Source organism: Quercus lobata, chromosome 4 (genome assembly GCF_001633185.2).
Source record: "Quercus lobata isolate SW786 chromosome 4, ValleyOak3.0 Primary Assembly, whole genome shotgun sequence".
Lineage (NCBI taxonomy): Eukaryota > Viridiplantae > Streptophyta > Magnoliopsida > Fagales > Fagaceae > Quercus > Quercus lobata.
In genome coordinates this window covers 33,965,992-34,026,939 of record NC_044907.1, presented here as the reverse complement: position 1 = coordinate 34,026,939, position 60,948 = coordinate 33,965,992, and the positions used below count along the sequence as shown (strand labels likewise).

General features: G+C 36.6%; 3 protein-coding genes across 3 annotated transcripts; 2 read left to right on the top strand and 1 right to left on the bottom strand.

Moving 5' to 3' along the window:
• The first annotated feature begins 547 nt into the window (after positions 1 to 547).
• Positions 548 to 7,493, top strand: LOC115984262. Its single transcript, XM_031107227.1, has 2 exons — positions 548 to 819; positions 6,497 to 7,493. The coding sequence occupies exons 1-2, from the start codon at positions 765 to 767 to the stop codon at positions 7,351 to 7,353; spliced, it is 912 nt and encodes a 303-aa protein (XP_030963087.1). The 5' UTR covers positions 548 to 764; the 3' UTR covers positions 7,354 to 7,493.
• A 19,434-nt stretch (positions 7,494 to 26,927) lies between these two features.
• LOC115985082 lies at positions 26,928 to 28,663 on the bottom strand. Its single transcript, XM_031108053.1, has 2 exons — positions 28,346 to 28,663; positions 26,928 to 28,265 (listed from the first exon to the last, which is right to left on the bottom strand). The coding sequence occupies exons 1-2, from the start codon at positions 28,661 to 28,663 to the stop codon at positions 26,928 to 26,930; spliced, it is 1,656 nt and encodes a 551-aa protein (XP_030963913.1).
• Positions 28,664 to 49,016: 20,353 nt separating this feature from the next.
• LOC115987970 (myosin heavy chain, striated muscle-like) lies at positions 49,017 to 52,521 on the top strand. The gene is made up of 2 exons (XM_031111585.1): positions 49,017 to 49,113; positions 51,619 to 52,521. Exons 1-2 carry the CDS (start codon positions 49,107 to 49,109, stop codon positions 52,407 to 52,409), a joined length of 798 nt encoding a protein of 265 aa, XP_030967445.1. The 5' UTR covers positions 49,017 to 49,106; the 3' UTR covers positions 52,410 to 52,521.
• Positions 52,522 to 60,948: the final 8,427 nt, after the last annotated feature.

Below are 60,948 nucleotides of genomic sequence, written 5' to 3'. Positions count from 1 at the left end.
TAGGGCGAGGATGAGGGTTAAGATTTCCCCCCGCTTCTGTCCCATTTATATTTAAATAATTAAAAAATGTTTTTATAATTTTATTATAAGACATTCGTATGTGTTTTTAGACTTCTAACTTTATATTTATGATATTTTATTATATTGTATTATTGAATTTATACTTTTATGTTTAAATATTTACGTTTTGTATATTTTTTAATTGTTGTATTGCTATGTTTGAATTTTTTTTGTACTTTTTATTATTTGAATTGTTATAATGTTATGCTTTGAGAAAGTTTTGTAATGTTAGAATTTTTTTTTATTATAAATATTTTATGAGTTTTAATTTAATGCATTCAAAATAAACTTTTAATAAATTATTATATAAAAAATTTGGGTGTCACAGGATGGGTACTTGCGGGCACCCGCTAGAACAGGACAAGACAAAAAACTCGCTCCAAAGACGAAGTGGAGTGGGGAATAGGAAACCTGCTCCATTACCTGCCTTGTTGCTATTCCTAACCACAATAATATTATTTCTAATTGTCTTATCAAAAGAAAATACGTTCCTTCAACTCTCCTCTTTCTCTCCAAACAATATAGGCATCAATCATTCTTGTCTCTTGCGTCCCTATTCCTTAATTATTCTTTCCTCTCAACAATCGCACATTCGCACGTACGGGTTCATGATGCTTAAAGTGCTATAAAACTGTCGTGGAGCAAATTATCCTCTTTTTTTTCCTATCAAAGAAGAAGGATTTCAAGAAACTAATTCCTAAGACATGTCTGACAATAGCAGCAACTCCAACAATGCTCCTATCATCAACAAGGAACTCGGTATGTTTTATTGTCTTCTCATCCTGTTGTTTTCTTTTTTTATTTATTTCATTTTCAATAATTTTAAAACTACATCATTATTGTCATTTTTTACTGCCCACTTTGGAAATCTTTGATGGCATATGCTTAAAATGTATGAAGAGGATTTTCAAAAAAGGGCAAATAAAAAAACAAAAAAACAAAAGGGAGCTTCAAATTTCCGAAATATTTTAATATCCATAGTTGTTTTAATTTCTCAACTACTCTTTCAAAAGATTTAAGTATTAATATAAAGGTGATTTCTTGACTACTTCTAGCTAAAGTGGGCATAAAGAATGGAAAAGTATCATCATATTATTATGATGGAAATTAAAGGGTATTATTTTTTTTCTGTATTTGTTTTTGTCTCTCTTCCAATAATGCATGTTACAGATTATTATTTACTACCATTTGGGAAATTAATGGAAGGCTTGTCACAACCATACAAGAACATAAACATTTAGCAAAATTACAAGTTATATCTTTTCAGTTTGTTGAGTACTAATTTTTTGTCTCATAAGTTGTTTTTGTTTTTGTTTTTGTTTTTTTTGTTTTTTTTTTTTTAACTTTAGTCCCTAAAGTTCACAATTGTTACTAACGTTGATCTTTCTGTCCAGCTCTATTTTGCCATGAAAAGAGGTAGTTTTGGCTTCTTCTTTTTCCCCCACTTTTTTATACTAGAAATTTTATTCACATTTTTTTATTTAAAAAATACAAAACTCTCTCTCTCTCTCTCTCTCTCTCTCTCTCTCTCTCTCTCTCTCTCTCTCTCTCTCTCTCTCTCTCTCTCTCTCTCTGTAAGTTTCTTTTGTAATTTTATTTCAACAGCAAAATCCACCTCCCGAAGCTTCCAAAAGCCTCCACCACATGTACCCAACCTAACTCATTGATAAGATGTTCACAACTAATTTTACACCCATGTTTACAATTATCCTATATAGCATATTGTAATTGGATATCTGTCACTTTCACATAAACTGATTTTATTTTTTATTTTTTTTTCATACTAACACTCGTCCACATCAGATAATTATAAAAATAAGTGTGGAACTGGGTGTGATCCTAAAATTTTTCCTCTTATTTTCATTCATCAACCCCAGAGACCAAGAACTAAAAAAAATATGGTCATATACTTGCACTCGTATGTTGATGAAAGCTTGATATCTTGGAGGCACAATCCCAATTCCTATATTTTCTAAAGTACTTCGAATTCTTTTCTGATCATGCTAGAAAATGGTTGGAACCCCTTTCCTCCCTTTTATAGAGAATAAATATAGTTCAATTTAATTTAGGACTCTCACTTCAACGGCAACAGCCTTTAGATGATTCATATCATTGTATTTGAGGAAGTATCCTTTAAACACGAGAGTTGATTTTATATACCAAGTCTCAAGAGCTCTAGGGTGTAGATTTATGCCCTTTCCTTACTTGTTGGGTCCCAAATAATATTATCAATTTCAAATAGAAATCGCACACAAGAACACAAGTATTTACGTGGAAAACCCTTTCTCCTTAAAGGGAAAAACCATGAGACAAACTCTGAATAATTTCACTATTATCAAATCAATTACTCTTTGCTTTTTCACATACTCTCTTTGTGTCTCGAAGGTAGCAAAACTTTGCTGTCTCCTCTTTGGCTATCTTCTCGAAGGCAGCAACACTTTACTCTCTCTTCCTTAGCTATCTTCTCGAAGGCTGCAACACTTTGCTGTCTCCTCCTTTATTATCTTCTCAAAAGCGGCAATACCTTACTCTCTCCTTCCTTTTGCATTCCTCCTAAGCGAAAATCCATTTTTTCTCTTTTGGTTTCACACTCTATTTTCCTCTCCCCAAATGGAGGACCCTTGGACCAAAGCCAAAGCCAAAGCCAAAAATTTTTTTGTAGCATTGTCTATTTATAAGACTCTTTTCCTATTTTTTCTTGAACTAGGAATACATTACTTCTTTAACAAGGAATAGACTTCCCTTCCACACCAAGGAATAGTCTTTCCTTTCACACAAGGGAATAGACTTTTCTTCTATACCAAGGAATAGACATTCCTTCCACACAAAAGAAACCCAAATTAATTTTTCCTTCTTCAACTAAAAAACCTAATTAATTTTCCAAGTAACAATTGGAATTTGAGACAATTTCCCAACAATCTCCACCTTGATTCAAATTTCATCAATTGGCTTCTTTTTTCTTAAGATAGCTCTACCTTAATCAAGTAGTCTTCTTTTCCTCTTGGAATAGCTCCACCTTAATTAAAGCAATCCCTTCTCTTCCATCTTAATTCACACAAAGAGTCATCCACTAAATCAACCAAGCTCTGATACCACTGTTGGTCTTTTCTTTCATAACATTGTGCGTAATTGATCTTGATAGAATTAATCGAATAACTCCTAATACTTATCTATCAAGAAGATTCCAGTCTTCATCCTTCATATTTTTAGGTTTTGTACCCAAAAGAGGCAAATGCAATTTCTTTCCATAGAGATAATCTTCAATTTGCATCTTCTAGTACCCAAAGTCTGTTCCATCAAACTTCTTAATTCCTGAAGCCTTGCCTTCTTCTCCGCCATTGCTTCTACTCAAACCAGGGGTGAAGCCAAGGGGGGTCAAGAGGGGGCACTTGCCCCACCCCCCCCCCCCCCCCCCCACAAAAAAAACTGTTAATATTTACTTAACTTGCCTAGATACATTTGAGGTAAAAATATAGAACTATTACTAATGAAAAGTTATAAAATCGTAAACAAATAACCAGTTGCTTGCATGAGATGATTAGGAGCATAGCCCACTTTTGCTATCTTAAAATATGTTAGGACATATGTGATTCATATTAGGAACATATGTCAACATTTTATGTAATTGGCTAATCCTTTGACAAAACGCACTTTACTTGTAATTGGGTAGATCTAGGATGTGTTTAATGCTTCGAGAAATAAGGTTTTAAGTTCAAGTGTTAAAACCATACAAGTCTATCCAAGAATTAAGTGAAGAAGTGTCATTCATTAAATCTCAATAGCTAGAATCTATCGAGGTTTAAAGGAGCTGTTTCAGCCTGAGGCTCGATAGCTGTTCGACAGATAGGGTATCTGTCGAGATTTATGAAATTCAGTTTTTAGAGCTGATTTTCATCCAATCCGTGAATGCATGTTTGGGCTTTCTTTTCTCACAACCCTAAATATATAGAAGGATTATTTTAAGGGCCGTAAATGGTGATGATGTTGCACAAGAGCACAATTCTACAAGTGTGAAGAAAAGTGTGATCGGAAACCTTGTTTGCCCTAGTTCTTCTTTCTCTTGAAGAAGCTGCTGTGTTTGTACACCATAGGGTTTTATGACCAAGCAACTTCATGATCTTTATCGTGTGATGAATAGAAGAACTTTGCAGCCAATATTATTCTCAAGTTGGTGATCAAGTCATATATTGGGATCTGCGCATCTATTGGTTAGTCACGTACTAGGAGCTGTACATTGAAAATGAGAGATTGTCACTACAGAACAAGTTCAATTGGGTATTGGGGTAAGGGTTCAACTGTCGGTTGGTATAAGGTACTAGGATTCCTTTACTTGTAACCATTTGTTTTGATAATAGTGGATTTTCGAGAGTGGTGACCTTAATATCATTCGATGGGGTTTTTGCCATATAGGTTTTCTCCATTCGTAATCAAATCACCGTGTCAATTTATTTTCCGCTACATACTTTAGTTAATTGGTGATTTGTTTGTGTTACCATGCGCTTTGCATGTTAATTTAATTAATTAAACTTGGCTAATTAATCAATTAATTCATCACAAGGGGTCAATACATTCTTGGCCTATCAAAATATAAGCCCATCCTATATTAACATAACCCAATTCTATTATTAAAAAGAAAAAACAAATAGATACCTTGATGTGTCTAACTTATAACCTCATATTGTTTGATTTTTCTACTCTCTTTCTTTGGTAACTTTTAAATGCATTTCTTGTATTGTAGTATAAATAAATGGTTAATAAATAGGATGGTTTTTCAAAAATAATTTTGCATGTTAAGCTAAAATAAATAGACCTATAACATATAGCTTTACAAAAAATAATAGAAATTTACCTAAGTTGAGCTTTATGTGTATCTAACAACTAAAAATCTTTCAATTCATAAGTAGAGTTATAACTTTTTTTTATAATTAAAATTTTAAAAGGATTATTCATGTAAATAAATTCCTAAATAGATAAATATAATATAATGAATATGTTATTTTATCGAGAGTTTTCTTGCATTTAAATACGGTTTAGCATACACATGAGTGAATTGTTATTTTGCAAATTGATCTCAAATACTATATGTATATGCTCGCTTGCACGTGTATAAATGTTCTTGTCAAATGTAATTTTTGTCCCCGCTCAAGTTAGATCTTGGCTTCGCCACTGGGTCTCAAATCTTAGCTCTGATACCACTTGTTGGGTCCCAAATAATATTATCAAACCCAAATAGCAATCACACACAAGAACAAAAGTATTTATGTGGAAAACCCTTTCTCCTTGAAGGGAAAAACGACGGGAGAAACTCCGAATAATTTCACTATTATCAAATCAATTACAATAATTCTTGTGTATGTCTCACGGCGAAAGAAAAACCTTCTTGTTTTTCTTTGCTCTCAAACACACTCTCTTTGTGTCTCGAAGGCGGCAACACTTTGTTTTCTCCTCCTTGACTATTTTCTCGAAGGCGGCAATACTTTGCTCTCTCCTCCTTTATTATCTTCTCGAAGGTGGCAATACCTTACTCTCTCCTTCCTCTTGCATTCCTCCCAAGCGAAAATCCCTTTTTGCTTTCTTGGTTTCACGCTCTATTTTTCCTCTCCCAAGGGAGGACTCTTGGGCCAAAGCCAAAGCCAAAACCAACAAATTCTTTGTAGCATTGTCTATTTATAAAACTCTTTTCATATTCCCTCTTGAACTAGAAATACATTACTTTTTTAATAAGGAATAAACTTCCTTTCCACCTTAAGGAATAGTCTTTCCTTTCACACAAGGAAATAGACTTTCATTCTACACCAAGGAATAGACATTCCTTCTACACAAAGGAAACCCAAATTAATTTTTCATTTTTCAACTAGGAAACCTAATTAATTTTCCAAGTCACAATTGGAATTTGAGGCAATTTCCCAACATTAGTTACCAGCCAAATAAATTACCAATTATTCCAAAAACCTAAGTTGTTTGGTGATAAATTTTAACACTCAACTATAATTATGATATTTTTACCTAGTTCATATTGGATTCCTTCATACTTATACTCTTCTACCAGTATTCATTTGGGAAATGTTGGATTTTTTTTTTTTTACTCTTTATTTCCCAAATATTATAGATTTTAGTCTTTCTTTTTGAAAAACTACTCCAGCTTTAAGCTTTTTGCAACACATTTAACATAAAAGTTATCAAAATAATAAACTATGTACAAACAAACTACCTTAAACTGACGCTTTATTTTGTAATTTTATTGGTGGAAGAGTTACATGGCATTTGCTAATGAAGTTACAGCCATGTCCGAGGTAGTTTATGCTTTATGCCTTTTTTTTTTTTTTCTGAGGTATCCAAGGGATGTTTGGTGAATTATCTTTCATTGATCTTTCTGTTGTCCCCTGTATATTGAATTTCATGCTTTGCTATCTTTATCTTCTTACACTTTTTCCAGAGAAGGGGGACGATTCTAATGTTTTGAAGCCAATTTCCACGTCCTCAAGTGTGTTATCCTTTAAGCATTTACAACAAATTCCTCCCGAAACAAATGAATCCTCAAGCAAGGGAAAACAATCATCGTCGACTGAACGAGAAATTCAAATTGAAGATAGGAGTACCAAGTCCAAAGAACAGCAAGAGAAATCACTACAAACTGAATTGACAGAAAACTTGGAGGCTTTTTATAAGCTCTTAGAGAATATCTCTAAATCTCTAGATGAACTGGAAACACTAATCAACTCTTCCTCTTCCTCTTCTAATGCCACAGCAGAGTCCCTTGCAGATATTAAATCTTTCTTCAATAAATCGGTTGATGATGTTCTTTTGAATGATGCCTGGTTATCCAAGTTCAGAAAAGCTGCTGCCCTCTTGTTTGACAAAACCAGCATCCTTGGAAAGAACAAGTGTGACCTTTTAAAGAACGTCAATGTTGATCTAGATAGGGAAGTTAATCGTTTTAGGACACTGGTTGAAAAAGACAAAAAGAGAGCTGAACTTTTTAAAAACCGAAGCAAATATGTTGAAGCTCTGGACACTTACAAGACTGCACTTCAACCCTGTCGAGATGAGATGCAAATGGTGGCTTCCAAACATGAAGAAATGAAGAAAAATCTTCAAGAGTACGAAATGATTATGATTCAGAAGATGCCCCCTTTCCAACAAGTGTATTCTCAACAAAGTAGCATCGATACAGAGATCAGTGGTTTACGAGTGAATGAACAGCTTTTACAACAAGAAAACCAAGAAATTGACAGCCTTCGTAGAGAACCTTCAATTCATTGGAGTGGTCTGATTGCTGCATTTTATAATTAACTTTTCAGGCTTTGTTTTCAGCATATCACTGTTATAACTATTTCTAAATTACTATTGAAAAACCTGTACTACTATTAGTCTTAATATATTAATTGGTTTGTATAATAAATTTTATTATCAAGGATCTCTTGTGTTGTGGATCCATTTTATTCATACTTGGCTTGTAATGTTTCAAATATTTTCCATTTATCGATTCAAGATGTCAATTCCTATCGATATGCATCAACTTGTATGCATTTCCACCAATTACTTGACAAATCAAGTATGATCCTTCCAAATTTGGATATCATTTTTCAAAATAAGGGTTTTTAGTATCATGTGGAAGGATAACTTTCCATACCACGTCCCCAAATCACCCTTCTCATAAATAAATAAGTAATTAAAAAAAAATAGAAAAGTTTTTATTGATCATTTTAATTAGAGATATTATATATAATAATAATCTTTCCTTTTGTTAAAATCGAGTTGTAAAATTATGTAATAATAACTCATTTAGTTATTACTTCTAATATATATATATATATGTGTGTGTGTGTGTGTGTAAATTCATGACTAAAGACGTGCAATGCACAAGACTTTCACTAATTATATACTTAATTGGCTACCACAAAAAATAAATTAAAATTCTCTCATTGATAGCCTCTCTCTCTCTTTAGCCCCTACCTCTCTCCATAGATCGATTTTTGATTGCCATTAACTAGCTGTTGATCAACTGTTAAGGTTTTTAAAATGCAATTTTAGGGTAAACTATATATTTGGTTTCTATAATTTTAATTGTGTTAATTTGGTCACTAACTTTTTAGTGCTTTTAGTGCTGTGTCAATTTAGTCTCTATTGTTATCTCTTGGATGGAAATTGCTGACGTGGCAAATGGTAAATGTAAAGTTGTGATTTCCAACTATGTTATGCTGGCTTTAATTCTGTGCCAAATTTGATTGTAATTTCTTCAATAATTTTTTCCTTGTATGTATGTGGGTTTTTAATTGTAAGGGATGAGTGTGAGAGATTGTGAAGACTCAAGCTTAAAATGATGAACAAGTGGATTTCGCGAGTGTCTCACGAGAAGCTTACCTGCAAAAGAGCCATATATAGAGCACATGACTAGAAGATGAAGAGTCATGCCAGGCTGGAGGTTTTCGCGAGTATCTTACGGGTAAGGCCAACCCGCGAGACCCGCGAAACTCTCTGTTTGGCAAAAAGTTATGTTTCGCTATACCAAGTCTTTACTTACACTATATATACTCTTATTACCTACAAATTGAGAGGAATGCTTTTCAAAGAGAAAACCCTAGAAAATACACTTGAGAGTTAGAGATTGGTATACCCACAATCATCTACACATTTCCTTGTGGTTTTCCTCAACTCCTATCTCTCCATCTCTACATCCTTGAGAGGTTGCTAGCCCAAACACTTACCACACCCATTTTGAGTGTAAAGTGAGATTTTGGTGATGTTGGGGAGCATTGGAAGAAGCCATTCATTGCTGGATGCAATCGGGCTGAATTGCGGGATCCAAAAAGTTAGAGAAGATAAGGCTCCCAGAAGTCAGTTGGTAGCAGGAGCTTGGAGGACTCAAGTATATGAGGTAGACTAGGCTTGGATGGTCTTTTGTTATTTGTGTACTCTAACTTTATTCTGTAGTGGATCAATTTTGACTTGGAGGGTCATAGACAGATTTTTCGCCGAGTTCTTCAGTTTCCTCTTCGATAACACGTTTTGGTGTTATCTTGTGTTTGCATCTCTCTTCCCTACTCTTGAGCTTTCATTATATTGTCGATAATGGATGAATATGGCTTAGGGTAGTGATAACGGTTATTTGCGCTTATTTACTCTTGTTCCGCATTTAGTATAAGTTAGAGTAAAATCTATCTAGCTGTAATTTTAATTTGGGGGTTCTAAACAAGCTCTTGTGTTTTTGCACAAATCCAAGCTTTCAGTAAAAAAAAAAGAAAAAAAGAAAAAAGTAATGCTATAAGTACAAACTATTTTATAAATATTTTACAAATTGCTGATATAGCACTATACACGTCTATTTCATAAATATTTCACAAATTGCTGATATAGCACTATACACGTCTACTTTTTAAAATACTAAAATACACGTAAGATAATAACAAGTTAGATTTTGAGTTGATTATTCATTAAGATTTTAAAAATACTTAAACTAAATTAAAACACTATATCTATAAAAAAAAAAAAAAAAAAAAAAAAAAAAAAAAAAAACACTATAAAATCTTCACCCAGTTTTCACTGCCAACATCCCTTCAACCTTTTGCTCTCTAGTGACTGCCCACCCACTTGTCTATTGCTTTCTATGCAACCAAAACTTTTTTGCTTGGAGAATACATATACATATACAAGTAAGCTATTTACATCGAAACTCATATCTATCTTTCTTTCATTCTTATTGTTATTTAAGGTTTTTTAAAACTCATGGATTCTTCTTCAATTTCATGATAAAGTTTTGATCTGTTGGGTATTCTGTGCAGGGGAGACATGCTCTTTTTTTTTTTTTTTTGCTTGGAGTGTAGGTGCTGCACTCTTTAAGTACGAAGAAGAAAGTCTTTGCCAAGGCAACTATTCATTGGCTTGCCATCATTGCAAAGGAGTAAGAATAGCAAGTGGGTTTGTGTACTGATAGAATTTGAATGGCAAGGAGAAGGCTTGGTGCCACTGGAAGAGAGAAGGCACTACCTAAAGGGAGAAGGCGCTGCTGGAAGGGAGAAGGTGTTGCCGTCTTCACGGTTGGAGATTTTGGGTTTTAGTGAGATAGGGATTTCGAATTTTAGGGAGATACATAAATTACTCACTTATCTGTTTGTTTTTGTTTTATAAATTATATTAAGATTATGCTGACATGTAAGTTCAGGTGGTAGTCAATGTGGCAATAAACTAATTTTTTATTTTGACTGTTTACAATGCCAACAATTTCTATCCAAGAGATAACGGCAGGAATTAAATTAACATAGCACTAAAATGTTAGAGACCAATTAACACAATTAAAAGGTTATGGATCAAATTGAAATACAGTGTAAATATTTACCCGAAATTTTATGTTTTGAACAACTCTTTTTTCACATTTAGTTTTTTTGCTTATATTTCAAATTTCAATATTTTTTTTCTTCATTTGAGGCATCCAAATGGCCTAACAAATATAGAATTCTTTTCTATAAAGCGTTTATTTTTTGATTGAAAGTATTTTTTTTTTATATAATTATTTGGAATTATAAGAAATATTAATAATATTTTGTGCAAGTCAAACAATAGAAAAAAAAAAAAAATTGGCTCATTTTTAAGTTCACAACTAATCACTAGAAAAAACTTATTTGGGAGAAAACATTTTCAGTTCAAATAAATGGATTGAGAGTTATCCTACCATATAAGGGATATTTAATATGTGAATGACCTAAACAAAATGCTAAAATTTTCACTAATTTTCATTATAAAAATGTACAAAATAACATAACAATGAATATGATTAATGTAACATTAAAATTATAATATATATATATATATATATATATATAGAGAGAGAGAGAGAGAGAGAGAGAGAGAGAGAGAGAGAGAGTTTAAGTTACACCTAGTGTAACTTGAAGCAATGTTATACCACCCAATATTTTTTAATTAAATTTGAATTTTGATAAATCTACTGCTGGATTACATTATCTTCGTATATTCTCTATACTTACAAAATTTAAAGATGATAAAAGATCAATAGCTATGTCATCAATCAATTGTTTAAAATCAAGTTTTTGTAGTATAAAATAATGTATAAAAAATGAGTTTATGAATCAAATAGTAAATTATATCTAATTGGCATGCATATTAAGAACATATTGAACATATAATTCGACGGTTGGATTTTCAAAATATGAAATCAATAACAAGTTATTGAGTGTTGTAACATTGCTTAGAGTTACATCAAGTATAACTTGAACTCAACCCTATGTGTGTGTATATATATATATATATATATATATAGTATTTAAAAGTGGCCGGACACATTATTTTGTAAGAGTTCTACAATAAGATTCAGTCAAAAGAGTTCTACAATAAGATTTGTAATATGCTAAACATCAATGTCGAACCTAGAATTTTAACTCGGGGATAATATAAAAAGAAAAACATATTGAAAGGAAAATATAACTGTACTATAACAACCAAATTAATGAACTAAAAATTTAATTATTGTATGAATTGCAATGTACTTGTAAACTATAGTTTAGATTAGACTTAATTTTTTTGTAATCTTTAACAAGATTTAAAATATCCACCTCGATACTGGTTTATTTAAAAATTTATTGAGGTTCATTATAATTCATTAGGTTCATGTTTCTCCACAATCTCAAATAAATATAAGTATATTATATATTTGATATAATTAAATATAAATGTTGGGTTGTAGATTGTCCCTAGTTAATTAATTCCATTACTCAAGTTGATTAATTAGGTCAAATTACATGCAATATTGTGTAGGCACCAACAAATTACAATTCTAATCTTGAGTGTAGCGGAAATTAAATTTGACACAGTAACTTGTCGACTAATGGGGAAAACCTTCACAAGGCAAAAACCTTATTGGGTAAATTTTAGGTTATCACTCCCCAGAATTCACTGATAAAAAATTAAGTGATTAAAAGTACAAGAAATCTTCCCTTCCTGGCTTATCCCAAAGTACCTACCTACAGTAGAATCCTTACACTAATCACCAATTAGACTTGATCTTGTAGAGACTTCTTTAATTGCGTAAATCTCGAATTTGTGACTTACTCCTAACAACTTGAATCTTATTGTTGGATGCAAAGTTCTTCACTACACACTGGTAGAGGGGAAAGCAACTTTGTTACAAAACTCTAAGGCGCATAAGAACGCAGTAACATCATAAGAAGTATGTAGATTCTTGGTGTAAGATGACAGCTATAGAATAAAGTTTTTTATAATCTAGTAGGTTAGAGAACGAATCCCTAGAAAAGCCAAGTTATCATGGCCCGAAAATCATATTTGAGAATTCTGGATCTTCGAAACTCGATAGATCAAAAGGTATCAAGTCTCATTAATTCTCGATAGATGCAGGTATCGAGCCAGATGTCAAGCCACCAGTTTTTAGCTTTTCTACACTTGTTTCTTTGTGCAGTCTTCATACCTTCAATATTACCACTTGAAAAACCTTTTGAGGTACTTCAAAATATTCTTGAATCCACTTAGATCTACTCAAATACATATAAAACCCATTTTTTCAAAGAATATGCCCACTACAATATAAATATCACCCTAACAATAAACATAAATTATCTATATATAATCATTAGCATATTTTAACTTAAAACTTAAAAGTTTCATTAAATTATAGTAAATTCAAACAATATCACTTGAACAAATAAAGAGTAAATTGAGACAATAAATTAATGTATAATAAATTTAAGCAATACCACTTGGATACGTAAAGACTGCATTGAGAAAAGCAAATTAATGTATATAAAGTTGTGTTTTACAACTATGTTTTTTGTTGGTTTTAATTCCATGTCAAATTTGATTGTAACTATGTTCAATCATTTCCCTATATTTTTGTGAGATTTAATGTAAGGGTTGTGTGTGAGAGTTTGGTGAAACGACTAGCTTGCGAGTGCCAACCCGCAAAACAGGCCACATGAGAAGCACATGTTGGAATTTGAAGAGTTTTTGACAAGTTGGATTTTGCGAGTCATTTGCAACTCAGGCCAAGTCATGAGAGACTCGAAAAAATTCTCTGTCTGATTATTTTGAGTGTGCCTTTTCTCATACCTTTACCAACACTATATAAACACTCATTACCCATGAAATTGTAAGAAGAATACGGAGTCTTTACAAGAAACGTTTGAGAGAGAAACCCTAGCCAAACACTTGAGAGTTAGATATTGTTTACCCACAATCCTCTACATCATTTCTAGTTTCCATTACTCCTACCTCTCCATCTACACATCCTTGAGAGGTTCTTAGCTCAAACACTTACCTCAGCCATTCTAAGTGTTGAGAGAAGTTTTGGTACCTATGGGAAGCATTGGAAAAAGCCATTGAGTGGTAGATGTAATCAGGCGGAATTGCAGGATCTAGATAACTAGTAAAGACAAGACTCCAAGAAGTCCGTTGGTAGCTGGAGCTTGGAGGGCTCAAGCACATTGGGTAGATTAGGCTTGGAGGGTCTTTTTGATGTTCGTGTACTCCAACTTATTCACTAGTGGATCGATTTTGGCTTAGAGACTGTAGAGAGGTTTTTCGCTAAGTACTTCGGTTTTCTCTTCGATAACACATATCGGTGTTATCTTGTATTTGCATCTTTCTCCCCTATTCATTAAGATTTACATTTATGGCCTATTGTACTTGCTTATGCATAAGAGTAGTGTTTCGGTTTATTGGGTATCTTTTACTCTTGTTCCGCACTTAGTTAAGTTAGAGTAAAAGCAACTAAGCTGTAATTTAAAATTGAGGGTCTAAACAAGCATTAGTGTTTCTACACTAATTCAGCTTTCAATTGGTATCAAAGCGGGTACAGTTTTTGGATTTCGCTATCCTTGTGTGATCCTATACCCCATTTGAGATGGATAGATCTCAATCCCTCAACGCACCTCCTTTCTTTGATGGGAGTAACTATGCGTTTTGGAAAGTATGTATGTGTGTTTTTCTATGTGCTATCGATGAGATCGTTTGGGATTTCGTTGAGAATGGTTAGGTGAAACCAACAACACCCAAGGCCGAGTGGGACAAGGCTGCCCTTGCTTTGGTAATTGCCAATAGCAAAGCTATTAATGCAATTTTCTATGGTGTTTTAAATGATGAATTTCACAGGATCTGTCATGTGGAGATTGCTAAAGAGGCGTGGAGAATTCTCGAGACTACCTATGAGGGAACCAAAGAGGTCAAGGACACCAAATTGCAAATGCTCACTATTTAGTTTGAGGAAGTGAAGATGAGAGAAGACAAGTCGTTTGACTCATTCTATGGTAGACTCAATGAGATTGTCATTGCCAAGCTCAATCTTGGAGAAAAGATTGAGGATGCCAAAGTTGTAAGGAAAGTCTTAAGATCCTTGCCCGGAAGCTTCGAAGCCAAAGTCACCTCCATTGAGGAGAGTAAAGACTTGGATGAGATCAAGATCCAAGAGCTTGTCAGTTCTCTTCAAATTTATAAGCTCGGCTTGCCCTCTCACAAGTCTAGCAAATGACTTGCTCTCAAAATTATAAATGAGAGAACCAATGATGTCTCAGATAAGGATGATGTTGAGAAAGAGGTGGCTTATCTTGTAAAGATGAAGAACAATAGAAAGTTATTTGGCAAAGGAAAATTCTCATCCTTTAAGAATGACAAGAAAGACTTCAAAAAGAACGATGTAAGAGAGTTATCACCACCCCAAGGGATTGTTTGCTATGAATGCAATGGACATGGGCATTTGAAGGAGTGGTGTCTAAACTATTTGAGAGGAAAGGGTAAGGTGCTAACAACTATCCTTAGTGATTTAGAGAGCTCACATTCAGATTCTGAAGAAGGTTGTGATGATGGTAACTACTTTGCGTCTATGACAATTACCTTGGTTAATTCCAAAGATGAATTGAGTGAATTGGTTGAGGAACTTGGTGTACACTTCAATGTTGAAGAAGATGAAGTTTTGGATGATGAGGAAGTGTACCTTAATGAAGGTGATAAGAAACTTCAAGATGTTTATTAAGCATTGCTTGAGGATTGTGGAAAGTATGCTAAAGTTGCTAAGAGTGCGGTCAAGAAAATGAAGAGAATTGAAAAAGACCATAAATCCACTCTTGCACAACTCAAGGATGCCAAATGCGAAGTTGAAGACTTGAAGGAGGAGCTGCTAAAGGCTTACTCAAAGATTAAGTTTCTCGAACTTGAAGTGATTCAAGCTAATGTTAAAGTGGAGCTCATCACAACCAAGAAGCTTGATAATGTTCTTTCATCTCAAAAGCCTTTCTCAGACAAAACCGAACTAGGCTACACCGGTGAAGGAAGTTCGAGTGCAGAACTAAGAAGGGAGATGAAGTTCATATCGGTAAAGGATGTCGAAAAGCCCAAGATTGAGATCCCTATTGTTGAGAAGAAGGACATTGAGCCAAAATCAAAGGCAAAAGGAAAGTTACTGCCTAAGAGTCAAAGGGGACCTCAAGTGAAGCATTTTTGTCCCCATTGTGGCATTTGAGGGCACACAAGACCAAATTGCTTCTAGCTTCAAGCTCTCAAAAGGGCTTATTCTCTGCATGCTCAAGGAAATGAAAGAAGAATGCCAAGAGGAAACCAAGCTAAGGGAGAAAATGATGGTCAACTCATTGGAGATGTCATGGAAATGCTTAAGAACGTCTCATCATGCCTACTAGCTTCACCCCAAGATTTGAGAGTTATGTCGGTCGTAACCCTCCATCTAAGGATCTCACCCAAAGCACCCATACAATGTGGGTGAAGAAGGATACTCGTGCATAATTCATCCACTATGCCCATACATTAATACTTTCAATGTCTTAGGGTCATAGTATCATGCATTATGCCATATGCACTCTTCTTACTTCAATGCTTCTTCCCTAGAATGTTTCTTTTAATTTTTTTTTTTGTTTAATAGGTCGTTTTGTTTGTTGATTGTACTTTATTGCTTTTGTTTTGAGTGAGAAAAAGTCCAAAAACTCATAAAAAGTAAAAAATTTCAAAATGTTTGATCACTTGTGTTGTGTCATACCACATGTGAGTTGACCTAGTACCTCCGTACTAATGGTGTAATGTATTTACAAGCTTAGCTTGTTATGTATGAACATATTAAATGCGAGTGAAATCTAGAAATCTGTGTCTGATTGTTGTAAATAGATCAAGCTTGTCATGAATGTCTAGTCAATAGTCTTGATTGATCTTGATACATGTGTAGACTTGATCCTATATATCTCCTCACATTTACTTTTATGTCAAAAAGCTCTTCAATCATCAATCTCTTAAAGGAGAAAGAGCTGAAAAAAAAAGGCCTTGCTTCGAAAGGTAGTTAGACTAGGAAAATGTGGAGCAAAAATGTATTCAAATTGTATGATGCCAAAGCCAATGGCTTATTCCTAAAAGAAATATAAAAAATTTCATGGCATCGTTACTCAAAAAATTGAGTTGTATTGATCAAAAAGTATGAAAAAATGGAAGCCAAATGAAAAGCTTTCAATCATTGTAAACACTTTGGTGAGGAGTCATATATGTTCATTTCTACTAGTGAGATAGGTCACTTGACTTCGTGCTATTTGTGTATGACTTGATTAAATTGCTCATTGAAGTTTCATACTAGACTGTGGACTAATTCATACTTGATACCCACATACAACACACAAGTCTAATGTTCAATGAATATTTACTTCATTTGTATGATTGTACGTGTTTAAATGTGATGTGTGTATGCTTAATTACTTGATGATCAAACCCACAAAGATTTTAGTATTTTATTTGTTTTTGGAAGTGATTTTTATCACTTTGATGTTGAAATTTTTTCTCAAATTGTCAAATTCTTTGGGTTGAAAAACTGTGTTTGGCCATTTTGAGACTGCTTTTGCAAGTAGTTCCAAGTCATGAGATTTTTAAGGAATTCCAATATCTTAAAAATTTTAGGTAGAGAATTTCGCGGCTCCTTCGCGAGTAGTTTGCGACTCAGACTTGACATGCGAAATTTTGCCCTATACATCTGCACATTTTGCGAGTAGACTCGTGATTGGTTCACAAGTCACTGACTTGTGAAATGCAAAAAAAAAAAAAAAAAGAAGACAGTTTTAAAGGGCTCGAAAAATTAGTTTTCAAAAACATTGTCTTTTTGCACTCCGCGACTTCCACCCTCCAAAACTCAAATTTTTCTACAAAACTCAACCTCTCTTGCTTGGATTTCATTTCTAAGACTTCTCTAACCTTTTTCGTCTTTTAATTCCTTGTTTTTGTCTTAGATTACTTAAAAATTATGGTTGGGGTTTATTTTTGTGTTGGGTTGGGAAATCTTAATTTCTTGCAAATTTTTTCAATTTTGTTGATTGGGATTAGTCCCATTTTGTTTGTTGATGTTTATGTTGGCCCCATGTGGCATTTTGAACATGTATTTTAGGCATATTTTATAATGTTCATGCATTTTTCATCATATATGTTTAGTTCATGCATGCTAAGTGTTTGATAAAATGCTCCTTATGTAGACACAAGGGGTTGGAGTCGCTACCTAGTTTTTGCAATGGTCTAGAAACCATATATATATGTCCTCTTGAGGAAGGACCTTTTGATCTTACTACCAGAGTATGGATTCAGAGTTTAGGTATGCTCTTGTGAAGGTCTTAGGCACCCAAGATCGCCCAACCCTAAGGTTGGACTCCTATCATGGTGTCTTATGTCTTAACCCTATTAAAAACTAATTCAACACTTTTATTCTAAACTCACACACACACACACCAATAATGCATCTAACATACAACATGGAATTTTTATCCCTAAACAAGCATACTTATCTATCCATAAAGCAAAAGAGAGCCAAACACACACATATCCAAACCCTAGCATGTTACCATCCTATATATCATCCACCTAACATTCATCTAGCTTCATATCATATACCTCATCCAAGGCCACAACATGTAGACATCAAAGGATCACATTGGGAACATGAAGATCATTAAGAACATGTTGTTCGACCAAACACATCCATGCTCATCATCAAACCATGTTATTAAACAATATGCATGTATATGTGAATGCATGACTTACCTTTACTTACCTCATTGCATCGTAGCACCTATGGGATCAATGGTTGGATATGTGAATGAATGACATGGTATTAAAACTAAAGAAAAAAGGATAAACCCTAATCCAGTATACAATGACAACCAAAAAAAGGTTTAAAAATGTATAAGCATGTGAGAAGCATTAGAAAGAGTCCAAAAAATGTGAAACAAACAAACCAAACAACATAAGAAATCTAGATTAGGGTTTTTGGGTAAGTGCTTGTGTGCGCGGCCAGAGGCCAGCGTACGCAGGATTTAACTTGCATATGCATGCTCATGGTATGCGTGCGTGGGACTTGTTCAAAACCCTAACCTAGAAACGAACTAAGCAGAAAATAGAGCATGACCTAAAACCCTAATTCTAACAAACAAACATGCATTTTTAGCATACAAAAACTTAAACCTAACCTAGAAAAGCATATTAAAACATATTCTAACAAACAAACGAAGCAAGTAGTAAGATTTAAAGGGGCATAAAATAAAAGGAAGGAAAAAGAAAAAAAGTTTAAAAGAATACCTTACACAAAGCTTTCCAAGCTTGATTTTGACTGTTCCCCTCAGTTAAGTTTATTCACAAACTAATAAGAAAGTGATTAGCAATGTTAAACTAAGAGGATTGGGGCCAGAAAATGTCCTAATAAAATAAAATTGACTTGCGGGTGTTTTGTGAAAAATTCCCTTTTTGATTCACTATTTTTTAGTGAATCTTAGGTTTTTCCCCGTGGGATTTCTGTGTGTTTTGAAAATGTACCATGTAAGGCTTTATATAGTGAAAAAAAGGGATTTGGAGTGGCTCCTAGATGATGTGGGACTCATTCCAAACCTCAGTCACTATTATAGAAAACTTGTCCTTCTTTTGTTTCTGAAACCCTAGTTGCATACATAGGAATGTGCTTGCAAACACATGCTTTGGCCCGTGTACACTAGTCGTTGCCCACGTACGTGGGCCGAGGGCCACTTTGGTCATTTTAATTCCAAAACTAGATTTTTGCTCATTTAAAAGGTTATTTTTTTTTTTCCATTTTAACACTCCTCAAGTTAACTTAATATTTGATTGGGCTCTAAACTGGCCTTAGGCCTTAAAGTTTGAGCATCATTGGGGAATGGGGGCCTGAGTCGTAAGGGGTATAAAATGCGATGTCTATACCTTAGGCATTTTTGTACTTTTTTGGACTTCGATGAGTACCAAACTTTGGGAATTGCCATGTTTACTTAATTGTAACATGTTTCTATCATTGCTTATGTGTTTTACACACTTTTCCCCATGATTGCTTATTCATGCTTTGGTTTTGCATTACACATGCACAGTTGGTGCACATTTAATGAAGACAACCTATCACAATTGACATGTCATGCTTTTTGTCTAATTAGACTTCTAGCATTCTTTTCATGTTTTTTGTTCTAATGTGTGCTCTTTTACTTAGTTTTTAAGAGTTGTTTACTTTTATTTGTACTAATTGTTGATACCGTATTTTGGCTGCCTTCGATTTGCGTGTCGGACCCCGATAATCCAAAAATATTATTTTCTCTCCATGGGGCCATGAGGACATCCATAATGATGTGGCATAACCTGTTTGGATGCCGGGGCACCCGAAGTGCCTTGAATGTTCAAATAGTGTGTAAAATACCTATAAACGCTTAGACCCCCAATTTACAAACTAACACAAGCTTATAATCAAACAATGTATGTGCAGAATATGATAATAAACTAAATCAAAATTGGTAAAACAATCTAAACCAAAATTAATCACAACCACAGCAGTAATTAAAAGACAAAGATTTGTTGACATCCTATTTTGCAACTCGTATTTAACCTCACATGGAGGGTAAAAGGGTAATTTCACATTGGAAATATGCATCTTGATTCTGGTCATTAGATCTTTAATCTCATTTCACCAAAATGATCTTGATGTTGTAATGATTAAATCGACTGGTCATGAGCCCTAATCGAACAATTATATTGAAAGTTATCATCAAATCAAGTTTTAATGGTTGAGATGCACTATCACAAATTGAGTCTGACTATATGTGATTATGAACAATTGATTTCAATTGGTTATAAGTATAATCAATTTGAGATCAATGATGTGTCATAATTTGATTAGTTAGGACTATATTTTATGGTAGGGTTGTACACACCTAATTAACTAGATAGTTAAACATTAATTATTCAATGAGTAATTTGTGCAATTATCTTTTAATTAAAGTAAATTTGGAACCAATTAAGTCTGAAATGGGAGTGATTGGAGCCATTTAATGTTAATTGGAAACTAATTTGGGACCTATTAATGTTAATTGTGCTGAAACCATTTTCTAACAAATGACTTCTACTTACCATTTGATTTATATCTCTCATAATATTTTGAATCTGTGAATGAGGTTAATTTTTCCAGAAACTAGACATCTGGGGCTTCAATTTGAGCATAAGAACGAGACCATTCCGATCAGAATTAAGGTAGATATGATTTTTCAAAGTTGGCTCTACAAGCTGTTACAGCAGCTACGGGAAAACCGAACTTTACTTACTTTTCACTCTCATCAATCTCCACATTTAATGCACCAGATTTCCCCAAAAGCTAAAATGAGGTTCTAGATTCATGATTAAAGAAACCCTCATTAAATGGCCTTCCATTCATATTTCCTCTACCACTACTATATAAACCTCCTCTCTCCTTTATTTCAGAGCACACAAAAAAAATCCCCCTCTCTTCTCTTCTCTTGAATTCTAGTGAAGTTGAGTAGTCTTGTCATATCTTGGTCTTCTTGAGACTCAAGGTATTGAGTGAGACTCACTCTTCCTCTCCTAGCTCTTCTTTTCCTCCACCCTTAGGACCTCCATCAAGAGTCCCCTCCTCCATTATATGGATCTTGCATGAAGGTATAATCCTCTTCCCTAACTATTTGTTTATATTGCCATGATGAGAATTTAAGATTAAAGCATGATAATTCCCTTGAATATGTTTGAATGTTCTTAATTGTTCTTATGTGTTCTTTACATGTTCTTAGTTGTTCATCACATGTTCATGCATATCACTAGATTTAATCTTAAATTCACATCAAAAATATGAAAAACATGTTTGTTTAGTAATTCTTTCAAATCCTTGAATCTAGGTTATCACTATCCACACACATTCACTAGAGTTTATTTTTCAATCCAAATGCCATGCTTAATAAATTGAATTAGAGTTTATCACATGCATACACATTAAATTCAACATACAAATTGATTGACATATTGGATGATGTGATATGAATGTTGACCACCATAGTCTAGAAGACCGATTTCACCGGACAACACCGAGCAAGGTGGGTGCCTAACACCTTCCCATCTTGTAACATAGCCTCCGAGCTTAGATCAAGGGCTAGTAGATCAAATGCTTATCCATGTAATTTTTTATTTTTAGATTGTAACTAGGAAATAAAGCCATGTACTTTATCTTAGATTGTATCTAGGACCAAATTCATGTAATTTTCTTATGATCAGTGTAAATTCAATTTCAAATTAATAAAATGAGAAATTTTTCATTCATGGTTTTCTTATTTTTTTAATAATTAAATAAGTGGAGACTCTATTATGAAACCCTTAATCTAAAGGGAAAAATATAACTAGTCGAACCTCCATTTTGAGAGGCAATAACTTGACTCCACCCATTCACGTGGGTTTGGCCCAACATCCTATAAAACGGGCTGGGGGCGCGGTCTCTCACAAGATTAAGGGAAGAGAGATGCAAATACAAAGACAACACAACGATGTGTTATCGAAGAGGAAACTGAAATCCTCGGCGTAAAACCTCTTCCCTGCTCTCCAAGCGGTCATTAATTCACTAGAGAATAAAGTTGGGATACATGAATAGCAGAAGGCCCTCCAAGCCTAATCTACCTAGTGCACCTAAGCCCTCCAAGCTTTTTGCTCCAACAAGGTTACGTCGAACCTTGTCTTCTCTAGCTCACCGGATCCCGCAATAGCCCATTGCATTAACCAAAATGAATTGGTCCCTTCTTAACTGCTTCCCAAGCACCAAAAAGCCTTCTCACAGATATAGGTATGGTGAGATAAGGATTTGGCTAATGTACCTCCCAAGGATGTATCAATGGAGAGGGTGAGAGTAGAGGAATTTGGAGAATCAAAAAATGAAGATTGTGGATGAGTCAATCTTGTTTTTCTCTAGGCTTTCTCTCTCAAATTTCTCTCTGGAAGCTCTTTACATTTCATGGGTATAAGGGTATTTATAGTAGGGTGTGATGGAATGCGAAGAGTCAATTTCAACCAAACTGGGTGTTTTGGTGACTCGGGCTTGCGACTGGAACGAGTCGCGAGCTAACTGCCTTGCCAGATTAGAGGTTTTGTTTTGTAGTGCAACAGCTGGCGTGACCCTTTAACTCCCCTGCATGCTTCACATGTGTGCCACTTCTAGCGACTTGCCAATCGCGAGCCAGTCGTGAGATCTAGTCGCAAGGCTCTTCTTGATTGCACACTTTTGAGTTTTTCTTCACACTCTCACACACACTACCCTTATATGATTCCTACCTAAATACAGGGTTTCTAAATGTTGAATTACAAGAAAATTTGGCACAAAATAAAGCCAACAAAATGATTGAATAAATTCAACCTTACAATCTCCCCTTTTGGCTATTCCGTGACAAAACCCTAAAACAAACTCTAGACTTAACATGTGAGTTGAAAACAGTTGAACAAAATGCACTCACACCTAACTCTAGAATCTATGAAGCTCTTGAACCATACGTACAAGTATTTCCTGAAAACAACAACACAATACGATCATTGTAAGCAGAAAACTTGAAATGCATATGGAGCAAGCACAATGCTATCAAGCAAAAGAGTTTAAAGCAATAAAGCTTGGCTTGACCAAAAACGAACAATCACTATAAAATAGTTACCACAATGATCATTAACACAAGGAATGAACATCTGAACATGCAAGCTAATAAGTTCAATGCAAAGTATCATTTGCATATCCAACACTCAACCGATACAACAACACAAGGTAATTGCATCAAGGATATAAAATCCAACAAGGGCATAAGAGTGATGTACTTAAAGAAATGCATAACATTAACAACAAGTACTAAGCTACAAAGCATGGGTACAAAACACAGATACTGAATAACAACTGAAATAAATAAACCAAAGTACCAAAAGCTTTAAACAGTAGCACAATGTAAATACCAAGAGTTATAAAAACTATAAACACATAAGCACAAAACAAGTCAAAAGTAAAGTATGTGTATATGTATTAGTATTCTTCTTTTAAGCTCACACAACTCCTCTTTTTAATATGCATACTTCCCATTCTTGTGTTACTCTCCCCCTTGCTGTATGCTATCATCCAAACTTCAACAATGAGTTTGCTCTCCCCCTTTTTGGCACGAATAGCTAAAGGCTATCCTCTAGTTTTTGTTGAATAGCATCTAACTGTGTCTCAATGGTTGTGAGACGTATCTAAACTTGGTTGTTTGTGGAGTATAGAACTTTTTCAAATCTGGAAATATGTTGATACAAACCCTCAATCAAAGTGGTCATTTTGTCAGCTTGAGAGCTAGAAGGTAGAGGTTGAGTGCTAGTTGTCTGCAACACAGGAGGGTGAGGAGATGTAGTCTCGATATGCACAGGCATAGATGATCCATGACCGGATGAAGTGGCATGAATGAAAGATTCGCTCTTACGTGCTTTAGAGGAGTGACTCTTACTTGCTTGAAGAGATATCATGGATAATGGTCGAAAACGTGCCAATAGTGTTCCATCTGTTGGTGGATGAACAACTTCAAGAACTACGATCTTCATGAGAAGACTACAAAAAGGAAGACATGTTCGTGTTGCCGTTCGAGCTGTTGTTTTTCCAATGGTCTGAAAAATGTAGGCATAGATGTCAATCTAAACTCTGGGGATAAGATCACATAGGAATTGTGCTCGGCCAAGGTTAATGAATGTAGTGTTCGAGAGTGGATAAAGGTTGAAGAACATGATAAATTTGAGAGTCGTTAGATCAGGTGGAAACTTTGTAGTTCCAATGGACGTGCCTTTGGATGAAATCTCATGATTTGGCCCAAGAATTTGAAGAATATCTTGTACCTTAGGAAGTCTATCATCATATGGAGTGAGGTTTACGTTTGCCGGTCTATTGATTCGAAGAACCTTCGCAATGTAGTCTGGATTGATGTTGAACTCCTTTCCTCATACCCAACACTTCAACTCAACTTCGGTGTATCTAGCATTTGAATAGAACTCCTTAACCAATTCATCAATCGGGTCCTCGAAGTTCTCGAACAGATCAGCCTAATCTTTTGCTTCAAAGATCCTATGGATAAATGTTGTTCTCAAGGTATCAAATTTTACAACCCTTTCTACCACAGTAGGAGCATCTTTAAAAATGCTTGAGAAAGTCTATTAATCAAGGGGAGTCCTGAATCTCCCATTGTTAGAAGCTTGAGACGAACGTCGAGTCTGTTTTGAAACAGGGGATGATGGAACATCAGTTACAGGCTCTTTTCCTCGAGAGGAATGATGAGACATCTGCAAAATAACATACACAGCAGAGAACCAAGTGCAAAACCACAAGACACAAACTTAAACCTGATTAGATCCAAGTTAATCCATGAAAACAACACACAATGTTATTTAGAAAGACATATCACTTAAACATGGTAAATGCACCAAGTATGCAGCATTTAAGCATGTAGTTAAGCATGAGCAACACTGGTGTGTGTAGTGTGCAAAAGTGATGAGTGTGCACACACAACTAAGCACAATGAAATTTATGAAATCCACAGAAACACAAGTAACTATGAGCATGATTTGCACAACACAGTACTATCATGATATACTACTAAAAAATGAGAAGCATAGATAGAACCACTTATATCAAGCATCATATTCTCAATGTCAACAATATACATTTAACAAATGCAATCAAATATACCCAAACCATATTCGAAACACAAGTTTTTCAAAACTCAACAATAACTCAAAAATCAAGAAATCCAGGGTTATAAACATGAAATACTTTGAGAAAGATGAAAAACTCAAACCTTTTCTTGAAGTTTGAAGGAGATAAGATTATGAAAATGGTGGATTTTTTAGTGAGATGAACAGACAAGATAATGAATAGTTAAAATGAGTGAGGGAAAGACTAAAAAGTTTTTAAAAACTGTCCTTAAAATGCAAAACATGTGATTTTCATGACTGGATTGAGTCGCGAACAAGCCGCCAAAAACCCACAAGACAAAATTTTGGAAAAATTGTCTAAATGTTTTTCGCGACTGGAAGTTCCACCCGCGATTAAGTCACGATGGGAGTCGCCAAACTTTCTGAGTGACCCTTGCGATTGAACCTTCCACTCGTGAACAAGTTGCCAACATGAGTTGCGAAATTTTCAAAAACCTAGATTTTTAAAAATTTTCTAAGTCTTTTTTGCAACTGGGACTTTGACCCGCTTGAGAGTCGCGAAAACCTTTTGAGTAAGCACGGGACTTGGGGCTTGCGACTGGCTTAACCCGCGAGGCAAGTCACCAAAACAGGATTGCATTGTTTTTGAAATTTTTGAAAATTTTCGAAACAAAAATACTTTCCAAAAACAACTAAAACACTCAAAAATCTTTTGTGTTTGATCAACATATAATTGAGCATGTGCAACTTATTTAATCAAGTACAATTACACAAATGAATAAGGCATTCATTGAACATAGACATGTGTGATGTGTGTGGGTACCAAAAATGAGATAGTCCTTAGTTTGATGTGAAGCTTCAATGATCAATTCAACCAAGTCATACACAATTAGCACGAGGAAAAGTGACTAATCTCAATTATAGAAATATGCATATATGACCTCCCACATAAACTTGATTACATAATTTTGAAACTTTTCATTTGGCTTCATACACAACATATCATTTGATCTTTTTGAATCAATACATCTCTTTTTGAGATCGATGCCTAAAATTTTGATATTTCAATTTGATAAGCAAGCCTTTGACTTTTTGGGCATCATACATTTTCATAAAGGTCGCTTTCCCTTTTTCCTAGTCAAATACTAGTATGTGCGACGGCTTTTGCAGCTCATTATTTCTTTTCATTTTGAGAGTTACATTTGTTGAGCTCTTTAAGCAAAAAAAAAAAAAATAAAAGAGTGAGAAGATATATAGGCACAAGTCTATGCAAGTTTCAAGATCAACAAAACCATTGACTCATCATTCATGACAAGTTTGAAGATCTATTTACAACAGTCACATAGATGTCAAGATTTTTCCCACAATGATATGAGTGCATAAAGAACAAGCTATGCTCATAAATGCATAAAACCATTAGTACATAGGTACAAGGCAAAACATGCTTGAGACAATACACAATAATGCCGATCAATCTTTCTGGATTTTCTACTTTTTATGTGTTTTTGGATTTTTGACATAAAAGCAAGAAAAGATTGATCAAAAGACAATGTAAAAACATTTAACATAAATAGCAAACAAATAAGCAAAAACTATCAACACTTGCTGGAGAGATAGCACAAATCACACAACCAAACAAAGTCACAAAACATAGGAAGTATTAATGCATGGACATGTTATAATGCTTATGCATGAGTACCTCTCTTCACCCACACAACACTTATCTTTGGGGTGATATCCCTAGAGGATTGGGTACCATTGTTTTGACTTTCAAACCTTCTAGTGAAGCTTGTTAAACAGGTGGTGAAAGTATCAATCATCTTCATCATATCCCTCATTCCGGGATCACCTTCTTAACCTTTTGATTGCTCAGCAGTCCAATTCCCTTTGTTATGTCTTGGCCCTCTCGACCTTTAAGCTCTTGAATTCTTCAATGCTTGAAGCTTATGACAATTTGGTTTGGTGTGACCTTGAATTCCACAGTGATGGCAGAAGTGTTGGGTTCTCGGACCTCTTTGTGACTTTGGGAGTGATTTCCCTTTACCCTTAGGTTTGACCATTGATTGGTTAGGAGGCTTAGTCATAAATCGTTGGTCAGTCACATTTCTCTTCTTCTTTGACTTCACTTTCTTAGCATTCGTGGTAGCTACCATCAGTTCTTTGGCTTTCACAAACTTCATTTCCTTGGATATATTCGCAGCTGAACTGCTCTCTCTGGTGTATCCTAACCCGCTTCTATCAGAGAATGGTTTTTGATGAGCATCCAATTCATCAAGCTTCTTGGAGGAGACTTGCTCTACTTTAGCATTAGCTTGAACCACCTTAAGCTCAAGAAATTTTATCTTTGAGTAGGCTTCGATCAACTCTCCATTCAGCGTCTCCATTTCACATTTAGTCTCCTTGTATTGCACTAGAAGACTTCTATAATCTTTCTCTGCCCTCTTCATCTTTTTAATGGCTGCGTTAACCAATTTTGCATATTCACCGGTCTTCTCAAGGAGAGAATTGTAGGTCTCTTGCAGTCCCACTGTTCCTTCATCTTCCTCATCATCAGATTCCTCAACTATCCTAATTGACTCCAATTCAATGTGCTCTCCAAGCTCTTCCACAAGCGCACCCAAATCATCCGAATATTCCATAGGAGCAATGGTCATGAATGCAGAGAAGTTTCCCTCTCCATCACAGCTTTCATCTGAATCTGAATTAGAGGAGTCTGAATCACTTAGAGTAGTAGCATACACTTTGCCCTTTGCTCTCAAATAATTGGGACACTCTTTCTTAAGATGTCCATGTCCGTTGCATTCGAAGCAGGTGATTCCTTGAGAGGATTGAGAGCCCTTCTCATCTTTCCTCTTGAAATCCTTTTTCTCCTTTCCAAAATTTGGGAATTTTCCCTTCTCAGCAAACTTTCCATTCTTCTTGAACTTTAAGAACTTTCGAAAATTCTTCACAAGATATGTCACATCTTTATCGACCTCATCCTCATCCAAAGATTCGTGAGCTTCCACCCTCTCATTAATTGTCTTAAGCGCAAGGGATTTGCTCTTCCTTTTTGATGGCAATGATAGCTCATATGTTTGAAGTGAGCCAATTAGTTCTTGAACCTTAATATTATCAAAATCCTTACTCTCTTCAAAAACTGTAACTTTTGCACGGAAGCTCTCTGGCAATGATCGAAGGATTTTCCTCACTATCTTTGATTCCTCTGTTTTCTCACCCAAATTGAACTTGCCAATAACCACCTCAATCAGCTTGCCATAGAATGAGTCGAATGACTCATTTTCAGCTCTTCAAATCGAGTGGTTAGCATCTACAACTTAATATCCTTCACCTCCTTCGTGCCTTCATAGGTGGTCTCTAATATCTGCCATGCGTCCTTGGCAACTGTTACGTGAGAAATCTTGTGTAACTCATCTAGAGAAACACCAGAAAAAATAGCGTTTAGTGCTTTGCTATTTGCATTTGCTACCGCAAGAGCCGCCTTATCCCATGTGGATTTAGCGGCCTTTGGCCTAGTCCATCCTACATCTACTGCATCCCAAACACTTTCATCAATTGAACATAAGAATGCCTTCATCCGAACTTTCCAAAAGGCATAGTTGCTACCATCAAAATATGGTGGAGCATTTAGAGATTGAGATCGATCCATCTCAAATGGGGTCAAGGATCGCACTAAGGTAATTAAACTACAGCAAGTGCACTTGCTCTGATACCAATTGAATGTTCAAATAGTGTGTAAAACACCTATGAACTCTTAGACCCTCAATTTACAAATTACCAATACAAGCTTATAATCAAACAATGTATGTGCAAAATATGATAATAAGCTAAATCAGAATTGGTAAAACAATCTAAACCAAAATTAATCACAACCACAACAATAATTAAAGGGAAAATATTAAGGGAAGAGAGATGCAAACACAAAGACAACACAGCGATGTGTTATCGAAGAGGAGACCGAGGTCCTCGGCATAAAACCTCTCCGCCGCCCTCCAAGCGGTCATTAATCCACTAGAGAATAAAGTTGTGATACATGAATAGCAGAAGACCCTCCAAGCCTAATCTACCCAGTGCATTGAAGCCCTTCAAGCTTCTTGCTCCAACAGGGTTACGCCGAACCTTGTCTTCTCTAGCTTACCGGATCCCGCAATCACCCATTGCATCAACCAAAATGAATTGGTCCCTTCTTAGCTGCTTCCCAAGCACCAAAAAGCCTTCTCACATATATGGGTATGGTGAGATAAGGATTTGGCTAATGTACCTCTCAAGGATGTATCAATGGAGAGGGTGAGAGTAGAGGAATTTGGAGAATCAAAAGATGAAAATTATGGATGAGTTAATCTTATTTTTCTCTAGGGTTTCTCTCTCAAAATTCTCTCTGGAAGCTCTTAACATTTCGTGGGTATAAGGGTATTTATAGTAAGGTGTGTATGGAATGCGAAGAGTTAGTTTCAACTAAACAGGGTGTTCTGGTGACTCGGGCTCATGATTGGAATGAATTGTGCGTTTGAATCGTGAGCTAATTGCCTTGCCAGACTGGAGGTTTTGTCCTGTAATGCAACAGTTGACGTGACCCTTCAGCTCCCCTGTATGATTCACACGTGTGCCACTTCTGGCGACTTGCCAATCACGAGATCCAGTCGCGAGGCTCTTCTTGATTGCATACTCTTAAGCTTTTCTTCACATACTACCCTTACATGATTCCCACTTAAATATAGGGTTTCTAAATTCTGAATTATAAACAAATTTGACACGGAATAAAGCCAACAAAATGATTGAATAAATTCAACCTTACATGCCTTTTTTAGCTAAAAGGACTAAAATGCCCCTAGTCAACCTAGGGTTTGACCGAAGATCAAACAAGGTCAAAACCCTCACAAAAAAACACTTTTCATAGTTTTACATCAAACCTGAGCTTCTCGGAGATTTTTGGAAACTTTGACCAAGTTTGACCAAATTGACCCATAGTTGACTCCCATTGGGTCCTAAAAACCCTAATTTTGATCCGGCCGATAGAATGGATTGAAACCAATGCCATTGCGAAGATTATAAAATTTTCATTCCAATGACTATTCATGAATCAAAATTGGAGTTAGAACGGCCGAGATATCACGAAAACTGGGTTAATACACCAATTGATGCATAGCTAACTTCCCGAAGCCATAACTTTTGATTCTATCGTTCGATTTTTGAGTTCTATACCTTTTTAGAAATTGGAAGTCAAGATATTTCCAGGGGGTTTCAAGATCAACCCCATCCAGGACCATTTGAAGGTGGCGGCCCTACAAGGGCCGTGGCCTCGAAAATCGTGCTGAGGCTATAAAAGACCCTAAGAACCCTTCAGATCGAAAAAGAAGTGTCTCCCTGGGTCTTGCTCTCTGCCTAGATGAATTCTTAGTTTTTTTCCTCTCTTTCAAACACAAAAAACACACAAAAACACACAAAAAACACATCAAATCCTCTTGATTCTTATCTCTTCACCAAAAACACAAGGTATTGTTCTTATACCCAATCTTCTTTTCCTTGGATCTACACTTTGGATTTGGGGTTTAGGGGTGTGGATGTAGCTTTTTTGCTACTATCTACACCCCTAACTTGCTAAATCTTTTTCTAGCATTTATCTTGCTCTTTTTACTTGAATCACATGATTTATTGCTTTTTTTAGCTTGTTGCTTGCTTTATTTGTGCTTCTAGCCTAAATCTCCTTGCTTTTTATGCCTTATGCCATGTTTCATGTTTAGATCTACATCCTTACATGCTTATATGTTTAGATCTACATGTTTTATGTTTTATGCCATGTTTTCCTGTGCTTTGTTCCTCTTTTTGTTCTAGGATGATGTTTGGGTTACATGCTCACATGCTTGTATGATGTTGTTGGCTATGCCTTGCTTGGATCTATGTATCTACGTGTTTATTTCCATGATATATGGTTAGATCTTTGTCTTCACATGCTTATAAGCTTGGATCCATGTTCTTCCATGTCTATGTGCTAGGCTTTTACATGCCTACATATTTCCATGCTTATATGTGTAGATCGGTGTGTTTACATGCTTAGATCGATGTTCTCTACATGCTTATGGCATCATCTATGTGCTTACGTGCTTCACGCCTTGTTTATGTGCTTAGGCCTAGACCTTGTTTGTCATGCCATGTGCTATTGTAGCCTTTTCATTCCCTTTTATTGCATTTTCTTGTGTTTTGGCCTAATGGTTAGGACCCGATCTAGACCCTATGGTCTATGTCTTCGTCCATACACCTTGGCCCATATCAAAGGGTTTGGATCACCCCTATATGCATGTCTATGCTTGCTTGCTTCTATACTTTATGCTTGTGTTAGCCTCTCTAGTTCTAGGCTTTGCTACGCTTGACGCCCTTAGCGAGTTTGTGGTTGTGTGGTTGCATCTGACGCCCGTGAGGCCTTGTTTGGATGTAACCATTTGGGATGCATCGCCTTGATGCTGGTTGCTTTGTGCATACTTTTCTCTTTTTCCGCTCCGCGCGATGCTATGCTTACCATGCTTGTTTGTGCCACCCGTTGGCTTTCTGTGAATCTTTAACCGGTTGCTTACATGTTCATGCATGAGTCTTGCTTGCTAGTGTGTTGTCCATGCTTCAACGCTGTTGATATCGTATTTTGTCCACCCTCGATTTGCATGCTAGACCCTGAAAAATCCAAAAATATCATTTTCTCTCTACGGGGACATGAGAACATCTAGTACGACATGGCGCAACCCGTTTGGGCACCAAAGCACCCAAAGTGCCTTTTTTTGCTAAAATGACCAAAATGCCCCTGGTTATCCCTAAGTTTGATTGAAGGCCAAACGAGGTCCAAACTTTCTCAAAACGTAATTTTTCATAGTTTTACTTCAAACCTGAACTTCTTGGAGATTTTTAACAACTTTTACCAAGTTTGACCCGAAGTCGATCCTAAGTGGGCCCAAAAACCCTAATTGTGATCTGGCTACCAAAATGGTTTAAAACCATTGACATTGCGAAGATTATTGAATTCTAGTTCCAACAACTATTCATAGGTCAAAATCGGAGTTAAAACAGTTGAGATATTGAGAAAACTGTGAAAACCGCGTTTGATAACTTCCCGGAGCCATAACTTTTGATCTGACCATTGGATTTTTGAGTTCCATACCTTTTTAGAAACTAAAAATGAAGATCTATCCAAGGATGTAGGAGATTTGAGGCTGGTGGCCCTATAATGGGCCCCACCTCAAAAAACGTGCCCGAGGCTATAAATAGCCCCAGGCACCCATCAGACAGGAGGACACATTTTATTTTATTTATTTTTTCTGAAATTCGCCTTCTGCCTAGCCTCTCTATACATTTTTTCTCTCTTCTAAACACCAAAAAACACCCAAAACACACATCAAAGTTTCTTGTTTTTATACCCAATCTTCCTTTCCTTGGTTCTACAGTTTGGATTTGAGGTTTAGGGGTGTGGATGTAGGTTTTCTAGTTGTCATCCACACCCCTAACCTTATAATCTTTTTCTAGCTTTTATTTTGCTTTTATGCCTTAATAACATGATTTATTGCTTTCTTTAGCATGTTTCTATGCTTTCTTTGTGTTTCTAGCTTAAATCTCCATGTTTTTTTTATGCTTTTTGGCATATTTCATGCTTAGATCTACATCTTTACATGCTTATATGTATAGATCTACATGCCTAGGGTTCTATGCCATGTTTTCCTACGTTTTATGCCTATTTTAGCTCTAGGATGACATTGGGGTTACATGCTCACATGCTTGTATGATGTTGTTAGGCTATGCCTTGCCTGGATCTATGTGTCTATGTGTTTATTTCCATGCTATATGGTTAGATTCGAGTCTTCACATGCTTGTATGCTTGGATTCATGTTCTTCCATGTCTATGTGCAAAGTTTCTACATGTTTACATGTATGTTTCTATGCCTATATGTCTAGATCTAGGTTTCCATATGCTTGTGTGCTTGGATCTATGTTCTCTACATGCTTTATGCCATATCCTATATGCTTGTGTGCTCCATGCCATGTTTGTGCGCCTAGGCCTAGGCTATGTTTGTCATGCCATGTGCTATTGTAGCCCTTTTGTCGCTTTGTCTTTCTTTATTGTGTTTTGGCCTATTGGTTAGGACTTGATCTAGACCCTATGGTCTTTGTCATCGTCCATATACCTTGGCCCATATCAATGGGTTTGGATCCCCTCATTTTGCATGTCTATGCTCGTTTGCTTCCATGCTTTATGTTCGTGTTAGCCTCTCTGTTCTAGGCTTTGCCACGCTTGACGCCCTTAGAGGGTTTATGGTTGTGTGGTTACACCCGATGCCCACGAGGCCTTGTTTGGGTGTAAGCACTTGGGATGCATCTCCGGATGCTGGGTTGCTCCGTGTGTGCCCTTCCCTTTCTCGCTTCGTGCGATGATATGCTTACCACGTTTGCTTGTGCCACCCGTTGGATTTCTTTGCATCTTTACACTCTTGCTTGCTAGTGAGTCATCCATGCTTCAACACAATGAAGTTATGGACATTCCATCCAAACCTACATTTGTCCCATGTGGACACCACCTTTTGTGTGCTTTCTTGCTTGTTTTCCCTTTTGTTTGTGTGTTTGCTTTCTCCCATGCTATGCTTGCCATATCTTTGATGTTTATTTGCTTCATGCCCCTTTCTTATGCTCTTTACGCATTTTCCTTCCATTGCTTGTCTGCTGGTTTCTTGTCTTTGCCTTTGCATGTACGCACATGGTATGAGGATGCTTGGAGCTAGGGCACGGTCTCCCAGGCTCAAGCAAAAAGGGTGCGGATGCGAGCATGTCGATATGAGCTGAGTGACGATAACCAGTAGGTTTAGAGGTTTAGTTTTTCCCATTTGGTTATGTACTCATTTAAACCCCTCTCTTCCTTCTCTCTTTCTCTCTTAGATGGGTTGTATTAGGTATATCATACTGTGTACCATTCATCCTCATCTCTAGAGAATGGTGACCCCTGTTTACTTTCCTGCACTTATATTTTGGGCCATGCTTTAGGGAGGTAGGCATTTACTTTCTTGCTCTGCGTGCTTGCATTGTGCATGATCTATGTATATATATACTTGCTCCCCCCTTTTGGTGTGATCATAACAATCCATGTCACCTAAGGCGAGCGATGCCTAATTTCTGCTACGAAAGCAAGGTGATATGTCGCCAAATTTTTGCTATGGAAATCTGGCATTCTGCTTGAATGCCAAAGGAAAGCCTAGATTGGGACCACACCCTTTCAAAAGCCAAACCTCAAAGCCCCCATGCATGCAAAGCCCCGAAAGCCAATGCCAAGTTCCTATTTTTACTACCAATCTCCAAAAATTAAGGCTTTATCAAAACATAGGACTGTCCTTGCATGGAAAAATGCCATTTTTCTTAGCCTAGGATCAGTAATAAAATCAACTAGAAACAGGTAACCAATCACACCTTAGAAAAAACCTAATGATTGGTGGCGACTCCACTTACCTTTGGTAATCACCTGAAATTTGGCCTAGATTCCTACTATAATGCCAAAGGTAGACCTACCTTCCTCCACTGAGAAAGAGAGAGAGCACTCGAAACTTTGCGCGAATACACACACACACACACACACACCATATATACACATTTCGAGAGAAGCCCTCCAATGGGGCCCCACTCTTGTAGGAGCTGTCGCCATGGCGAGTGGTCGAACGAGGGCCCGCGACGACGGCGACGGTTTTTCCGCCCTGTTCCGATCAAGGTCGAGCGTCGACAAACACAATGAAGTTATGGACATTTGGTCCAAACCTACATTTGTCCCCCGTGGACACCACCTTTTGTTTGCCTTTTTGCTTGTTTGCCTTCTCGCTTGTTTGCTTGCTTTCTTGTTTCTTTGCTTGCCATGTCTATCATGCTTATCTACTTTATACCACTTTCACATGCCCTACGCATCTCTTTCTTTCCATCTACTAGTTTCTTGTCTTTGCCTTTGCATGTACACATATGGAGCAAGGACGTATGGAGCTAAGGCATGGGTTCCCAAGCGTAAGCAAAAAGGGTGAAGATGCGAGCATGTGGATATAAGCCAAGCGATTATGTCAGTAGGTTTAAGGGTCTAGCCCCTCCCATTTGGTAATGTACTCTTTTAAAACCCCTTTCTTCCTCCTTCCCTTATCTCTTAGATGGTTTGTATTAAGTATATCATGCCATGTACCATTCGTCCTCATCTCTAGAGTATGGCGACCCATGTTTACTTTCCTGCACCTATATTTTGGGCCATGCACTAGGGATGTAGGCATTTACTTTCCTGCTCTATGTGATAGCATTGTGCATGATATATATATATATATATATATACCTGCTCACCCCCTTTTGATGTGATTGTCACAGTCCATGTCACCTAAGGCAAAGCGGTGCCTAATTTCCACTACGAAAGTAAGGTGACACGTCGCTAGATTTTCGCCATGGAAATGTGGTACTTTGCTCGAATGCCTTAGGAAAGCATAGATTGGGACCACACCCATTCAAAAGCCAAACTTCAAAGTCCCCATGCATGTAAAGCCCTGAAAGCCAATGCCAAAATCATGTTTTTACTACCAATCTCCGAAAATTAAGGTTTTATCAAAACAAGGGACTGTCCTTGGACATGCATTGTGGGGTGCCTAACACCTTCCCCACACGTAACCAAACTTTCGGACTCAAGAATAAAGATTTTTTGCCATCCATATTAGATTAGGAAAAATGCCATTTTTCTTAGCCTAGGATTGGTAATAAAATCAACTAGAAACAGGTGACCAATCACACCTTAGAAAAACCCAATGATCGGTGGCAACTTCGCTTACCTTTGGTAATTACCTAAAATCTGGCCAAGATTCCTGCCACACTGCCAAAGGTAGACCTACCTTCCTCCATCAAGAGAGAGAGCACCCGAAGCTCAGCACAAACCACGCACCAAGCGCACTAAACAATCGGGCCCCGCGCACGTGTGTGCATCGCCACGGCGAATGGTCGAATGAAGGCCTGACGACGACAATTTTTCACTCCAATTGAGGCCGGGTGTCGACAGACTAGCAACTCCACTAGGAATCGATGAGAGTTTAGCCTTTAGAGGTTTTGATAAAACCATAATCTTTGGACATTGGCTTTCAAAAACATAGAAATTGGCATTAGCCTCCAGGGCTTTCCTTTTTGAGAAAGACTTCTACTATATCCAAGTAGACTATTTTCAAAAGAGCGAAAACGTTTTCCAAAAAGGGGGTGCGAGGTATTTTCACATAGGGTTTTATCGCTTTCCTTACATGCATTACCGCTTTCTTCACATGCTTTATCGCTTTCCTCACATGCTTTATTGCTTTCCTCACATGCTTTATAGCTTTCCTCCCATGCTTTACAACTTTCCTTCACATGCAAACATAGGGTAGCAAAACTTAATTTATGTTGCACCTTTATCTGCGTTCATATATATAAATCTTCTATGCCTTGAAAAAGTCTTTCCCCTTCATTAAGTATTGCATGACATCTACACCCATTTTGAGCTAAACCCGGGCTTCGCACTACTGGTGTAGTCACATCTCTTTGGGGATTTCATCACCCCATTTGCAGATGCCCAGACATAAACATCGGCAATGTTATCCATAGTTAGATCTAGGGTTGACTTTGTAGGCACTTCTGGGTTTATGGGTAGATAGGAGTAGCTGAAAAGGCCCCTTCGATCCTTCTTGCCCCACAACTTCCATGAAGGATGAGGTATGGCGGTTGAGTCCCCCTAGGGTAGGAACAACTTACCAGTACAGTTGGCCTAGGTATGTCAAATCCGTGAGGATTAGATCGAGCCCAGAGCCCAAAGAGTGAACATCGAAGACTAGGAAAGGATACCCTTATAGGGCTAGAGGTCAGGGGAAAGTGTTTTGTAACATGTGTGCCCTTTTTGCTTGCGCTAAAGAGATTGTGCTCTACTCCATGATTAAACCCCTAGAGATTGTGCTCTAGCTGGAGGGAAATGGCCAACTCTTTCCTGGAATACTACCAGTTCAACACTGAGATAGCTACCGACCGCAAGGTCCTTATGAGAGTAGAAAAGAAGAGTGGGGAGTCTTTCCAAGAATATGCCTAGAGGTAGTGTAATAGCCGCACAAGTGTAACCCCCCACAATAGAAAATGAGATGATCAAATGGTTCATTGACAGCCTTGAGCCTCCTTACTATGAGAAAATGATCAGTACCTAAGTCACTCATTTTGCTAGCCTCATCCCAATTGGGGAGCATATTGACAAGGGTATTAGGAGCAAGAAGATCATGGACCCCGAGTCATTGAGTTCCATGGTTGAACAATAAGTCAAGAAAATGACCAGCTGTAAGACTAAGGAAGCTGATGTGCATATGATTGACAATACATCAGAAAGGTCTAGGGGAATTACTTCTGCTTATGCAACCCTAGTTGCTAGACCTTATTAACAAATTCAGTCTACTCAAGCACCAAATCGAGCCTTTAATCAGAGAGGGAGGCCAGACCCACCTCATCCCTTGAGGAGGGAAAACCGGAAGTACACTCCATTACCCATGCCCATAGCAGATCTCTACGCTTACTTGCTGGAAAGGAAGTTAGTGACCCCGATGTTTTCTAGGCCCAGAGAAGGCCCTTCATCACCTGGCTTTAATCTGTCTAAGAAGTGCGAACACCATTTTGGGATTGAAGGGCATACCCTTGAAGAATATTACCATTTCAGGGACCGTGTCCAGGATCTCATAGACAACAAGTTGATACAATTTGATAATGCAACCGCTCCGAATATCTTCACCAATCCTTTGTCTCCCCATCAGGAAGGGAATGTGAATGCCATCATCATAGTGGAAGAAAGGGTCCTAGATTTCTCCTCACCATCATTCCCATGGAAGGCCATTCTCAGAGCCTTGGTTCAAGAGAGCCACCTTGATCTTAAGGGTATGGGAACCCCAGGATTTGATTGGGGAATCTGCTCATTTTGCAACAGTGGAGATAGGCATGCCCTGTTTGATTGTAAAGTCGGGCACAGGTTCAGAGTCTAGCTGATTGCGATATTATTTGGATTGAAAGGGAAATTGTGCGAAGAGGTGATTGCATGGCAACCAACCTATGTTATCTAGCTACCCAGTCAGAAGCCAGCTGTGATGCTATATCAGTTAGGTTGAGGAAGGACTAGGATGAATATCTATAGAAATGCCTTGGTAAGGTTACTTCAGCACCTCCCTCTTCAGTTTTCATTGAGGAGATCATAGAATCACCTGCAGATCTGGAGTTATCAAATTCAAGAAAAAGGAAAACCCCGCCAGCCATTGAGGGATTCACTCCTCTAGTTCTTGCATTGCCTGCAGTCACAAGGCCAGCTTCATCATCAATTTAGGAGGGAATTGCCATTGTCCCTGCCATCCGAGGTTTCGATCCTCTTATTCTGCCGAAACCTGCCTCAAGAATCTCTGGGGTATGTAGCTCAAAAGCCCTTGAAGCCATTCTGCCAAGTCCAATGGTCATTAATTCGAAAATTTTCTTCATAACGCCCAATTTGTAAACTCAGGAGGGCATTATCATTCGCATGATGAAGCCCTTCCCTTATAAAGATAGCCATCATGTCCCATGGAAATATGATGTGTCCTTGATCTCCATTCAAACCCGAAAAGAAGAGGTCTGCTTTAATATCTCTTCTGGTCTATCTGGGCATACTTGGAGTGGCCGCTGCTATACTCTCGAGGAGTTAGAAAAAAGTAGGAAAGAGATTGGCAAGGGTACAGCCGAACTCGTCAGGAGTAGGTCACAACCAAAGAAGCCAAGGAATTCTTGAAAATTATTAGAAACTCAGAATACAATGTGATTCAACAACTAAACAAGTCACTAGCTCAGATTTCCATCTTAGCGCTATTGCTATCCTTTGATGTCCATCGCAAGGCTCTTTTGAAAGTCTAGAAAGGGACATGTGTTCCTATAGGTGTCACAGAATCTTCCTTTGAAGGTATGGTCTCGGCAGTGTTGGCCACCAACTAGATTTCCTTTACAAATGATGAGCTACCACCAAAAGCTAAAGAGCATACATTGCCCATGCACATTATGGTAAAGTGTGAAGATATGATCATCTCTAAAGTAATAATTGACAATGGATTAGCCCCAAATGTTTGCCTTATGTCTACTATAGAGAATTTGAATGTGGATACCTTTCTTATTTGCCCTACCACCATGATCATTAGAGATGCAAGGTGAGATTGAATTAGCAATTGGAATTGGCCCCATGATTTTCATGGTCAACTTCCAAGTCATTAAAGTGGATTCCCCATATAATATGCTTCTAGGGAGGCCCTAACTACAAGCCGTAGGTGCAGTTGCTTCTACCCTTCACCGGAGGCTCAAGTTCCCATCCGAGGATCTGTTGATCACTATTATGGCTGAAGAATCCCTGACCATCTTCAAGGAGACTTCTGTCCCCCACATTAGTGCTAATGCCTTTCTAGAGGCAACTTTTCACAGTTTCGAGCTGGTCTCCATGATTTCTAGAACTTCAGAACTCGAGTCAACATGGTCCTCCGCTACTTTAATGGCTACCAAAGAGACACTCAAATTTGGCTATCAGTTTGGCTAAGGCCTCAATGCTATAGGACATGGAAAGGCTGCTTTGATTGAACTCTCGAACAACAAATGAGGATTCGGTCTAGGCTACAACCCCTCCGATGAAGAACTTTACCAGGCTTCCAGTGGTAAGAAAAGGAAGTGCATTAGCCAAGGGATGTCCATTCCCTACATCAGGGTCACTTTTTTGGCTCCGGGCGAGGTCATCTGATCAGAAATAACGTAGGAATCATGTGAGGAAGAATCAAATCTAGCTTGTCTCATCCGCTTGTGCCTTGAAGAATTCTTAGTGAATACCATCATATCCCCAGGGGATGATCTGACTTCTACTATTAGGCCCTGTGTGCCAGGCGAGATAGTAGGCCATTGGACCATCGAGCCCTGCTTTGTGGTTGCACCAGCAAAGTAATGAGTGTTGGGTCCTCTAATTACCCGAAAGAGTTGGAATAGTATATCTAGTTTGTTTTGCATGTTTATTTCCTATTTTCTGCATTCCTTTTTTGCATTTCCCTAGTTAATTTTCCAAAAAAGAAAGAAAGAGTGTTTCCCTTTTTATCATTATTAGGCATGAACTTTGTTATCTCCCTGTCTATAACCTATTAATGAAAATTATCCAGCATTTCAGGAAATCCTTGAAATTATCTCTTTATTTGCTTATCTATGAATATGTGTGTGCAAATTGTCTTATGTTTCCCTGTATATGTTCCGTTCTAGAGGATCTATTCTAATTCCTAAGCGGGTACATCGCCCTGTTGCCATAACAAGGATATTGATGATGTGAATGAGAAAATAGAGTTGGAGCATGATATTGAAGGATTAGAGGAAATTCTGAGTTTGCCTCGTGATATTTTGGAAGCTTTAAACAAAGAAAATGAAGGGTCTAACCCCAACATAGAAGAGACAGAAGTGGTTAACCTTGCCAACAAAGCCAAGAATGAAAAACCCATCAAAATTGGGGTAAACTTTCCTAAAGACATGAAGCCTGAGCTTATAGCGCTACTTAAAGAATTCAAAGAGATATTTGCTTAGTCCTACCAAGATCTGCCAGGGTTGGATATTGAGATTGTCGTGCACAGAATTCCAGTTAATTTAGAATGCCCTCCAATGTGGCGAGCCATTCGAAGGATGAAATTTGAGATCATTTTGAAGATCAAGGAGGAAGTAGAAAAGAAATTGAAAGTCGGTTTCCTTACCGCAATAGCCTACTCAGATTGGGTCGCCAACATTGCTCCCATGCCTAAGAAAGATGGGAAAGTACGTATCTGTGTCGACTACAGGGATTTGAACTGGGCCAGCCCCAAGGATAACTTCCTATTGCCACATATCAATACATTGATTGATAATATTGCTACCAACAGGTTCTTCTCCTTCATGGATGGATTCTTAGGCTATAATCAGATCAAAATGGCCAAGGAAGACAAAGCTAAGATAACATTCACCACTCATTGGGGAACTTACGCATATGATGTCATGCCATTCATCTTAAAGAACGCCAGTGCTACTTACCAGCGAGCCATGGTAAATTTGTTCCATGATATGATGCATAAAGAGATTTAAGTCTACATGGATAACATGATTGCCAAATCTCGCATTGTCAGGGATCATTTGGTAGATTTGAGAAAGCTATTCAAGCGCCTTATCAAGTACAAATTGAGACTAAACCCTAACAAGTGCGTATTCGGAGCTAGTTCAAGGAAATTGCTTGGCTTCATAGTCAGCCAAAGAGGAATTGAAGTGGACCCAGCAAAAGTTTAAGCCATCTAAGACATACCAACACCACAAATTGAGAAACAAATTTGCAGCTTCTTAGGCAAAGTCAATTACATAGCTCGCTTCATAGTGCAGTTAACCGCCACATGTGATCCATTATTCAAGCTCTTGAAGAAAGACACAAAGATAGAACGGATAGATGAGTGCCAAGTGGCCTTTGACAAGATTAAGTAGTATTTGTTGAACCCTCCTGTTTTGGTTCCCTTGACGCTGGGATATCCATTGATCCTTTACCTAACTGTACAAGAAACCTCCATGGGCTGCATTTTAGGCCAAGTGGCTGAGGTCGACCAAAGAGAAAGGGAAATTTACTACTTAAGCAAGAAGTTGGCCAGTTGTGAGATCAACTACATCGCCATTAAAATGATGTGTTGCGCCCTAGCGTGGGTGTCACGCAAGCGGTAGTATATGCTTTACTACACCACGCTGCTCATTTCCTGCATGGATCCTATTAAGTACATCTTTGAAAAGCTAGCTCTTATAGGGAAGATTTCCCGTTGGTAAATGTTGCTCTTTGAGTTCGACATTATATTTGTGACAAGAAAGGCTATCAAGGGTCAGGCCATAGCCGCTTACCTAGTAAACCAGCCGCTAAATGATCTAGAGCATTTAGAATCCCTCTTCCCAGATAAGGATGTCATGGCACTAGAGCCAGAACCAGGTAATTTGGAACTGTGGTGTTGGAAGCTTTATTTCGATGGAGCCGCCAATTCTACCAGAATTGGAGTGGGAGCAGTCTTAGTTTCCCCCAAGGGCCAGCAAATCCTTGTTTCAATCAAGTTGTTTCTGAAATTCTGAGACATCACATTTGCCTATTTGCCCGAACACACAATCAATTTGTAGACACCTTGGCTACCCTGGCTTGCATGGTCAAGTTATCAGAAGGAGATGATATGCGGCAATTGCGCATAGAAGTCCGTGGTGTTCCAGCTTATTACATGAACATCGGAGAATGCATGAGTGTCGAAGTTGAAGCCGATGGAAAGCCATGGTACCATGGTATCAAGGCTTATATCAAGAACGGTGGATACCTGCCCAGTGCAATGGATAGTGAAAAGAAGTTTATCTGGTGCATGGCCTGCCAATTTTTCCTGAGTGGAGAAGTCCTATAAAAAAGGAACCATGATTCTACCCTGTTCCAATGTGTAGATGCCTCCGAGGCTAATCATTTGATGGATGAGATGCATGAAGGCTAACTTGGAGCTTATGCTAGTGGACTCCTATTGGTTCGCAAGATTATGAGAACCGGTTACTATTGGCTCACCATGGAAAGTGATTGCATTAAACACATAAGGACATGCCACCGTTGCCATGTCTATCAAGACAGGAAGAATGCTCCTTCTCATCCTTTGCACTCTTTAGAAGCACCATGGCCCTTCTCAGCCTGGGGTATGGATGTCATCGGACCCGTGATTCTGAAAGCTTCAAATGGTCATGAGTATATCTTAGTGGCCATCGATTATTTCACAAAGTAGGTGGAAGCCGCTTCGTACAAAAGCGTCACTTAAGCAGTGGTAGCCCGATTCTAGAAACATAACATTATTTGCCACTACGGTGTGCCAAGAAAGCTCATTATAGATAATAGGGCGAACCTAAATGAAAAAAATAATCCAGCAACTCTACCAACAATTTAAGATCGAGCACAAAAATTTGGTTCCCTATCTGCCCTCAGAGTAGCAAGCTCACTCTCATGTACACTGCTCATCTCCTCAATATCCTTCATAAGGGTATCAACCAGCTCTCGGCAGCAATCTCTATCCTTGACAGCCTCCCTCAGGCACTGCCTTAGATCCACAAGGGCCCTCTTAACCCTGATCTTAATCTCCAGAGTATAGTATCTCAAAACATCATGCGAAAGTGGCACCTCAACTGAGACTGGTAATGATAAGTCAAACATAAAGGGGGAAGTCAATGCTAGACTTGCGCACCTCCCAGAACTCAGAGGCACGCCTTATCATTGCTACATCAATATCCACGAGCCCATACGCGCAAGTGACAACAAAAAGATCACTAAGTTGAGGGATGTGCTAAATACCCCCGAACTGCCGCATGACCATGCTCGAAAAGTACCCCATGCATCCCTAGATGCCCACCATGTGAAGTTATGGACATTTGATCCAAACCTACATTTGTCCCCCGTGACACCACCTTTTGTTTGCCTTTTTGCTTGTTTGCCTTCTCGCTTGTTTGCTTGCTTTCTTGTCTCTTTGCTTACCATGTCTATCATGCTTATCTATTTTATGCCTCTTTCACATGCCCTAAGAATCTCTTTCTTTCCATTGCTTGTCTGCTGGTTTCTTATCTTTGCCTTTGCATGTACACATATGGAGCGAGGACGCATGGAGCTAGGTGCGGTTTCCTAGGTGCAAGCAAAAAGGGCGAGGATGCGAGCATGTGGATATAAGCCAAGGGATTATGCCAGTAGGTTTAGGGGTCTAGCCTCTCTCATTTGGTTATGTACTCTTTTAAAACCCCTTCCTTCCTCATTCCCTTCTCTCTTAGATTGTTTGTATTGGTATATCATGCCATGTACCATTCGTCCTCATCTCTAGAGTATGGCAACCCCTGTTTACTTTCCTACACCTATATTTTAGGCCATTCTCTAGGGATGTAGGCATTTACTTTGCTGCACTGTGTGATAGCATTGTGCGTGATGTATATATATATATATACCTGCTCGCCCCCTTTCGGTGTGATTGTCGTAGTCCATGTCACCTAAGGCAAAGCGATGCCTAATTTCCGCCGCGAAAGTAAAGTGACACATCGTCAGATTTTCGCTGTGGAAATATGGTACTTTGCTTAAATGCCTTAGGAAAGCATAGATTGGGACCACACCCATTCAAAAGCCAAACTTCAAAGTCCCCATGCATGCAAAGCCCCGAAAGCCAATGCCAAAATCATGTTTTTATTGCCAATCTCCGTAAATTAAGTTTTTATCAAAACAAAGGACTGTCCTTGGATAGGCGTTGTGGGGTGCCTAATACCTTCCCCACACGTAACCAAACTTCTGGACTTAAGAATCAAGATTTTTTGCCATCCACATTAGATTAGGAAAAATGTCATTTCTCTTAGCCTAGGATTGGTAATAAAATCAACTAGAAACAGGTGACCAATCACACCTTAGAAAAACCCAATAATTGGTGGCGACTTTACTTACCTTTGGTAATCACCTAAAATTTGGCCAAGATTCCTGCCACACTGCCAAAGGTAGACCTACCTTCCTCCACCAAGAGAGAGAGAGAGCACCTGAAGCTCCACGTGAACCATGCACCAAGCGCACCAACCAATCAAGAGGGGCCTTCAACGGGCCCCGCGCGCACGGGAGTGTCGCCACGGCGGGTGGTCGAACAAAGGCTCGACGATAGCAGTTTTTCGCTCCTATCGAGGCCGAGCATTGACACTAACTCTCATTTAATCAAGTTTGTTGCCATTGTTGTGTATGATTTGTGTTTGTGTGGCTATTTTGTAGATGCCTCATCGATCCTTATACGGTAAAGAGCCTTTAATTGATCTCACATCATCTCTAGAATCAAAATGGACTTGACAATCGTTAGCAAACTTTGATAATAAGAGGTTCAAGACTCTTCTCGACACTCAATCCTTCAACAATAATTTCAAGAATGCTCCAATTGTGGTAGAAAGGATTGAGATTTGACACATTGGGATCAACTTTCATTCCAAAAATCTTTGCTAACAGAGATTGGGCTAGATTGTTTGGTGGCTTTGAAGTTCCTATTGAGTAGTTGATCAAGGAATTCTACTCCAAAGCCTAGTTTATTGGAGCTGAACTGAAATGTTAGGTTCGTGGAAAGGACTTTGCCATCACTCCGGACTATTTGGCTAAGATTCTTCAAATGAATTGGCCGGTAAATGTGGATACATCCCCTTACGATGACCAGTTGGCCTCATTGTCCAAATCCTTGAAACATTAGCAGCAAATCTTGAAGTTTCCTCCACGGGTACATCAATTGGCACTTCGAGATTCAGGTTGGAATTGAAGACTCTTACCTTAATTATGTACTTAAACTCGTACCCACTAACCAACATAAGTTTCATCAGTCTTGGAAGAGCCCAATTCCTCTGTGATCTTATCAATGGAGTTCCAATCAACATTTGTGCTCACATCTTTCAAATTTTGGGAAGGACTGCAGGACGATTAGCTGCCAAGACACATCTTCCTTTCTGTAGCCTAATCATGAAGATTATAACTTTCAAGGGCATTCATCCTCCTAAGAATGGAATGGTCCTACCTCGTCAAGGTTCGATTTTCTTGCATTCTCTTCAGAGCAGCAAGGTTCACTCATCTGTTGAAAGGGAAAAAAAGAGCCCTTCCAAGCCTCCAAAGAGTGAATCTAAGACTTCCTCTCTTGCCTCTCCCATTGGGAAAAGCTTACTACTCCTAGTGTCTCCAAACTTCCTAAGACATTACCTCCTCTTCTAGCTCTCACTCTTAGCCTGGATCATCTATCCCTCACATGGATAGGATGATGACTTTGATGGAGGGTTTACATGAGCGCATTTCTGGACTTGCAATTATCATGTATTCTCATAATAATCATGTTCAGCTTCGCTTGACTACTATTAAGACATAGTTGGATGAGATTTAGCACAAGCTTGAGGTGGACCTTTAGCTATTCGTGCCAAAAAAAGGGGAGAAAGCCTTATTGTGAATATTATGAATGCTCCATAAAGTAAGGGGAGAGCATCATAGAGTAAGGGGGAGTGCATATAGAAAGGGGGAGCACAGTGGATACAAAAAGAGGAAGCTAACCTACAGCCACACAACTTAAAAGTTCTAACAATTTTTTTCCCTGTTTTGATTAGTATAGTTTATTTACATTGCTTTACTTTAAAGCTTTCAATATTTTAGTTTAAAACTCAGTTTATCTTTAGTACTTGTGTATCTTGGTTTTTATAACTGTTTCTTGATGCTTTTAGTTAAATATTGCCTCTTACTTTAGTTTCTTTAATGCATCATATGCTTGTTGGACATGCAATTAATTTTTGCACTGCTCTTAATTGCTTGCATGTCCAGATGATCATTTACTTGTTAAATGTTCATTATGGTCATTTCTTAATGACTTTTCTCGTTTGATCAAGTTATGTTATCTATTCATATCTATTTTATCTTTACTTGATCTCATTTTACTTACTCTTTATACATGCCATGTATTCTACTTGCCTCATATTTAATGAAGCTATTTGTTATGTGCAAGTGTTTCAAGATATAGGTGTATATGGTTCAAGCACTTCATAGTTTCTAGATTTAGGTGTGAGTGAGTTTTGCCTCTGTTCCCATACTCACATTTTAAGTCTAGAGTCTGTTTAAGGGTTTTGTCACGGAATAGCCAAAGGAGGAGATTGTAAAGTTGTGTTTTACAACTATGTTTTATGTTGGCTTTAATTTCGTGTCAAATTTGATTGTAATTCTGTTTAATCATCTCCCTGTATTTTTGTGGGGTTTAATATAAGGGTTGTGTGTGAGAGTATGGATAAGATTCTGTGAAGATGAGGATTTTACGACTAGCTTGCAACTGGCTCGTGAGTGCCAACCCGCGAAACAGGCCACATGAGAAGCACATGCTGGAATTTGAAGAGTTTTTGACAGGCTGGATTTCACAAGTCATTCATGACTTAAGTCAAGTCACGAGTGACCTATGAAACTCTCTGCCTAATTATTTTGAGTGTGCCTTTTCTTATACCTTTACCAACATTATATAAACCCTCATTACCCACGAAATTGTAAGAAGAACAAGAAGTCTTTACAAGAAAATTTTGAGAGAGAAACCCCAGCCAAACACTTGAGAGTTAGAGATTGTTTACCCATAATCCTTTACATCATCTCTCTAAAGTTTCCATAACTCCTACCTTTCCATCTACACATCCTTGAGAGGTTCTTAGTCCAAACACTTTCCTCAACCATTCTGAGTGTTGAGAGAAGTTTTGGTGCCTATGGGAAGCATTGGAAGTAGCCATTGAGTGGCGGATGCAATCTGGCGGAATTGCAGGATCCTAATAACTAATAACTAGTTAAGACAAGACTCCAAGAAGTCCGTTGGTAATTGGAGCTTGGAGGGCTCAAGTACATTGGGTAGATTAGGCTTGGAGGGCCTTTTTGATTTTCCTGTACTCCAACTTATTCACTAGTGGAACGCGATTTCGGCTTGGAAGGCCGTGGAGAGGTCTTTCGCCAAGTACTTCGGTTTCCTCTTTGATAACACATCTTGGTGTTATCTTGTGTTTGTATCTATCTTCCCTACTCTTTAATCTTTACATTTATCGCTTATTGTATACTTGCTTATGCATAAGAGTAGTGCTTCGGTTTATTACACATCTTTTACTCTTATTCCGCACTTAGTTACATTAGAGTAAAAGCAACTAAGCAATTTAAAATTGGAGGTCTAAATAAGCATTAGTGTTTCTACACTAATTGAGCTTTCAATGTAAAAAAGGCAATTGAAAACTATCTATAGATTCAACATTACTCAAGAAAGGATTATCGCGTTTTTATGGAAAAAAAGTTGAAACAGAATAAAGATTAAAAAACCAGTTGTATATTACTTTTGATATTCTTAATTTATATAGAAGGCCCACAACATTTAGGTTTCCTTCTTCATTTTTATTTATTTATTTATTTTTTAACAAATGGGCTCCCTTAAAGGTAAGAAGAAATTTTGACAAGTCAATAAAAATCATTTCTTATTAGGAGGGAGGACAAATCTATACAAATAGAGAAATGCTATGTCTACAATATTTTCACAACAAATTCTATGTGGTAAGTTTGTTAATGGTGGGTAAAAGAATGATGTTAGTGGTATATCTAGATTAAAATTAGTAATTGTTTGTCAACTAAGATTTATTGTAAAAATATTGTTATATATATGATAACATAAAAGCATTTGAATTTGTTAATCTATCAACTTTAATAAAGCTCTGTCTTATCATTTTTTTTTTTTTTTGTGAACCCCAAAAGAAAATAACATCCTTTGATTCTTCTCTTATCTCCAATTAAAATAGACATTGATCCTTCTTTTATCTTGCATACAAATTCCTTCCTTATTCTTTTCTTTGAACAAATAACTCGTATGGTTCCATGTGTGAAGTTTCTTGATGTGTAAAGTGCTATGATACTATTGAAGTCCCATCAACCATCAACTTCAACGAGGCTTTGTCTTTGTTAGAGATATGTTAAGCCCAATAGTCTAGGCCAAGCCCAATCCTAATTGATAAGCAAACTAAAAAAGCTACTTGTCATACAAGTCAATTAACCATAACTAACGTGTATTTAATCTAGGATTTAACCTCCTTTAAATACCCTAGGATTAGGCGTGCGAGTGAAGAATACTACTTTACAATCAACTCTATGCAGGGTTTATAGAGATGTAGATGCTAAAGGTCTAAATTTAGCTTTGGACGAGCTTTACACTAAATTGGATCACTTGAGTCAATACACAATAATTGCAATAATATTATTTTTAATAATCTTATCATAGTGAAGGACAATACCTTCCTTCGATTCTTATCTTCTTTCCAAACAAAATAGGCATCAATCATTCTTGTCTCTTGCATCCCCATTCCTTACTTATTCTTTCCTTTCAACAAATCGCACGTACAGGTTCCATGATGCTTGAAGTCCTATTGTACGGTCGTGGAGCAACATGACCATTGATTTCTCTCTATAAATAATGTAAATTATCATGTTTTTTCTATCCAAGAAGAAGGAATTTCAAGAAACTGACTCCTAAGACATTTCTGACAATAGCAACATGGCCGGTATGTTTTCACACATGTTGTTTTCTTTCTTATTTTGTTTCATTTTCAATATTTTTAAAACTACATCGTTATAGTAATTTTTTATTGCCCACTTTGGAAATCTTTGATGACATATGCTTAAAATGTATGAAGAGGATTCTCAAAAAAGGGGGAAAAAAAAAACAAAAAAACAAAAGAGTTTATGAAGGGAACTTCAAATTTCCGAAATTGAGGTCTTGACTACAAAGACAAGAAATGAAAAGAAAAAAAGAAAAGAAAAATGAGCGAGCGAAATTAAGAGTTGTTTTAATTTCTCGACTACTCTTTCAAAAGATTAAAGTATTAAAATAACGGTGATTTCTTGAATACTTCGAGCTAAAGTGGGCATAAAGAATGGAAAAGTATCATCATATTATTATGATGGAAATTATAGGGTTTTATTTATTTTTTATTTTATTTTATTTATTTATTTTTTCTGTATTTGTTTTTGTCTCAGTCTCTTCCCATCTATGTTACAGATTATTATTTACTACTCTTTGGGAAATTAATGGAAGGCTTGTCACAGCCATACAAGAACATAAACATTTGACAAAATTACAAATTATATCTTTTCAGTTTGTTGAGTTGTCATTTTTGTCTCATAAGTTTTGTTTTTGTAACTTTAGTCCCTAGTTCACAATTGTTACTAACGTTGATCCTTCTGTCCAGCTCTCTGTCTCTCTCTCTGTAAGTTTCTTTTTGAAATTTTATTTCAACAGAAAAATCCACCTCCCCAAGCTTCCAGAAGCCTCCACCACATGTACCCAACCTGACTCTTAAGGTCCACAATTAATTTTACACCCATGTTTACAACAATTCTATATAGCAATCTGTGACTAGTTGTTTGTCGTTATTATTATTATTATTATTTTTTTTTTTTGGATATGATTGTTTGTCATTCTTAAATGAATCCACCAATTTTTTTTACTAACACTCATCCAAATCAGATAGTTGTAAAAATAAGTGCAAAATGGTTGTGATCTTAAAGTTTTTCCTTTAACTAATACAACTATGGGTTTTGCTTATTTTCATTCGTTGGCCCGGGAGACCAAGAATTACAAAGACACAGTCATATACTTGCACTCATATGTGGATGAAAGCTTGATATCTTGGAGGCAGAATCCCAATTCCCATCTTATCTAAAGTACTTTGAATTCTTTTCTGATCATTAGAAAATGGTTGGAACCATCTTTCCTCCCTTTTATAGAGAATAAATATAGTTCAATTGAATTTAGGACTCTCACTTCAACGGCAACAGCCTTAGATGATTCAGCGCATTGTATTTGGGGAAGTATCCTTTAAAGAAGAAGAAGAAGAAAGTTTGTATAAAGAGGAAATAATGTATTTTATATGTTTGGGAAAATGTGTGAGAGAGAGAGAGGACGGGTCTTGACCAAATTACCTTCAACAGATGGGTCAGCAAGTTACCTTCAACAGTGACCCAGCAAGTTTGGAGAAAATTGTAGTGAACTCCAAGATTGATCTTCATCAGGATAGTTGACGATATGAGGACAAACAAGGGAAAGGCGTGAAATGGGTTTATGGGAAGAGAGGTGTTAATGGCATGGAAGGAAGAGTAAAGAACTGAACCTGAACCTGATCTTCGTCGGCATCGAACTGGGAGCTCTGAGTCGTGGATTTCTCTTCTGGGCATGGGCTTGCCTTTGTTCTGGAAGACAAGCATTAGGGTGGGAGGGGAGTGAAATGCTAATGGAGAGTGTGGGAGAAATCACGCGAGTATCAACCATAGCAGGGAAAAAAAAATTTTAAAATAAAAAAATAAACGCTACAGTACTTTCAGCTGAAGCTACAATAGTTTCAGCCAAAAAAATCAGCTAGCTTAAAAATTATTTTATTATACTGTTTTCAGCAATAAATTTTCAGTTTTCAGCAAAATAAATGATATTCAAACAGACCTCAAGTCTTAAGAACTCCAGGGTGGAGATTTATGTCCTTGCCGTAGTTACCAGCCTATTAAATAAAAACTTAAGTTGTTTGGTGACAAATTTTAACATTTAACTATATTTATGATAGTTTGACTTAGTCCTTATTGGATTCCTTAATACCAGTATTCGTTTGGGAATTGTTGAAAAAAAAAATAGTTTTTTTCTTTTTGAGTCTTCTTTTTTTTCTCAAATATTCTATCTTTTAGTTTTTTTTTAATAAACTACTTCAGCTTTAAGTTTTTTTGTAACACATTTAATATAAATGTTACCAAAATAATAAACTATGTACAAATAAACCACCGTAAATAAGCAATTCCCAAACTAAAGCTCTGTTTTGTAATTTGATTCTTGGTGGAAGAGTTATATACTTGTAGCATTTACTAATGAAGTTACAGCCATGCCCAAGGTAGTTTAGGCTTTATGCCTTCTTTTCTGAGGTAGTTGGGGGATTTTTGGTGAATTATCTTTCGTTGATCTTTCGGTTGTCCCCTGTATTTTGAATTTCATGCTTTGCTGTCTACATCTTCTTACACTTTTGCAGTGAATTCTAATGTTCGGCCAACTTCCATGTCCTCAAGCATGGGAATGCATTCATCATCGACTGAACCAGAAGTTTCAGTTGAAGATAAGAGTACCAAGTCCAACAAACTGCAAGAGAAATCACAACAAACTGAATTGAAAGATAAATTGAGGGATTTTCATATGCTCTTAGAGAATATCTCTAAATCTCTTGATAAAATGGAAAAAGTATTCAAGTCTGCCTCTTCCTCTTCTAATGCCACAACAGAGTCCCTTGCAGATATTAAATCTTTCTTCAATATGTCGGTTGATGTTGTTCTTTTGAATGAGGCTCTCTTATCCAAGTTCAAGAAAGCTGCTGAACGCTTGGTTGACAAAACCAGTATCCTTGGACAGGACAAGTGTGACCGTTTAAAGAAATTCAATAATGAGATCGATAGGGAAGTTAATCGTTTAAGCACTGCAGTTGAAAGAGAAAAAAAGAGAGCTGAACTTGAAAGAGCACGAGGTTTATATGTTGACACTCTAAACACTTACAAGACTGCATTTCAACCCTGTCGAGATGAGATGGGAGCGATGGTTTCCAAACATGAAGAACTGGAGAAAAATCTTCGAGATTATGAAGTGCTGATGATTCAGAAGATGCCCCTTTTCAAAAAAGTGTATTCTCAACAAAAAAGTAGCATTGAGACAGATATCAGTGGTTTTCAAGAGAATGAAGAGCTTTTACAAAAAGAAAGCCAAGAAATTGACAAACTTCGTAAAGAGCCTTCACTTGATTGGAGTGGTCTGATTAATGCATTTTATAATTAACTTTTCACGCTTTGTTTTCAGCTTATCACTTTTATAACTATTTTCTTAATTACTATTGAAAGACCTCTGCTACTATTATTCTTAAAATATTAGTTGGCTTGTATAATAAGTTTTACTACCAAGGATCTCTTATGTTGTGGATCCATTTTATTCATACTTGGCTTGTAATGTTTCAATATATTCCATTTATTGATTTAAGATGTCAATTCCTGTCGATATACATCAACTTGTATGCATTTCCATTAGATACTTTACAAATCAAGTATGGTCCTTCCAAATTAGGAGATCTTTTTTCAAAATAAGGGTTTTTAGTACCACTTGGAAGGATTACTTTCCATACCAAGTCTCCAGTTTTTTTAAAGAAGAAAAAAAAAATCAATTTCTTTAGATAATAAGAGGCCAAATCAGCCTAAACAATATGTAGAATATCTTGTAGCACATCTTTCACCCAAACAAGTAAATTGGGCGATGTGATTGTTCTTCTTACAAGAGAATGTGCTACTGTGTTATCTTGATGAGGAACAAGGGAAAAATTAATATTAAAAAAAATGAGAAACTTGAAGTTTTGCATTGTGAATTAAATGCCCATGCAAAAAGTAAATGATGGTTTAGAGCTTCTCTTTAAAAATAATATTTGAATCATCCTTAACAATTGCTTCTCTGATACCCACTTCTAAAGTGAACTCAACTTGTGTTATTGTACTAGGATGAGGGATTTGCTAAGTTAGGGAAGCAATTACCAAGCCCTTAGCGTTTCAAATAACCACCCCTATCCCTATAGAATTTAAGAATTTAAGGTTATGACTTCAGCCTCATCTAAATTAATTATCCAATTCAACCATCATAGCACTTTTAAAATCCATATGACCTAAGTGTTAGAAAGTTGTCTCAAAATCCAATTGTGACTTAAGTTGCATTTGGTTGGAGTGATTATTAGATGGATGGAAAATGGGGGAGAAAAAATGATATATTTGGTCGTCGTTTGGTTGAGGGAGAAAAGATGTTGATTTTGGTGGAGCCAAGAGCACCAAAAATCAATTTTCTTAATTGAAGAGAAAACTAGAGAAATATTGGTTTCTTTTGCTTCAGTGTTTACAATTATATTTTTATCCTCACTTACAATGTTCAACACTTCAACTACTACCTCTATCCTTTGATTTGTTTTCTTCTGTCCTTCTTATCGTCTTTTGCTGGATTTTTTTATTTTCTATTTTTTTAACGTTACATTTCTATCATCATAAAATAATATTCACTGCTTGTATATTCATGTTTTGTGTTATTCCCTTTCAATTAGCAAAGGTCCATGATTTTTTTTCCCCAACATGGAAGCATTTATTGGACGATTCCATTTAATTTTTATTTAACAAAATATAAAAAATTTAATTACAAAGAAAAATAAGAAAAATAATGTGTAATGTGTTATTTCTTTTAAGATGTCATTTTATTAATCTTAATTGATAATAAGTAATATTTAATAAGTATAAATAAATTATTTCCTATATATTATGTAGTAAGGACATAAAAAGTAATTTATATGAGCTATATCATCCATTCTTTAACTTTTCTTCTTTCACTTTTCTCTACAAGCAAATAAACTAGTTTTTGTCACTTTTTCACCTCTCAACCAAACTCAAATAAGGAAAACTAGAATCTCTTATATCCTCCAACTTTTCCATCTCCCAACCAACTGGACTCTTAGTGTGGAATTTAAGGAGAATTTGTAAGGTTTTGATTAATTTTGCAAAGTGAAAAAAAGAAAAAGGTGCTGCTGTACTGTGAGCATAGTGAGAATAACAATTGTGTGTGTGAACGCAAAGAAAAGCAAGAGGTTTTTACTAAAATTTTCAGTTGATTTTCTTAATTCACACAATACTAGGTTGGGACCCAACAAGTGGTATTAGAACTTATACTCCTCTAAGTGCCCCTCTATTTGAGCAAGCCTCTCATTCGTGGCTATTTTACATTCAACCGTCCTTCATTTCGCTCCTGGTAACTCCCTTGTTTAACGAGTGAACTCTAAAATGAGAAGAGATGTGCTTATAAGACTTTAGGTGTTATTGTCTTGGAGAATGATAGCTTGAATGAATATGTGCCCCCATTTATTTTTAAGTTTTAGATCCGAGATCTTAGTCAACTATTCTCGCTTAAGTTTTGACTCATGGGCTATTCTCACCTTGTGTACCACCAAATCACCAATACTTCAAGCTCAATTTCTTTGAAAAGAGGGTTCTGAATAAAATGTGCACTTGAAACTTAGGTGAATCACCACATGAATTACATACTTAAACTTCATGCCCCATTTGTAAAATAGGCCCACCATATCTTAGTATTTTTTTTTCTTTAAAAAAAAAAAAATTTATTTGAGCTGATGTTTAAAATGAACCATGGCATTTAGAGCCCTATAGACGCATCATGCATATGTGTTAGGGTCATATTTTCTATGTATTGACTTATCCTTGGACAAAATGCACTTTACTTGTAATTGGGTAGATTGAAGTTGAGTTTAATGTATCAACAAGGATGTGAAGTTTACTTTGCAAGTGGTATCATTGAAGACATGAAGATTGAACCAAGAAACAAGTAAAGAAAAACTAATTCAGTGAAGCTCGACACTAGTCTCGTCACTAGCTCAACACTAGTATCTATCGAGACTTAATGAAGGATTTTCGACACAAGCTCGACACCTCTCGATCTATTGAGCTCTGCAATTTCAAAATTCTCAGATCTAAATTTCAGCCCATGATGACTTGGATTGATAGGGTTTCTTTCACTGAACCTTTAGACCATATAAAAGTTTTATTTTAAAGTCATCAAAGGCGTAGAGCCTCAATTAGAGAACTCGTACATTTTGTGAGAAACTATTGCATTTTTTTGCGCTTTAGGGTTTTGTAACCAATTACTTTCAAATCTTCAACGTGCTTTGGAGTGAAGAACTTTGCATCCAACAACAATCAATCAGTTGTTGGGAGTTAGTCACGTATTGGGATCCATGCAAAGGAAGAAGTCTCCTCAAGATCAAGTCCAACTAGGGATTGGAGTAAAAGTTCAATTGTAAGTTGGTATTTTGGGATAGTCCAGTGTAGTGGTAAGATTCATTGTTCTTGATTAGTGGATTCTTGGGAGTGGTGATATGAAATTCACCTAGTGGGTTTTTTGCCTTGCGAGAGATTTTCCCCATTCACCAACAAATCACCATGCCAATTTAATTTCCACTCCACTTAGTTTATTTGGTGATTTGTTAGTGCCTCCATGGTTTACAAATAATTTCACTTAATTAATCAACTTGAGCAATTTAACTAATTAATTGGAGTCAATCTATAACCCAACAATATGATTCACTAAAAAAGCTTGATTGTATATGAGAACTGCTTAGTAAAAACAAATTTTTTTATCTTAGCTAAGAACTCGCTCGACTAAGTTTCCATCTGTTAGAAGATCAAAATGTGATGCTTTGAAAAAAAAGGAAAGTAAATAAAGAAGAAACGGCAATATCGTTTAATGATACTAGGCAAATGACAGAATTAAGCTTAATGAAGTCACAAGATCAGCACGTGCAGAAGCTAAAACCAAAAATAGTTACAGAGTTTGACCATGTGTACTAATGTAATTAGTTCTGGTTTATTAGTGATGATAGTTAGTTAGAATTTTTGGCCCCATTTCTTTTTCCTTTTCTGCCTTGTTCTACGTTGGTGTATAATACCAAACTTGAAAATTTGTCTAATACCAAACTTGCTGTTGATAACAGATCTATTTCCGTTCCTCTTAAGACTAAAGATGACAAAGTTTATGTTCCTCCTTTTAAGAGGAATCATAAACGAAAGGCTTGTTTTGCTAGGCTAGATAAAGGTAAAAGTTCTAATATAGACGCTGAAGTTTTTAAACCTGTGTCTAAACCTACTGCTAAATTGCAGAAGAGATCTGTTTTTGTGCCTACCTGTCACATTTGTAGTGTTGTTGGTCACATTAGACCAAATTGTTTTTTGTTGAGGCAAGAACCAAAGCCTGTGACTAGAAACCACTTTAGGAATACTAATGTTCCCAAATTTGTTCCTATTTGTCTCTTTTGTGGTGTCTATGTTCACATTTGTCCTAACTATCATAAATTGAAATTTAAAAAATCTTTGTTTTCATGGGTCTAAACAAACAAACAATCTGTGATGATATATCTCTTACTACAAGTCCTGATAAATTGTTTCACATACTTTTGAAAATTTTAAGCTTGTTGGCTTGTGTAAGGAAATTGCAGAATTTAGGTCTCTCTCAAAAGAAGTGTGTAATCCCTCAAATACACTCTGTTTCTTATGGTTTTCCACCTGCAAAGCCAAAGACGCGTGCTATATGGGTGAGAAAAGATTCGCTAAGGTGAATGTTTTTTGCTTGTCCCTAATTTATTTATTTTTAATTATTTGTGGACATGTATTCTTTCAGTTTTTAGTTGTTTTATTTCTTAGGTTATTTTTTTATTCAAAAAAATAAAATCCAAAAACATTGAAAATTTTCAAAAGACGAAAATATTTTATTTTGTGTTTTGTTTTATTTTTCTTGAGGGTTACATGGATTATAATATCTTTCTCTTGACTTATAACATGCTTGACATTTGTGGAAAAACATAGAAAGTGTGTGTTCCTTAACTAAGTGCATAAGATATCTCTAATTTTTTTATGAGTATGTACTAGTTTGTACATGTACTCATGCGTTAATTAAAAAATTGATATTTCTTGTTTGTGTACCCTTTATACCTTAGTTGAGCGCTGTTTTTGCATTACATGTTGTCAAGCATTGCTTTTGCTTTTTATTTATTTAGTATCATGTGTACTTTTTGGTTGTGCTCAAAATAAAATTTTGAAAATCCAAAAATTATTTTTTTGAATTGCACATCACTTACTATGTAATTAAGGTTGGCCAATGAAATTTGCATTCAAGACTGTGTACCTTGCTTAGATTTGATGAGCTACTTTTTGCACTTTTCTAGTTTGTGCTATTTAGTGCTTAATTGTGTGAGTTGTAATAGTCTTTGAACAAATGATTTTTATATTGATGTCACACTCTTTTGATCGTAAGGACTAGAAAATCTTAGGAGAAAGGCATAAGTAACCATTTCACCACTGTTACTCGCCAATCATGAACTCCTGTGTGCAAAACATAAAAGCCATACTTGGTAAGGTGTAGCACTTGCATAGTAAGATAAAATGAGGTGTTATTTTTTATAAATAATTAAAAAAAAAATATTGTAACAAGGGTATTTTCTTTTCTATCTCCTATATGTCCATGCATGATATCTTTGATTGTGGTCAAAAAGAAAAAAAATATGGAAAAAGCAAAAAGAATCAAAATGCTTTTACATGATTGCAAGCTTGTTATTTAGGAAATGTGGGAGTTATATGGTGTTACTCTTTAGGTGAGAGTCACTTTCAAAGCAATGTAATTGATGATGTAGAAAATTTGTTTGATTACTATCTACAACTCACATTTTCCGTACTTTGTACACTTACTAGTCGCACACACTACACACAAATCAATGCTAAATATTGTATATAAGAGTCATAAGACTATGTGTGTTGTCTAATCTGGTTATCTTTAATTGCATATGAATTAATATGTGAATGCAATTTTTTGTTTTGGTTGGGAATTTTGAAGAAAAATGAAATTTTCATGTTTTAGAAATTTAAATTTTTTTATTTTAACTTCTTGATTGGTTTTGATATTTGCATCTGAGTGGTATCATGTTTTTAAAACTTTTATGGATCATGCTTATATACATTGAGTTGTTTTTCTACATACAATTTCCAAATTTTTAAGTTTTAAAATTGTTCACAGCTTCGAGCGATCGAAGTTTTCCTTCAACTAATCGAAACTAAGCTTTTATGTTCAAAACTCTCTATGTTTGTTTGTTTAGACCCCTTAAAGTAGATTGTTTGACCTAAAATATTAGCCAAGTGATTACTTAGGTTAATTATGAGATCTAGGTTAAGCAAAGAAAGATTATATCATGCACAACAGGGAAAAAACAAAGAACACAACGATATGATCACCTAAGAAAACCTATGAAACGAACCATCTCAAGGTAAAAGCTTAGGGAGGATTTGACCTAGCTATCCTCAAGGTAAAACAAATCCACTAAAAGGGAATTGAAGTTTATACAAAAGATTTAGCCCTAAATCTATTGCTACCTCTAGTAGTAACTTACTGACATGACCACATGCAAGTTCTGAATCCACGGATTTGCAAAACACAAACTCCCACGTTTGTGACTTTGAGATCCCACTCAAAGTTTTCAAATCACTACTTGTTGATCTTGCAGCAACTAGATTCCACCAGCATTTGATTGTAGATCTTGTTTTGGTAGACACTTGTAGAGTTAGAAGATATAGAACCTCTCAGATCTTACAAGTCTTCTAGAGTTTTCAAAAACGTAGTTAGGGTTTTCCTTTTCCACATATGACCAACAATTTTTTTCTATTTTGTTGATTAGGCTTAGTCCCATTTTGTTTGATGATGTTTATGTTGGCCCCATGTGGCATTTTGAACATGTATTTAAAGCATATTTCATCATGTTCATGTATTTTTCATCATATAGGGTTAGTTCATGCATAAGTGTTTGATAAAATGCCTTTTAGGCATTTTGACACTTGTTTGGACTCTGATAAGTACTAAACTTTGGGGATTGTCATGTTTACTTAATTGTAACATGTTTCTATCATTGCTTGTGCATTTTACACACTTTGCCCCATGAGTGCTTGTTCATGCTTTGGTCATGCATTACACATGCATATTGTCATGCTCTTTGTCTAATTAGACTTCTAGCATTGTTTTCATGTCTTTGTGTTCTAATGTATGCTCTTTAACTTAATTTTTAAGAGTTGTTTACTTGTTTTTGTACTAACTTGCATATAATCAAGTTTTTTGCCACTGTTGTGTATGGTTTGTGTTTGTGTGGCTATTTTACAGATGCCTCATCGATCTTCATGCAGTAAAGAGCCTTTGATTAATCTCACATCATCTCCTGTATCAAAGAGGACTCAATAATCATCAGCAAACTTTGATAGCAAGAGGTTCAAGACTCTTCTGGACTTTCAATCCTTTAACAACAATTTCAAGAATTATCCTAGTGGAAAGGATTGTGAGATTTGACACATTGGGATCAACTTTCATTTCTAAAATCTTTGCTGACAAAGATTGGGCTAGCTTGTTTGGTGGCTTTGAAGATCCTATTGAGAAGTTGATCAAGGAATTCTACTCCAATGCCTAGTTTACCAAAGCTAAACTGAAATGTTGGGTTTGTAGAAAGGACTTCGTCATCACTCCAAACTATCTAGCTAAGATTCTTCAAATGAATCGTTCGGTAAATGTGGATACATCCCCATATGATGACCAATTGGCTCTCGTTGTCCAAATCCTTGAAACGTTAGGAGCAGATCTTGAACTTTCATCCACAAGTACATCAATTGGCACTTTAAGATTTAGGCTGGAAATGAAGACTCTTACCTTGATTATGTACTCAAGCCTGTACCCACTGACCAACACGGGTTTCATCAGTGGAAGAGCCCAATTCCTTTGTGATCTCATTAATGGAGTTCCAATCAACATTTGTGCTCACATCTTTCAGATTTTGGGAATGACTATTGATACCATATTTTGTCCGCCCTCAATTTGTGTGCTAGACCCCGAAAAATCCAAAAAATATTATTTTCTCTCCATGGGGCCACGAGGACATTAGAAATGATGTGGCACAACCCGTTCAAACACCAGAGCACCCAAAGCACCTTTTTTCAGCTAAAATGACCAAAATGCCCCTAGTCAACCTAAGGTTGACCGAAGGTCAAACGAGATCAAAACTCTCACAAAACAACACTTTTCATAGTTTTACATCAAACCCAAGCTTCTCGGATATTTTTGGCAACTTTGACCAAGCTTAACCTAGAGTTGACTCCCAACGAACCTAGAAACCCTAATTTTGATCTGACCGTCAAAACGGATTGAAACCAATGCCATTGTTAAGATTATCAAATTCTTATTCCAACGACTATTCATGGGTCGAAATCGAAGTTAAATTGGTCGAGAAATCGTGAAAACCGGGATAACGCATCGATCGATGCACCACTAACTTCCGAGAGCCATAACCTTTGATCCGACCGATGGATTTTCGATTTCAATACCTTTTTAGAAACTGGAAGTCAAAATCTCTCCAAGGGTGTCAAGATCAACTCCATCCAAGACCATTTGAAGTTGGCAACCCTGGAAGGGCTGCTGCCTCGTAATCCATGCTGAGGCTATAAAAGACCCCAGGCACCCTCCAAACAAACAAAAAAGGAGGAGCTTCTGGGTTTTGCTCTCTGCTTGGGAAATTTCTACATATTTTTCCTCTCTTCCAAAAAACACACAAAAAACACATCAAAGTCTCTTGATTCTTCCTTCTTCATAAAAAATACAAGGTATAGTTCTTATACCCAATCTTCTGGATTTGGGGGTTTAAGGGTATGGATGTAGCTTTTTAGCTACTATCCATACCCCTAACTTTCTAAATATTTTTCTAGCATTT

Excerpts from the sequence above, each read along its gene's own strand:
- LOC115985082 (XM_031108053.1), bottom strand. The coding sequence starts at position 28,663 with ATGGATCGATCTCAATCTCTAAATGCTCCACCATATTTTGATGGTAGC. Across the intron at positions 28,266-28,345 it reads CCTATGAAGGCACGAAGGAG|CTGATTGAGGTGGTTATTGG; the intron begins GTGAAGGATATT and ends TTCTATGGCAAG.
- LOC115984262 (XM_031107227.1), top strand. The coding sequence starts at position 765 with ATGTCTGACAATAGCAGCAACTCCAACAATGCTCCTATCATCAACAAG. Across the intron at positions 820-6,496 it reads TATCATCAACAAGGAACTCG|AGAAGGGGGACGATTCTAAT; the intron begins GTATGTTTTATT and ends CACTTTTTCCAG.